Genomic DNA, 72,089 nt, shown 5'->3' with positions numbered 1-72,089 from the left:
GTACATTTGTGCACGCCGGGTAGCGAGCACAAATGTACCCCCCGCGTGTAAGATTTAAAATCTGGCCCAATGTTCTTATTTTCTTCTCCACAGAGGCCAAAGGATCTTGAGCAGAATTTTACTGGGTGGTTTTGCTTGAGCTCATGGTCTCTATGAGCCAAGCTGGAGTCATTTATATAACGGACAGATTATTGCATCTTTTGACTAATCACTGAAAACATTCATGTATGTAATCTGAGAAGCAAACTTAATTTAGTTTATGCTAAGGGTGTGCAGGCCAAGAAATTGTGTCATTTATAGCTTTTTTTTTTTTTTTTTTTTTACAATTTTCTTTTTTAGGTTTCAGAGTGTGTACTAAAAACATAAGGGAAAAACTCAAAATTTAAGGGTTTTTTTTTCTATGTCCATTTTGAAAAAAAATTAAATAATGATGTTGACACTGCCTATGTCATTGCAAACTAAAGCACATCCCTAGTTCGTGTAGTTCATGAGATTTTGAATTTATTAAAAACAGTCTGCAGATTATAAAGCATTACATTCTTAAAATTGATAAGCAAATATAAAAGTCATCCCAAAATAATAATGCAAGAAACACACAAAAGTTCCGCTTTAGATCCTTATCGGCCTGCAAAGATGGACAATTATATATGATAGGCTGCTGCATGACTAATTAGGCAATACTGGTTATATGCCTGCTTGAACAGGTACATTTCAATGCCTTTGTAAAGGGGGTATGGCATGCAATTGTTTGCACCTGGATCGACAAAGCATTCCGGAAAAGAAGTCCTGCCATAGAAAATTCTCCTCTTGCAGCTTCTATTGAAAGACATTTACCTATAATAAGGATTTTGGACATGTATGAGCCACTGGTAGGAGGAGGATATGAGAGGTCAGGTGGAAGACATGGGGTAGAGGGAAGCTGTTGATGGTTTATATATGGGGATTCCAGAGGAAGTAGGGCAGACTGCATGGGCCAATTAGTCTTTAACTACTGATGTTTACTATTTACAAATTCAAGGCGATAACATGTGCTTGTAATGCATCTTGTGAAAGAATAGGCCCTGACTTTCAAATTTTCCTACAGTTTAAGATACTCCAAGAGTGTGAGCATTTAAGCTTTATACTTTAAAACAATGTTCTGGCTCCATAGGTCAATTCTGACCACCCTAGTTTTAGCACCTCTCAATTTCTTAGAAGGACAAAATATGAATATTACCAGAAATATTCAAACAAAAGGAAAGATGGCTTCTAGGAAATGTGAACTGTATGTCATTGCCTATATTCCTGTAAATGAAGGAGCAGTGAACAATATCTGAAGTTTGAGCCTGACCAACACTATTCTTATGGGGGATGCCACCCCCAGATAATTCAGTTGCATTTTATTTCTACCACAGATGCTGGGTTTCAGGTGGTGAAACTTATAGAACCCTCTGGTACAGCTTGGAAGAAACCTGGATAGTCTTGTAGCAGCAGTGGCGTATGGGGCAAGAGTTCTGGCCCAATTAGTGATTTTTGTTTAGTATTTCTGGCATGTTCTTGGGGTTGGTGAAGGAATAAATCACTAACTATTCTGGCTCTAGAATGAAACTCAATATCCATTTATATTCATGAAAGTTTATTTATGGTATTTCAAACTTCCCACATATTTAAAAGTGTTTACTATACTGCTTTCCGCAAATGCATCAGTTCAGAGGTGAACCACCTATCGTCAAGCTGGCATTGCCTTGCAATAAAAAATGTAGATCAATGACTTATAGGTTGGGTACGTAGATTGTTGATGACCCTGGCTAAATATCTGAAGATAATACGAAAAGGATATTCACATGTTTTGGTAAGTTGAAACTAGCTCCATGTTACACTGTAACCCTGTAATTAAATGAACACAATTCTCATTTTAAGATAACAGTAAAATATATTTAAATTAACATTTGAAATGTAATTTCTATATTTATAAATTTCAGGGGGAAGAGGACATTACATTGTTCAAAACAAACAAAAAAAGAACAAGCATAAGCAACTCGATATAATGTGATCTAATTACAGTCTGCAATAAGGGGGCCAATCAGGATTTGTTCTATTAAGGAAATAAAGGCAATACAGCTTCCTTACTACATAGTTGCAGAACTTAGGAAAATGATATAGGAATAGGAGTCAGGAGTTCAATCATGCTCTGCTGTACATACTTATCACTTAAGAGCAGTGTTAACTGTGCAGGACTGAAAAATATATAGGAAACATTTTTATATTTTAGGAAACAAGAAATTTAATAAAAAAATTGGGCTCCTCTTGGCCTCATTAGCAAACATTGCCTACACCCCTTCTGAGTTATCTTACAGATATCAGCAAAAACTAAATTTTACTCTAAGAAATTTGCATTATAATACCTTTATAAAAGTAAAGCCTTAATAGCTAATCTCTATTGGTATCTAACACAAAGATAGCTATGAGAGTTGCAGGTTTACTTTAGCCAGCGTATCAGAGGTCTTCAAGAAAGTGGTTAAGTCCAAATTATTCTCCGATGCTACCAGTTCTTCCTTCTCACATTTCAGGCTCTTTCCCTTTAGAAAGAGGCAAATTATGCCCATAATATTGGCGAAGAGTTTGAGTAGGTACTTTGAGGACTTCAACCATCTATCTATGGAGCACTTCTTTAGCTGACAGCTTAGGCAGCCTGGGAAATTTATAAAACAAAATCTGCCATCTTTTAAGGTGTTTTCAGTATTTTCAAATTTGACCAAAAGCCAGACATTATCCTTTATTATAGATTATTGAACTGCAGCAAGTTGATCAGTCTTAACTGTTAAGTACCGACAAACACTGTTCTGCTAGTTTCTTAAAATGTTCCAGATCTAAGTTTCTGTTCAGATTTTTCCCCCCAATCACCACAGCCACTTGGACATATAACTAGTCTCCCAAGACCCTCAATAGCTTCCCAGATTCCAGCGTAAACACAAGGGGCTTTTGCAAACAAAACCCTTCAAGACTGTTCAAGGGTTCAGCCCTAGAAGAAGTAGGAAGTATCTGTTCCTGTAAAGCAATTGGTCTTTCTGTAGTACAGAAACCGCCTTCCAAATTCCTGATCCCTCCAGATAGGCCGTCATTTGTCCCGCACATGGGTGCAAAACTCTGCTCCTCATCTGCACACCCTGCCCTGAGAAAAATGCTGCTGATGTCATTGATCTGTGACAGTTCTCGCCGCATCTAGAAGACCAAGCCACCAGATCTGGAGGAGGTGCCCTCACTGCAGAGCTCAACAAGTCTAGGGTAGCTGGAGGCAACACTCCCCCCCTTCAACGATGAAGGACAAAGCCACTGCCAAAACAGACAAATGAGTCCATAGCACCTGTTTCTACTGAGGAAGATGTTGCTGCAGAGTAAGCCATAATTCTTCCCTTCCTTCTCCTAACCATTGCATGGGTAAGGAAGCAAAAACAACACTGTAGACACAATAATCAGATGATAGATACAAGGACTCAGAGTGATAGATGCTGCCATGCTATCTTGAGATACAAGTTTTCAAGATCTGACAGAATTACCTCAAATGTGTACAGCTAATTGTAATGCTATTGAAAGGTGAACATCTGGACCGCACTAGAAAGTCAGTATTCTCTGGCATGGACACAGATTGCCATCTTCCTCTCAGGGATGGGCTATGTACTAATTAAAGTAAATTTACATTTATTGGATCTCCAGTGTATGGAGATTTATTTCTTGATATTCATTGTGGATATCCCAAAAAATACCTTGACAGGCTGTGAGGTTACCAGGTTAGTGAAGCCCTGACCTAAGCTGCCAATCACTGTTAAATAGGATTGCCATTTTAATCACATGGACACTTGTCCCCAAACACCCAGTGCCATCCACCTTGGCACTGGGTGTTTGGGGACATGGGCACTAGAAACACAGATCACTCCTCTGCAGACACTAGAGGTGTAAACAATTATGCATAGTCTGTGGAAGAGAAATATCCCCTGAGCCAGCCTGAATATTTTTATGCTGCAAACCAATTATCTCCAGGTATATAACCATTTACCTGATGCAGGAATTTTTCCAAACTGGTCCCACTGTCACTCCCAGATGACTCCTGATACTTCACAGCTTTAACAAAAACATATTTGAATTCTGTCCTTTAAAAATTATTTTTCTCTAATACTGGAAACTATGTCAAGTGATCATACTTTATAGTAACTAATCAAAACATCTGAAATGAATGTTTAAATGTTTTATTCAATTTTTAGAGAAGAAACCATAAATATTACAACATAAACCAGTAACAAAGATAAAACCAGTTTCTTAGATGCAGATATTTACTTCAATGTATCGTAATACCCCTCCCCTGCCATATCTCCCAGTTCGCAAGTCTAATTATCAATAACCCATATACATCTAGATTAACTATATTCAAAAATCATTCAAAATTGGCTGCGTTTATTATGTGGTAGCTTGGAGATATAAGGATGCCATATGTCCAATATCATCATCTTCTTCTAGTTTTCATAGCTTTACACGACATCTGTTCCATGAATAAAGGATTGTGTATTTGAGTCGTCCAGAAGGTAACTGATAGAACTGGTTGACACCAGAAATGTAGAATTGTGAGTCTCGCCAATAATAAAACCTTCCGTAACCAGGATCTCTGAGATGAAGTACAATATCTTGCAGAGCGTATATCTCCAAACAGTGCCAACAGCTCATCACAAACCAAAATCTGCCACACATCTCCCATATAATCATACAAGCCGTTAAGCCCGTTAAAACGGGCTACATCCCTCTGTCTCTCACCTCCCCCTCATTCTCTCTCCCCTCACTCTTCATCACCCCCTACCTCCCTCCCTCTCACCCACTCCTCCCCTCCTCTCACTCACTCCCTCCCCCCTCTCTCCCTCCCTCTCTCCCTCCCCCTCAGTCCCACTCCCTCCCCTCCCCTCAGTCCCACTCCCTCCCTCTCCCCTCCTCCCCCTCCTCCCTCTCAGTCCATCCCTCCCTCCTCTCACTCAGTCCACTCCCCCCTCCCTCTCACTCAGTCCCACTCCCTCCCTCTCACTCAGTCCCACTCCCTCCTCTCCTCCCCTCTCACTCAGTCCCTCCCTCTGTCAGTCCCTCCCTCTCTCTCTCCTCCCTCGCTGCCGCCGCCGCCACTGCCACCCGCCGCCGCCACCCGACGCCGCTGCTGCCACCGACGCCGCCATTTTTTTTCGGCTCAGACCAACGTGCTCGCCCGCACATGCACGGTAGAGCTGGTCTCTACTGCGCATTTGCGGCACGTCGGTCATCCTTCGTTTATTAGGTAGGATATTTGCCTCCAAAAAACTTGTATTTGAGGTCATGCCCAGAAAGAATGCCCGGTAGTACCAACAGTGCTAGACAAGTCTGACGTTGTGAATCAAATGCTCTATTTAAAACATACAGGGGCAGATTTTAGAAGCCCTACATGCGTAAATCCAGCTGGATTTGCGCGCCGAGCCTATTTTGCATAGGCCCAGCGACACGCAAAGCCCCAGGATGCGTGTATGTCCTGGGGCTTGAAAAAAAGGGGTGGGGTGTGGGCATGGCCAGAGGTCTCTGTAGGGCCTCTAGGCCGGGGGATCCGGCAGGCACAACTTGCATAACAAAGGTATGGGGGGGGGGTTAGGTAGGGCTGGGGGCAGAGGGAACAGGGAAAGCCATCGGGGCCCGGCGCGCGCAAGGTGCACAAGTGTGCACCCCTTGCGCGCACCAACCCCAGATTTTATAGCATGCGTGCGGCTGCGCACGCATGTTATAAAATCGGGCGTAGATTTGTGCATGCCGGGTTGCGCACGTAGGTACTAAAATCTGGCCCACAGAGTTTCCCTTAACGATACATTGCTTGTCAACTTTTGTATACCCAAAAAGCATGCTATAAAATGTTTTCATTGATAGTGATATACAAGTCCTCTGCCCATCTATTCCTTAAATTCATGAAATCCCATCCATCCTCAGCACAAAGTAGTGTTTGGTAAAGTGAAGATAATTTAGATCTCCCATGGTCCTCAATCTCAAACCATTCTTGTAAGCGTGACTAATTCCCTTTAGCCAGCTCTAAATGAGGTATAGATCCCATGTAGTGATGGGACTGGAGAAATGTAAAGCAATCATTCTCCAGTAACTCAAGAGTCCCACAGATCTGCAAATTTGAGGGGCTCCCCGATCATTTACCATTTGTTCTATAACTATAAACCATTTATTTTTCCATCTGGTAAAAGCCGCTCTCTGTATGCCTGGTAAAAAGTTCCCATTGCCCTCTAGAAGCAAAAAGGGAGAGTATGAACTACTGAGCTGTAATTTATGAGTAAGCCTGAACTGAATTACAATGTATTTTTATACATATATTCTGATTTATATTTATTTATTTTATTTATTTAACAGTTTTTTATACCGACCTTCATAGTAAATTACCATATCAGATCGGTTTACAATTTAACAAAGGGAAAAAACTAGAGTAACAAATTCACGTAAACGAAAGATAACAATAAGTAGGAATAAGTCAAAGTTACAATCAACAGGGGGAGAGAACTTGGAAGCTTGCAACAAGCTGGAAAGAAGATAGGCCGGTAAAAGAAATTTTACCATAGAGTGTACAAGTTAAAAACTTAAGGACGGTGCTTTAACCTGAATGTCTCCGAGTCCATTTATTTTTTCTTTGAGAAACGGAGTGCCAGACCGGGTAGGAATGAAGGGAAGGCTTGTTGAAAGAGCCAGGTTTTAAGTCTTTTTCTGAAAGTTAAAAGGCATGGCTCCAGTCTGAGGTTTGATGGGATACTATTCCAGATCGATGGGCCTGCTATCGAAAAGGCTCTGTCTTTGGTCGTAGCGAGGCGTGTGGCTTTAGTGGGGGGAACATTAAGAGTGCCTTTGTAAATGTCTCTAGTTGGTCTGATAGAGGAGTAGAGTTTGAAAGGTATTTCCAGGTCAAGTTGAAGTTGATAATGGATGGTTTTATGGATTAAGGTGATTGATTTGTATAGAATTCTGTAATTTACTAGTAACCAGTAATATATAAAGCAATATTTTGCAAAGTCCAAAAGAATTAACCAGTTTTGTATTAACAAAAGGCTGTACCAAACAAAGCCATAACTAGGCATTATAGCAAACATTTGTGCTTCCATCCCCAACCTGATCCTTTGCCTCCTTCTCCCTCTATCACCTTCCCATGTGTGGATGGTAGGAGAGCTACACTCTTTCTAGTTATTCATCTGCTGCCTGCACACACTTGCTTTTAAACCATATTTCTATCTCCTGGGCAGCTGCTCACTCATTCACCTCTAGTTACGGTCCAGCAAAGAAATAAATAAGGACATACCAATGTTTAGAAAGTTTTAGTGGATATTTAACCTAAATTCAAAAGTTGCTTAGTGTAAAAGTGACTAAATTTTGAACTAATAAGCAGCTTAAACTATAGTATAGTCCTGAACTATATTTATTAGGAATGTGCCCAGCCAAAATTTACAGATTGGTTCATTATATTCAATTTTGATCCCTCTTATTGTGCAATTTTGTTTTGGGATTTTTTTCTTTATTCATTTATAATTGTTTCAGAAAATAGTGCATGCAATTTTCCAAAATGAACATAGATGAAAATTCTAGCATTTGTTTTATTATATATTTGGAATCTTGAATCTTCTATACCGGCTCTCTTGCATCTAAATTGAGGAATTCTCTGTTTTTTGGGGGTTCTCATGTTAATTGGCAAAAGACCGAAATTATGCCTTTAAATCTTTTAGGTGTCCAGGTAGATCTTGCAACATATCACTTCAAAAATGTGAGTGGAAGCCTTAAATATTTGGGTATCCACTTTTTCACTCTCTCTCAAATGATAAGTCATTGTGAAAGCTCCCTCATTCAAATGTTTCAGAATTCTTTCCTTAAATGGTCGCCACTCTCTCCTTTCATGGGGTTGTCTAGATACCATTAAAATGGTGATTGCCCCACAGATTAACTACTCCTTTTCCAAGGTCTCAGTTTTCTTTTCCCGCTTTTATAAAAACTTGGATCAGATGCTATCCAAATTTTTGTGGAATCATAACCAAAAATTGTGCACTCTAAACGTAAAGTTCAGAGAGAAATGGGTGGAGTTAATTTCCCTGATCTTTATAGCTATCACCAGGCCTATATACTCCAGCAGGGATTTCATTGGATATATGTTTTGGATATCTCTAATATTCCAGACTGGTTGGGGATTGAGAAACATGCAGCATCGTTTTTTCATAGAAACATAGAAATGACAGCAGAAGACCAAACGGCCCATCCAGTCTGCCCAGCAAGCTACGCACTTTATCCTTTTTTTTCCTTTATCTCACTCCCACCTGTTACTATTGGCTTCCAGTACCCTCCATCCCTAATTCCCCTCCACCCCACCACCAATGTAGAGGAGCAGCGCTGGATCTGCATCCAAGTGAACATCCAGCTCAATTAGGGGTAGCAACCGCTGCAACAAGCAGGCCACACCCCTGCCCCATACTCTTACCCACCCCTGTTTTTTTTTTGGAGATGGCAGCCCTCCATCCTTCCGCTCCGTGAAGGTGGAACACCAACCACTGGTATCCCACTCCGTGATTTTACCTGGTACGGCTTTATCTCATTTGCTTATAGTGTTCCCAATAATTTACTCAACATAGAGCTTACCCTGAATTTGACAATGCACTCATCTTTTCTTCTAAATGGAAGTTTTCACTTTCTTCTCTAGGTACCATCTTTTTGTTAAAATTCATAATAGAAGTATAAACTGGACTATATGGCAGAATTATGGAAAACAGTTTTGTGGCAACTGATAATGCACAAATGCTCCCTTTTACCTCTTTAGCCTATTAGGATTACATGCATTGCAATATTTTCAATGGCTACAATTGCATTAATACATTAACTCTGGATCTGCAGGCTTAAATCTCAGACTGCCTTCCCAAATTAATATACTTATTTAGAGATCTGGGCTTCCAAGGCCCTCTCACTTATTTATTTATTTAAATACTTTTCTATACCGAAGATCATGTACAAGTACATATCGGTTCGGTTTACAGTGAACCAACATTTGGAAATTACATCAAACAATATGAACTTAATTTAACAAAAGATTATTTGTATAAAGCGATTAAGCAAATCAAATTTCCTGCAGTGGCAGGAAGATATGGCTCTCTGATTTGTAATCTGATGAGGAGGTTAACTGGTTTCACTTAAGGAATTCTACCATACACATTTCCAATCTTTCTTTCCGCTCCATCCAAAAAAACTGTTGGATTTTCTACTCACCATCGCTATTAAAATGATTCTCTCTAATTGGAAGAACAGCGATTTCCTGAATGAACATTTTTGGTGGAATTCAGTATGCATGTACTATAAATAGAAGGCTGATGCCATCAAGTTCAATAGACTGGCTAAATAGCTAGAGAACTGGGGACCTTTACACCAATATTTTATGACAGCTCCCACCCTACCATCTGTTTAATCCTTTTGGTCTTCTGTTATGTTAAAGTGCCTCTATTGATTTTGTAACTAAACCTTACATTTATATTGCCTCTTAGATTGTTGTATTTTTTGTTTTATATATTTGGCTTATTTCTCCCTTCCTTTTCATATAATCTTTCAATAAAAAAACATTTGAACTAAAGATTTGGGGGGTTTGAGGCCATTATCTATTTGCTTCAGATTAAACAAAAAAAAACCCCCAAAAAAATGGCCTGATTTGGAAAACATTTGTTTAAAATGAATTCACATCCCTAGTATTTGTTAGCAAAGCAGACAAGGCATAAATCGGTTTTAAACATTTTTTTATGGCTTTTAAATGAACCTCAATACACTTGAACCCTCTGTAGAAATACACATTAACTGTTCTGCCAAGTCAAAAACTGATCAAAACAGGCAGTACATTGTACCTCTCTCAACTCTAGAATCTGACAAGGAATCAAACTCAAATATAAGAAATACTAATTCCTTTATGAATAGAGCTTCTGATTTTAGGTTTAATTGATAAACCCCAATAAAGCATTCCAAACGCAAAAAATAAAAGTGTTTATTAGATAAATATAGGAAAAAACACCACTTCCTCTAGAATTTGTTCATCTCATCTTTGCCTACACAGGATCTTCCGCTTTGTTTTTGAGCCTTTTCCATGCTAATGACTCCTCTATCTGCATACATTTATTGGATTCAACTGGAAAAAAAGGTACTACTTGCATCGCAGACAGAGCAATTTTTGGTACCCCCAAATAACTCCTAATTAGCTGGAAAGTAAACATCTATATTTACAAATTTATGAACAGCTAAAATCAGAAGCCCTATGTATGAATCCACAAGTGCAGATTCCACACCTTGCACAGAAATCAATGTCATGTAATATGTTCTGGGAAAAAAAATATCAATTAAAAAAAGGTATAAGATCAGCTTTGTTATTCCAAGCAAATGCAGTATAAGTTAAAATAATAAAGACAAAAAAGCATTAGAAAGAAGCCTATACCGCAGGGAATGTTCCTGGTGCATCCTGTGCTTTCACAAACACACCTCATAGGCCTTCATGCATGAGAAATAATCTTCTGGTATGATACAATCAGGCTTCCCACCAGGGGTACAAAATGCTCATGTTACACCTGAAATGTTAATTTACCTAATGCTTTTTGCAAGGCAGTATTTTCATTGAACAGTGCTAACTGCAGATTCTATGTTAACTATAAAGCCCTCTGAAACTAATATTGTTGGCTGGATGAGTATCATTTTGTCCTCCCTGAAGTATTTCCAGTCATCGCGAGTCCTTACTTGACCTTCAACAGCTAAATCATCCTTTATAGCTTAATTCATGGCCTAAGTAATTACAGACTAAGTTGCTTCCTGCAGTTCCCTAAATCCATAGGAACAAATACATTAGGAGGAGATTCAGAAATAACATCACACCCTACTGGCTCAGATTCATCCATCTTGGCTATGACATCACTAGCCTCAGGCATTGGTGACTTTTAAACCAGGACTGCTCCAAGAATTGCAGGATATTGCAAATAGTACCTTACAGAAATTAAAATAGAGGTGTGATTCTTAACTGACACAGTGCACATTACAAATTAACATATATACTCTAGAATGTAGACTATGTTTTTCATGTACTCTTTTGAATTAAAATATTTAGCCCCATTTGGAACCACAGCAGTGACTTCAATCTCAATCTGGACCCAGGAGAAGTTAAGAGGAAAAGCATCTTCAACAGGGTTGGGGGAGAGGAGAAACTTGAAGGGCAGGAGGAGAGTGAGAGCTGGGGGAAGTGAACTAAAAATATTGAGAAAGAGAGACCGACCTCAGTGAAATTCGGCGGTGGTGGGGGGGGGGGGAAGGAGAGCAAGGGTATACACATGCAATCAGGAATCAGAAGTAAATGGTGTGTGCATATTATTCTCTGGTGAATAAATCATGGAGAAATTTTAGAATCTTCCATAATAATGGAGATCCTTAACTGGACAGTCACAGAATGATAAAGCAGAGTTGCTTACCTGCAACAGGTGTTCAGAAAACAGCAGGTATCAGTCCTCACACATGAGCAATATCATCCAATGGTGTCCAGCCTGGAAAATTTATGTTAATGTTTCTCACTGACTGTGCCTCACTGAGCATGCCCACGTATTCCATTATGCCACATGTCCACACTTGAGTCCTTCAGTCTTGCATTTTAAGAAGAAAAATACAGAAAACTTCATAGGAAGGTGGACAGATTTCATGAAGATTAGCATCCTGCTGTCCTCTGAGAACACCAAGGACAAACAGAACGGCAGTCCTCACACCTGGGGAATCCCTAATTGCAAGTTGCTCCTAATGAATAAAGGGGGCACAACATTTGTGTTTGGCAACAAGCCTTTTCCCCCCCTCCAATATATACTTAACCTATGAGGACAGACTACTAAAAGCAACCGGGCCCTAGCAGGGAAAGTTATTGGATTCTACAACCCAAACAAATTCTGTAAAACAGACTGGCCAAATTTACTGTTGCATCGGTCATTCCTGTCCAAACAGTAGTGAGGTGAATGTGTGGAGAGAACTCCATGTCATAGCCTGAATATCCCTCCAAGGGGACTGATTGAGGGTGAGCCACCGATACTACATTTGCTCAGAGTGATCCTGAACATGGCCCACCAGATTTGAGCCGACCTGGGCATAGCAGAAAATGCAAGCTGCTAGCCCAGAGGTTCCCAATCCTATCTTGGAGGATCCTCCATCCAGTCAGGTTTTTAGGATATCCATAATTAATATGATGGAGATAAAATTTGCATGCTATGGAGACAGTGCATGCACATTTATCTTAGCATCTCTTTGTGGATATTCTGAAAACCTGATGGTTAGGGGGTCCTCCAGGACAGGTTAAGGGATCACTGTGCTAGCCAATTAAATAAAGTCTGTTTGGCAATAGTTATCCCCAGTTTGCTATCGTCAAAAGAAACAAAAAGCTGGGTGGACTTTCTATGGGCTTCAATCCACTCTAAAGCTAAGGCTCTCTTACAAGATGAACAACTACTGCATGGTTTGGACTGTAAGACATGAGGCCTAGGCAAGAATGTTGGAAGGATTTAACTGGTTAAGATAGAAGTCAGACACCTCCTTTCACAAGAACTTTGGATGGGTGAGCAAGACCACCTATCATAAAAAAAACTTGGTATAAGGTGGACAAACCTCAAACGGGGGTCTTGAGCCCCGCTGGCGGGACTGGAATAGGAGAACCGTCTCCGCCTGGGGATATATCATTGACCCTTCATTCTGTGCCGGTCTCACCGGAGTCGGGGAAGGTGAGTTCCCTTGTTCCACTGCCCCGTCGAAACATCCACCCGGCAGAGACAGAGCTGCGACGTCATCCGCAGGCGACTCTGCCTGCATGGCGGGGCTTGGAGAGGTAGCCCCTCGGCTGTTCTCGCGGCTCTGGTGGGGTCAATGATATATCCTCGGGATCACTGGTGCAGGTAAATAAGTATATTTCCATTCAATGGTAAATAACTGTTTTATTATTGAAAAGGTTCCAATATCCTTACTGTGGCAACTCCATACAAAGTAACAGTCAAGAGTTACAGGTCCCCCGACACGGTCCCGTGTTTCGCGGTGGCTGCATCGGGAGGGACCGGATGACATTCAAAATCTTATAAACAATCATCAGGAGCGCTCCTGATGATTGTTTATAAGATTTTGAGTGTCATCCGGTCCCTCCCGATGCAGCCACCGCGAAACACGGGACCGTGTCGGGGACCTGTAACTCTTGACTGTTACTTTGTATGGAGTTGCCACAGTAAGGATATTGGAACCTTTTCAATAATAAAACAGTTATTTACCATTGAATGGAAATATACTTATTTACCTGCACCAGTGATCCCGAGTACTTGCTTATGTGCAAGGTTTGCTTCTGCTTATGATTGGATAGTCAATGATATATCCCCAGGCGGAGACGGTTCTCCTATTCCAGTCCCGCCAGCGGGGCTCAAGACCCCCGTTTGAGGTAAGGGCGTTGCATATTTTAAAATGACACGCTGTCTGGTTGGAAGTGAGGGTTCGGGTGGATATACCCTCACTTTACCCTTCCTCTTATGAGGCATTACTGAAGAAAAGAAGTAATAAATTTGCAGAAAACGGAAATTTTCGGGAGCGTCTGAGTTTGCGACCGCACAAGGAGCCATCTTGGATCTCTCTCTGAAGAAACAGTCTTTTCTTCTCTGTGTGAAAAATAGTCATATAAAATGGCAGCCAAAAACATTACATGGCCACAAAACTCCATTTTGTCTCGCTCTTCAGGACTATACTTTGGTTCAGTCTGTGTGTGCAGTGACAGGCTTCAAAGCTCATGCTGCACATCCTGTTTTAGGGTCACTGGCATCTACCTTACAGGTAGTTAAACCCTAGTAACTCCAATATCCAGATTGTCAAGTGCATAGATTCTACTGCTCCTGCCTCAGAAGTACTCTTGACCAGTACTTCAATCTCTTATTTTCGCCAGCACAGACTATTGTAATGCCTTACTACTAGGCCTACCCAACACTACAGTAAGACCTCTGCAGATTTTACAAAATGCTGCAGCGAGAATTCTCACTGGAAAAAACAAAAGAGATCATATAACAGGTGCACTCGCCACACTACATTGGCTTCCCATTGAACAAAGAATATAGTTCAAAGCGATGTGCTTAATACACAAAACTTATCCACGACAAAAAAGCAGAATGGCTTAACACAGCACTTAGAGTACATGTCCCACACAGAAATTTAAGGTCAGCAAACAGAGCGCTCCTTCCCATTCCTTCTGTGAAAACCGCAAGACTTACCTAATTGAGGGAGCGAGCACTGTCTCTAGCCGGTCCCATATTATGGAACTCCATGCCCCTTGACCTAAGACTCCAGAGCAATCAAACTTTTCAAAACAGCTCAAAACCTGGTTTTCATACAAGCCTTCAAAAAAGAAAATTGATGCAGGCATTTAAGCAAAGATATGCGGCATAAAGCACTGAATGCCTAATTTAACGCTCCTTACTGAAGTAGCTCAACCTTTTTAACTGTAGGCAACCCTCTGGACACATTACTATGAAACACTCAATCACCCAAAATTAACGCCTTTTTTTGTTACCGAATACTAATGGCACAACCTATGTAATGTATGACCCATACTTATTAATATAGGTGCCCTATTGTAAACCGTTATGATGGTGAATAATTTAATGACTGATATAAAAACTCTTAAATAAATAAATATACTTTCACCCCAGCTTGCATAAGTGTACTGCTACCATGGCAAAGCATTTTGTAAACACTAGGCCAAATGGCAGCATAAAATACTGCAGGCAATGGTCTCCCACTATGAATCTCATATTTCCTGTGACAAGGAAATAATTCTATGTGGGTGTAAGCATCATTTAGATTGAGAATGCATAGTCAGACGCCTTTTTGTAGAAAATGCCCAGGGAAACCATCTTGAACTTTTTCTCTCTTGATAAACTTGGTCAAGGCCCTTAGGCCTAGGATGGAACAAAATTCCTTTTTCTTCAGAATCAAGAAGTAATTGGATTAGAATCCTCACCCTCTTTCCCTTGGTGGAATGGGCTTGACCACAGTGGCTTGTAGGAGAGGAGAGCAGCTCCTTTTTGTAGCAGTTTGTTATGAGGTGAGTGACCCCCGAAATAGAGTCTGGTGGTTGATTTGGGGGGGGGGGAAGATACCCAAATAGATTTAATTTGTACCTTCTTCAGACACTACGTGGGACCCACACATCTGAAGTTACTCTGGGCCACCAGTTTACAAAAAAAATTGCTACCTGCCTGTGATGGGAAGATCCCCCGGCATAGGTACTGGTACGCTGGCTATGCTCTCCATGATCCAGTCAAAACCTTGTTCCAGGTGTTGACTGGGTTGCTGTTGCCATGGATGGGCATGTGGGGGTATGTTGATACTGAGGGGCCAGAGAATTACTCCTCCTTGGTCAGAAAACGGGCTGTCTGCCATCCAGCTCAGTTATTTGAGCACGGCACAGTGTTCACGGGTCCGTGAGAATCTACTTTCTTCACACACTGAAGAAATTCTCTCCTGTACACAACACAGTCAAGTCCTGGACTTCTGGTCAGAGATCAGAGGCCCGCAGCCAGGCGAGTCTGTGGGTGCCAATCGCCATAGCAAAGACTCTCATAGTGCTCTCTTGAAAATATTGAAGTCAAGTAGACTATGTTTTCTACATTCCAGGCCCCTGTGAAGGGCATCTTGCTGATTTTGAGGAAGCTGCTCAGCCACCCCTTGAATCTGATTCAGCACGCCCATGAAAAGCTGGTAGGAAGCTATATGGGCACTGAGCATAGCTCACTAGAATACCTCTTCCCAAGGAGTGACCAAAGTCCTGGTTTCCTTCCCCAGGGGTACTGAGGAATGAGTCCTAGATATCTTGGCTTTCTTGAAAGTAGATCTGACCATCACCACAGACTGGTTCAGCAGCTGTCTCTTGTCAAATCTGGGAGCCTTCTGGATGAGAAACTGCACCTGCCTTCTTGCTGACAGGATTCATGGGGGGAGAGAGGGTGTTCTCTTACATAATCTGTAGCTCTTGAAGGATTATGTGGACTGCGTTGACTTCCTGGGAGATGGAGGAGGCTCCATGAACTGAAGGATGTCCAGTACTTTGTTTCTGATCTTATCAGTCTGTAAATACAATGGACTCTGCCATTCTCCTGAGAAACCTGTGAAGGGACTTCCTTCTCTCTGGAGGAGTGGGAGGGAGGGTTGGAGGGGACTCCTGGTCACTTCTTCAAAGGAATCACCTAATTCATAGCCATATCCACATTAGTATTCAGAATCTGATTTCTCCTGATCTAATGGAGGTGAGGGCTCCTGAGATGACCAATGCTCATGGAAGGTGCTCTTGAGTTTTTTAGCCTGGATCCCATGGAGTCTCATTGACACACAGAAGCTTCCTCCCCTAAGAAGCCAGAAATCAACAGGGAAGTGGGCATAGACCCTGATCCCCCTTTGGGAATCGGCACTGGTCCTGGCACCAGCACTGATGCCTTACTGCCATGCAGCTGAAGGGAATTAAGCAGCAGCTGGAAGATGACATAAGGGCAGTCATCAGTGCTCTCGATGCCATGCACCAAGGATCTATAGTGTCTTCTCCAAGGCCTCATCAGCCAATGCCAGCACCAACTGGGAGGTAAGAGGGGTAGCAACATCCTCCTTGGAACTGAGAGGAGTATCTGTGATTAACACCAAGATTGCTGGAGGCTGTCAAAAGTCTTGATGACTGGAAGGATGAGATCTCTTCACTACAGGAGGGTTCTTGGCAGGTGCCAGACTGTTCTTGCTCCCAGCATCGGTGAGACTGATGCAGATCTGTCTTCAGCTTCCCTTGATGCCCGGTCTCACAACTCCTCGCTGGTGTCAAAAAGGCAGAACCCTGTGCCTTCAAGTGGGAAGAACTGGACAATGGCCTGTCTCAGGGTTCTCAAATCTCCACTGGTACTGAGCAATCTGACAGTCCCTCCAATGCAAATGACACTACTCCCCGACGTAGCTCCTAGGATCCTCAATGTCGATGTTTCTAATGCCAATGGATCAATCTTCTGGTGCCCAAAATGTTTTTCCGGCAGTTCCAAATAGGAGCAGCAGCCCTTCTGGGTTATAGTCGCATATTTGCAAAACCCATGGACATCATGTGATGCCCTCAGGCACAGAATATATCTATCGTGGCGATCCATGATATACATAGTTCTGTTGCACTGGGGGCACCTCTGGAACCTGGTAGACATGTTCAACTGAAAAAGAACTAAAGCAAACGATGCCGTCGCCCGCCCCCCCCCCCCACCAGGAACCAATGGCAGAACCGAGACGAGAACAAAACTTTTAGAACACAAAAAAAGCTTACGTAGGGAGCTATTGGGTAAGATAATCAAGAGGCCCCCCCCTTCAGCAAATGTTCCTGCTTCTGGAAAAAAATTCCTGAAGGCCTGGAAGCAGGAGAAGGGAGACAAAAAACTGTCTTGAGGGCTCCACAGAAAAAGAAAGAAAGATTGAAGGTCTCCTGTATGAACACATGGCATAATGGCATGCGCGGGCATACTCTATGACGCACGAAGTTCTAGAAATTTTGACATGTTTTCCAGACCAAGCTCCATTGGAAGATGTCACTCATGTATCAGGACTGTCATCCTGCTTTTCCTCACAGAAAAATATTAGATTTCTACCTACAGTCCATACAAATTACTTCTCAGTCTTTTTGGCTAAGACCTAAATGTAAGATCCGAGGTGTGAACTGAGCAGAGGCCTTCTTGGCCTTTTGGCAGAGACAGAAGTTGTCTGTGAGGAATGGAGGAGATAATGCCCTGGCATGCGACACCAGTAAGGAAAAAAAACTGTTTGGACCTTCACCAAATCAGGAAGATTAAGCCTCCTGCAGTTAAAAAGTACAGACAACAATTTAAGAAAACAGTAGATATTTTATTTTTTAAATTTTTAATACAGTGCATTCACATTTTCACCCAAACAAAATTGTATGTGTTATACTATAAAACAGATTTTAAAAATAGTCTCAAAAGTCTATGATAATTTTAAGACTTACTGGCTAACCAAGTTCCCATTTTTGTATATTGAATTTTAAATTTTTCTGCACAATAGAATAAAATTGGAGTAAGCAGTGCTGTAATCTGCTGGCCCTTGCTCATTGACATTTTTGTGCCCCTTAGTAATCTTGTGCACAGGTTACTAAGGAGGAGGTGGGTAAATCAGGTTGGGTTTGGAATGGAGACTCCACCTCGAACAGTCATCTGTCATCAGGGCCAGACGTGTATCTGCAGTAAGGATGTGCTAGCGTCCTGGTTCGGGGACCCCGAAACCAGAATGAATTTTTCCCAAAATTTTAGGAAAAAATTCTGTTTCGGGTTAGTGCGCTCTAACGGGACTTAGTGAGCGCTAACGTTACAAAGGCCCGAACCACGGGAAATACGATATTTCCTGTAGTGGGCCAAAAATTAAGGTTCAGGCTTTACACATCCCTAGTCTGCAGTCACATGGCAGAGCAGGATAAATGTTACTGGCCTATATTTAGAAATCAGGATTCAACATTCCTTGCCTGGCAGTACACAACAGCCTCCGAGTACAGATTACACAATACTAGTAAAAGCAACTGAACATTATGAGGGGACTGTCACTTATGTTGCTTGTACAAATGTTCGACTGTCTTTGTCCCTATTCCTATTTCATAACAAAATATCTTGTATAAATCACATATGTCCTTACTGCTTCTAGAATGTGGTGCTAGTCCACTGCAGAAAGGGTAGAACACTGCTTTCAGAAAAACACTGAAGACAGGTTCACATTAACCCCGTACCCCTCAACAGCTTGTACTTATTTGAAATAAGCAACAAATTAAAAAAAAAAAAAAAAAGAGCCAGAACTCAAAAAGCTGTTCCAGAGAAGGATTTTCTTTGTAATGCAGCTTGGCAACCTAACTTAGGTCAAACCCCTTGTACAGAAGTTTAACAGAGGGAAAAATAAAATGTTCTTCACCATGCTAAACGCATTTGTCATTCTGGGTGCATAGACTCCAAAGTAATTTACGCTTTGGAGCCAAAAATTGCAATTGAATAAATTACCAAAGCAGCTAAAAATAGTTTCTGATGTATGATTCTTCATTGTTTGCTCCTATCCCATCTACTTTTAGTGATGGTCACTCCATCCAATAACATACCATATTACCTTCGCCCTGGCTAACATCCACCTTTCTCCTTTCCCTAAACTTCCCATGCCCATATTCTGATGCTTGTCTTCTCCGCCTCCCCCCCCCCCCAACTCTGTACTCTGATGCCCACAGTTCATCATACCCAAACCTACATTCTTTCATGCCATCACACCTACCCCACCCCAAGCCGTGCTCCAGCACCATCTTTCCCCCTAACAGTGCTACATACTTCAGGGCCCCAAGCTTCTTGCATTATCCCATGTCCACACTCCCTGCCCCTACCTTTTCCTTTGTGTATGCTTTCTGCATTCAGCTCTCATAGCCATAGGACCTGGGCCATGCTTTTGGATTTAGTTCTACCACAGTTATAACCGAAAGGACAAATTTTGCAAAAGTAGTAACTTTTTGTAATACATACACATTTTTTAACACACAACTGTCTGCTGCTCATGGTCTTCATCCAATAGTTTAATATCTGTGAAAGGTTTTGCTATATGGAACAGTTCTTTAAATGTACTATTGAATAACTGTCTCATTCCCTGGAGGGCGAGATGCTGCATTTCACAGTTATCCTGTTGAGTAACACTTTCTATAAATAAACTTTTGTCTGCCAATACCATACAGGAGATGAACATTGCACAGTGCTCATTGCAAGTAATAAGACGATTAATATACTATGTTTATTTATTTATTTTTTTTAAATCCATCTAATTTTATATACCTTTAAAAATATATTTTATACACTCTACATTTATATAAAATGCCTACATTAGCAATGCATTATCGATAAGGAGACTTGGTGCATTTAAGCTTTAACATCTTTAGGTTTTCAGTCTTGTTAATCTATGTTGACACCCTCAAACTGTCTGTCTGCCTTGCTCTCTGAAAAAAAGTAAAGAAATTAAAGAAAAATTATGGTAGAGAATATCCACAAAATTATAAAAATAGAAGGGTGTGTGACCCGTTCTTCATAAAACAAAAAAAACTTTTTTAAATCACTTCTCCAAAAGAAGTTCAGCCTGAACAGCCAAAATGGTGCACAAATCTCTTCCAGTGTGTAATGCAAGTATCAAATTAGATGGTGATCTTAAAAAAAAAAAGGGGGGGGGAGAGAAGATTCCTTAATTGAACAGATAGGCTTCTATGCACAGGAGGCAAGATTGGTCATTCCCAACAAACAATTCGAACAGCCATTCATTGCAGAACACACACATACAAAACCTCTCCCACTGATTCACAAGCAATCACCAGACAAGTCCATTGAAGGCAAAAATCTAACAGCTGGTCAGAAAAAAAGAGGTTTTTGGCAGTCTTTCAAGAATGTGCTTAAAACTGTGGCTCAAGTTTTTTTTTAACTGAATGCTTTTGAACATGCAGCTCCTTTTTTTGAATAGGGTGGCAAAAGGGTCGAACAAAAGATTTTTGGAGTCCAGGATCAGTATTACCCATTATCACAATGCTCACTGTAACTAACCACCTAAATAAGCCTGCGATTATGGAGGGTCCCGCTTCAGAACTTCCATGGTGAAAAATTTGCAGTCACATTAATTACTAGCAAGCTTCATTCTAGAAGTTTTCATACAACAGTTTGTTAAATCTTACAAAACTATTCTGAGTTGACAATACACTATTAGTTTTGAGGGGGAAATGAATATTGCACTTGCACTGGATGGTGTCAAACTGTAGAGCATTACTGTGCTGTGGAGATGGCCCACATGACAAACTTTGCCCTTGTTCCTCAGTCTCAGTCCTGGAAAGCTCTTAGCTTCTGCTTAGCCAACTATATCTTATCTCTTTGTAGACACTTGCACGGAAGAAAGGATATATGCTACCAAAATGCCTAACCTTATAAAACAAATGAAGAGCATCTGCTTTAGAAGCTTTAAAAAAATAAGCTTGACTCTTCTATTAATAACCTATTCAGAACTGTAGTGGTTAATTTTTAAATATGGTTTGACCCTTGAACTACAAAGCTTAATTTCTAAGAATTACAACTTGAAAGTAAAGGAATCCATATCGTTTTAAGGGGCAGGTAGATAAACTGAGGAACTGTAGAAAACTATTGCTTGGTCATGAATGAAGTTGTCCCATTTGCCCTATGCCAATCACAAAATCCTACCTGCATGCAAGATTTTATTTAGGGCAGCAGATGAAAGATGACAGCAATCCTAATTGCATATCACCTTACATGTATATATATTTTTAATTATTAACCTTTTATTCATGTACATAGAGTCAGCAGCAACATATTGCATTTGTCAAAAACAGTAAAGGTCTTAGTTGAGTATCTAGTGCAGCCAGTTTTGGGCAAGAGTTCCAATATAGAGAATGGCAGACTTTACTTTTACTTCCTTACCATGTATCCTATATAGGTTTCCTGAAGTCTACACTTCTGCCATGTAAATAAATTCAGTTCACACGGAAGACTTTCCTAATTCAACTCTAACTGCTGTGGATATTTTACTGCCTCTCAACACAATGGTACCTCAAATCAAGGTGAAAGGCTGACGTTGTATTGATATCAATTTAATAGGTTGCCTTCAGTGTAATTTCTTCAACCATTAGAGTCCCAATACTTTTTTGAAAGCAATTATAAAGATTTATGCTATTAGAAATCTCAGCTAAAGATTTTGCTTTAAAAAAAAAAAAGTGCATTCAGAACAGAAGTTAATCTTTTGACTTAATTATTTCTAATTGAGTACAGCTGATGTTGCCCTCTTGGGGTGTTGTCCGAATCATTGTCTGGCATTTCATCTTCGGAAAAGCTGATGTGTAAGCAAGTTTCATTGGCCACAGATGAAAATGGAAGCGTATTGTCACTGGCAGATTCTGTTTGCTCTAAGCCTTTAACTGGGCTTTCACTGTTACCAAAACTAGATCCAGAAGAGAACGGCCCTTGCAAATTATCATAGCTGCCAGTCATGGAATAAAAAATTCCTTTCAATTCAGAAATATCATTGCTGAATGACAAACGAGCTGGTGGTTTGACAGGGGAGATGTCTGTATTTTCAAGACTAGAGACCTGGGATATTTCTGTTGCTGATCCCCTAGTTTTGGATTCAAACTCTGAGGCAGAAAGTGAGCAGGAAGTAATGTTAGTAAAGCTGGTAAGGTGGAGGTTTGAAAGGGTAGTGATACTTCCATTCTTCATTGACCTCGATTCTTCCTCCTGTTCTGAAGAGATCTTGGGTGGTCTTTTTCTGAAGATTGGTGGAGGAGGGTTTAGTTTCGGGATAGCTTGCTGCAATCTTGGAAACAAAATTAAAAATATTAAAGCAAGAACACGGCAATCTAGCTTTACCCTAACAGCTTTCACAAGATAACATGGAGACAGAAGCTTATCTTCAAATGCACAATCTAAGAACCTTTTTAGTGTATTTATTTGTTACATCATTGAGGAACAGTTATCCAACCATTGGGCACTTCAAATAATCTTCAGACAACAGCAAAAACCAAATGGGAAGTCATGCTATGCAGAATATGAACATGGTGTCGGCAGAGGGGATGTAAGATTTATGCACATTGTCTTCCGTGCTGTGTTCCATATATTTAATTGTGTTATACTGAAGGAGTGTTAGAGGCACCAAGTACTATAGATATTCTTCCGGTAGCCAAGAGTCTAAGCTGGTCATCTTGCTGCTCTAGTCCCTGTTGACCTGAGAAATAGTTCTTCACACAATTTCCTCAACTCAGCCCCCATGTATAAGTAAGGCTACAGAACCACAGGATGAAAAGGTTTATGAGGGAATATGTCACTGCAAAATTGAGTTGCGGTAATGGTTTGATGCCTGTAGGTTCTGTCACCAATAAAGGAAGGAAAGAAAGATGCCAGCCTCCATAAGTGCAATGCAAAAACTGTTTGATGAAGTTTATAACACGTCCATGATAAAGTTTTTGCAGAATGTTTTCCATTTAAATGTATTTAAAAAATGACCATGTCTTTTCCAAAATGCATAATATAAGTGCTCTTTTTGTTCTCCAACTGTTATATAAACTGTGTGCTAACTCATATACATTGTTTTACAATTGAAAGGATACTCATTCTCCATGAATTAGCTAACCATTGATGGATTGGGTACACTATAGGATTTTAAGAGAATCCTGAAGGTAACAAGTCTGAAATTGTGTGTTCTACTTGATTACTAAGTACATCAAACTTTAGAAAACCTCTTGAAATAATTATCTAATCTGCCAATTGCTAGCTCAAGTTAGTTCTTCTAGTGAAGGTTTGTAAAGATATTCTTTTACTCTATCAAGGTTTGATTTGTTTGCTAGGGAACCAAGAGCTTGATCCTTAGTACATGTTGCTTCCATATTTGATTTTGTCACACAGATTAGTCATCTCTGTTCTTGACAGCATTATAAACACAATTGTGAAAATGCATTATGCTACAAAACCTTCCTTGTAAAAAAGAATTTAACTCAACTAGTCTGCATTCTGTAGTTAGGCTATCGAACTAGTGGTGATGAGACTTACTATCAGAATGGCCATTCTACATACTTGTGATATCACATTATTCTCAAAATCCCTGGTTTCACATGCACTACTACAATAATGTTCCATGGTCAACCATAACACAGCCAAGAATTTTACTAGGTTTTTTTTTTAAACAAATTGCCTTTACTAATTCACTTGACCTTGAGGCACCTTCACCTCAGACTGCAAGGAGAGGCTCATTTTCCATTTCAAGTAAAATAATCATAGCTACAAATGCTTCTTTACAAGTGTTATAGTTTAGTACAGTAATGTTCTCTCTGGAAAGCAGCTCTCTCTTCTAAAGTAGAGAGAATGAAGTCTTTCTGGCCACATAAGACAACACCAAACATATTGAAATTAAAACTGCCTATCCAGATTTAGATACCTGTAATTCTAGTATGGTTTGGAACAACTGTCTTAATTCTTATTTGTCATATCAAATTCCTTTTGCTACTTGCTGCTCTTCCCATTTTTACAGGGATCTTTCTTGTTCACTATGATTAATGTTATAATGTCCTATGCAGATACATGTTTGACAGCATAAAACAGCTGGTTGAGTTAATATATAAATGGAGCCCATACAGTTTTTAGGGTTTGTACAACTTCATACCAACTTACTGGGGCCACAGTCAAAGTAGAACAGTGATGGGATATAGCTGTTGAGAACCCACAGCAATGAACTGTTTATTTTTATCATTTTATATCTATAAACAAGCAAGAGATTTGACCAGGTACCTACCTTTCATCTTCTATTCGGATACTCAAATCATCCAACTTCACTCTGTCTGTTCCATTATTTGAAATGTTTTTGGCAACATCAGAACCCTCCACCTTCCTGATGAGCCCACTGGGTTCATCTGAGACCAGCTGGAGATCTTTGCTCTTCTCTATGTTGGTGCAGCCATGGCCTTTGTCCATATTAATGAGAATTGGATAGGAATCAGCAGCAGTGACCCCACACAGTAAGCCAGTATCAGAGTTGGCTAGGACGCTGGATGGCGTGGAGGTGGCAGGAAGGTTTATTTCCAGGCTGTATAGGTTCTTCAGGTTAAGTGACAGAGACTGAGCAATTGTCAAATTTTGTGAAAACTTCTTTTCAGCTAGAAAGCCAGAAGGAGAATTCAACTTAAGACAAATATTTTAAAAAATGTAGTAAAAATAATGTATTAAAACTTGTCATTTGCTCACATTTCATTTATTGCTTACATATTTATTATTATTTTTTATTTAAAAGTTTTTATATACCGTCATTAAGTTATTTACCATCATAACTGTTTACAATAGGGCACATGTCAAAGAAAATATAAATCATAAATTACATAAAGTGCCATTATTATTCGGTAACAAAAATTATGAATAATATGGTTTATGATGAGGAATTTACATTGTATGTTTATTGCAATTCAACCTGTTGGTTTGACTTATAAGAGGGGGAAACTAATTTCCAGTAGTATCTGGAAACTGTGCGCTAGGTGCTCTGTCCGCTTCCTTATTTGAACCATGAAACCAGGTTCAAAATCCTGCTCAATGAGCAGCACATTTAAAAATACAATCCTATAATCTGCATATATTTCATTTTATTCCAGCTAGAACCACGGTGCTCATATTTGTAAACCTGCAAAATACCTGGCCACAAGACTGAATTTTGAGCTTTGCATTGTTTAATTATTCTTCAAACAATTGATTCAATGGTACAACCACAGAGATGGGAAGTTAGAAAGCCATCGGATTTGAATTCAATCTCTGCCACACTCTCTATGACCTTGAGCATAAAATGCATGAATTACCAGGGATGAATCCACCCTAGCTTGTATCACACTATGCTGGATTCTAGCTATTCCCTATGGTAAAGGGGATTCTGTTTTCATGGCTGGACTTAGAAAAGAATCAGAATCGGCTGAAATGAGTGACTTTGGAGCATAGGAGAAATGACTACATCTGCTTTATGATGTATTGTACTTTTCATCTAGAGTGAAAGAAATGAGGCAGCGTGACAGAGCACTTTATATAGTTTAGCAGCAATGTTCACTTTACACCGGGGAAGGGGGAAGAGCAGTGGGATGTTGCATTTTCAAATTTCTGCTCCCACAGCAAAATGTGTGTGTAGAATGGCCATTCTTTTTCTCTTGCGTCTTCTGGGAGATCCGTGCTAACCAGCAGTTCTAGGTTATTCATTGTATTTAGGGAAAAAAGACATGTTTTGCTGAAACACTCAAAGTACATAATTAAGAGCACACAGCATGGCTCTTCCACATCTCATTTTAAATCTATTTTAAGCATTTGCAGTTTTTCTTTAATGACTTTACTTTGAAGTGCCGTGCATTAATTTTTATCCCTGATGTAATGAAGTGATTAACTGTAAAATGTTACAAGAATGAAGTTGTGAAGCTGCTATACACAAAATAGATAGATTAACACAACATGAATTGACAATAGGTCCATTACATTTCACAGCTGAGCTGTGTGTGTGTGGATCCTCCGTCATTTCTTGACAGTCTGAGTGAACAGCAATGTTGCTTTCAAAGCTGAACCTACCTTCTTTAAATGCCCTTTTTTCCCCCCACTTAAACATGAATGCAGACTGGAAAGTGATATTGGTTCCCCAGTTATATGTAACAGAGCAAATGGATTGGTGGGTTTTGAAATGAAAAAATTCTACACATTAAGGTAAAAAACTGATTAGTAGACAGAAAAAATTATATTAAAAAACACAGCATCCCACAGACGTTAGATGTATGGAAGACAGAACATTTTTAATCTCAATTTTGAGGGCACGTCTGATTCAGCTGGAGAGTGGTTCCTTCATAGGCAAGTTTCTTAGCATATGGATAGGTAGATCCAGAACAAGTGGGTTATGCACCTCTACCAGCAGATGGAGGCGGGGCAAAGCTGACATCACGGTATATATACCCCTGCAGTGACTTCAGCCTGCCAGTATTCTCCATCTCCAGCAGATGGTGGATGTGCATCTCCCTACTGGGGATTGCTTAAAAAAAAACCACACATTTTTTTTTCCAAAGGAGACGAGAAGGAGATTTATTCACTCCGCTCTCCTGTGATGACACCTTATGGTCCCTCCCCCAGTTGAGAGTTCCTGAGGTGATATTTTTGGATCCCACCCTCAGGTGAATGCCTTGGTCAGGTAACTGGTTTTAGCCAGCGTGGGCTTAGTTATAAAAAAAAAACAAAAACCCACAACTGAAAGGCAAGCAGATGCAGGAAGCAGAGCGCAGCAGTGAAGGTCCTTGCCCTTTCCCCCCACAGAGACAGACCTTGTACTCAGTCAGGATGGGCTGAGCTCGGGTAAAGAGTAATTTAAAAAAAAAAAAAAGAAAGAGAAGGGTTCGGTAGGTATTGCTCATATTTGGGCATCCCAGCTTGGTGTTCCCTCTGACGTGTGTCAGCACTGTTTGGAGGCTCAAGGAAATTGCCTCCATCTGATTTTTACTAAGCCCAGTTCTTTACAGCCTAATGCGGGAATAGAAAGAGCTGCCAGAGGTGTTTCCTGATTTTGGTGCTTCCCTAATTGGTTCATCAGTGGAGGGAAGGTAGTTCAGGGGGTGCAGGTCCAATGCCCCCTGGTTTTGGAATGGATCCCCTCTGCCTTTTCTTGGGTAGAACGTTTAAGGACTGCAGTCCTTTCTTCAGGCATAGTCCTTGGCCCCAGTCAATTCATAACAGGTCAGGATCGCAGGCTGTGGATTCCCACACGCCTGGTCCTGCGGGTGTCAGACTACACCTAGATCTGCTGTGGGTCTCCCTGATATGGACCCAGATGGCACAGATGAAGCCAATCTTTACTCCCTGGAGGATGGGGAAATTCCTCAAGGAATGGTGCTATATAGAACTATGTTACCTTTCTTTCCTAGAGATGAGTTACCAGCTCTGATTTCCCAGACACTGAAGATGCTGGAAGTACCAGGGGCTGAATCCATGTCTGAGCCAAAGAAAGAAGGTTGATTTCTTTGTGTAAAGCCTCTTGTTTCCCTATTATGGAGGATATTAAAGAGACTAAGACCCCTATTATATTTCCATGACTTCAGATATGTTCTACAAACAATAATATTCTCGAAAATAGATTATTGTAACTCTTTATTGCTTGGTCTACCCGCTAACACTTTGAAACCTCTACAATTATTACAAAATGCCACTGCGAGGATTCTAACCAAATCCAACAAAAGGGAACATATTACACCCATCTTAAAGAACCTTCACTGGCTCCCCATCAATCAGAGAATCTTCTATAAAACCATAACAATAATCCACAAAGTCATCAAAAACTCTTCTCCAATTGAACTCACCATCCCTTTACAACTTCACACCTCTTCCCGTCCAACGAGGCTAGCCCAGAGAGGCACGCTTAAGGCCCATCCGCTCAAAACTTCTCTTAGTAAAAGAGCTCTTTCCACCGCTGGACCTAAACTCTGGAACTCTCTCCCTCCTGACCTGAGATTGGAACAATCGACTCCCACCTTTAAAAAGAGACTCAAGACTTGGTTTTTTAATCAAGCATTCTCCTAATCCCAATAACTATTCTGATCTTTTCAATATTCGACCTCAGGCCCGACTCATTCAATTCCGAACATATATTCTCCTAAATTATTTTGTTATTTAAATTGTACTCTCCTTGCTCCGTTGAAGTTATTTATTGTTCTCATTAAGTTATTTTATTTATTTTTCCAAGTTAAATCTTCCCTGTTCTCTGTAAGACATTATTCTACATTCTGTCAATTTATTGTTACAATGTAAACCGAATTGATTAGTAACTTTGTTGCTAGAACTTCGGTATATAAAACTGTTAAATAAATAAATAAAAATATTCAAGAATTGATTGATCTTGAATGGGGCACTCTGGAAGCTAGCTTTAAAGCGAGACAAGCCTTGGAAGGGCTGAACCCCTTGGATCCAGCTGCAAGAGAACAATTGTGCTTTCCAAAGGTGGATGCGCTTGTGTGCTGTTACCAAGTGGACGACTATCCCCATAGAAGGGGGAGCGATCTTGAAGGATGCACAGGATAGGAGAATTGAGGCTATCCTGAAGCAGGCTTTTAATGCAATAGCAATGAATTTGCATATAGCTTCTTGTTGTTCCTTGGTTGTTCGCTCTTATTTAATTCTCTCTCAGGTGGTCAACGAATCTAGTGTCAATTTTAGAGCAGTGGTGCGATTTGGTCTGCACTTTGGTCAGAAGGATGGGCTTTGGTAATAGTGGCCAGGCATCAGCTATGGTTGAGAAATTGGTCGGCAGATACAACCTCGAAATCTAATCTTAAGAAGTTGTCCTTTAAAGGCTCGCTCTTGTTTGGGAGCGAGCTGCAGAAAATGGGCAATAAGTGGGGCGAGTCCCAGGCTCCTCTATTACCAGAGGATAAGAAACAGGCACCAAGCTCCTCCAGCATGAGAGGTTGTACTAGGGGGTTCAGATGTTTCAATCCTACAGAGGAGCAGCTTTTTAGATGGCTCAACCTTTGGGTAGGTCTCAGTCCTTTCGTCCAGGGCAGCCCAGATGGGGTACAGGCTCTGGTAGTGGATAATACTTTAAAATTGTCGGCTCAGTGTGCTGCAGCAGTCAAAAAAGCAAACAGAATGTTAGGAATTATTAGGAAGGGAATGGTTAATAAAACGGAAAATGTCATAATGCCTCTATCGCTCCATGGTGAGACCGCACCTGGAATACTGTGTACAATTCTGGTTGCCGCATCTCAAAAAAGTTATAGTTGCGATGGAGAAAGTACAGAAAAGGGTGATCAAAATGATGAAGGGGATGGAACAGCTCCTCAATAAGGACAGGCTAAAGTGATTAGGGCTGTTCATCTTGGAGAAGATATGGCTGAGGGGGGATATGATAGAGGTCTTTAAAATCATGAGAGGTCTAGAATGAATATGCGAATCGGTAATTTACCTTTTTGGATAATAGAAGGACTAGGGGGCACTCCATGAAGTTAGCATGTAGCACATTTAAAACTAATCGGAGAAAGTTTTTTCACTAAACAAAATTAAGCTCTGGAATTTGTTGCTAGAGGATGTGGTTAGTGCAGTTAGTGTAGCTGGCTTTAAAAACATTTTGGATAAGTTCTCGGAAAAGTTCATTAACTGCTATTAATCAAGATGACAAAGAATAGCCACTGCTATTACTGTCATCAGTAGCATGGGATACACTTAGTGTTTGGGTACTTTGCATGTACTTATAGCCTAGATTGGCCACTGTGGAAACAGGATGCTGGGCTTGATGGACTCTCGGTCTGACCCAGTATGGCAATTTCTTATGTTCTCGGATTGATGGCGGCAACCCTATAGGTGATGCCGTAGGCGAGAGTGCATATGCGGCCTCTTCAGCCCACAATCTCAGAACTATTCTATTTGGCTCCACTTACCAATGGAGATCTGCATACACCTGCAGTAGTGGTTGCAAGCAGATCATCTAAGAAAGAGGGTTTCCCTAAGGTCACTGGACTGGCTAGTACTCATGACAGATGCGAGCCTCCAGGGTTGGGGAGCTCACTGTCAGGAACTGACAGTGCAAGGACACTGAGTACAGAAGTGTCTCTTTGGAGTCTCAAGCGGCTGGAAGCCTGTGCCGTCCGGTTGGCATGCTTGTGATTTGGCAACCGATTGCAGGGTTGAGCGGTTCGGATAATGTTGGACAATGCGACAACAGTGGCTTACATCAATTGCCAGGGAGGAACCAAGAGCCAGCAAGTGTTGCAGGAAATAGCCCTACTTATGGAATGGCTAGAAGTGCATCTTCAGGAGATTTCAGCCTCACATTTATGGGAAAAGACAATGAGCTGACTTTCTTAGTAGACAGTCTGGATCCAGGAGAAGAGAAATTGTCAAAAGAGGTGTTTCAGCTCATAGTGGATCACTGGGGCCTCCCATTTCTGGACCTGCTGGTGATCTCTTGCATTGCAAAAGTTCTTCGCTTCTTCAGTCGCAGGAGAGATCAAAAGTCATTGGACATAGATGCCCTTGTGCCTTGTGGCAATTTGTTTGATGCGTAGGGTTTCCGAACTGTAGGCCTTGCCATGAGCCCCTTCTATGGGTGACTCCGGGGGCGATACAGCTGCGTACTTGATCCTTCCTGTTTGCCAAAAGTGGTCTTAGCTTTCAGTTGAATCAGTCAACTTCCCTGTGGAAGAATAGCGCCTGCTATGGGCCTTCGGATGTCAAGAGGCATATCTTGAGTATTTGGGAGGTTTCTAAACCTCTCAGAAGATGGACCGGCGGTTTGTACTCCACATGGTGGGAGTAAACAGGGCAAGCCGGCGTCACAGGCTACAATAGCCTGCAGATTAAGGAGGTAGTCACAACTGAGTATGTGGATGCTGAGCAGCCATTGCCTAGCCAGGTTAGGGCAGCCAATTCCACTAGGGCTCAGGCTGTGTCATGGGCGGAAGTTAGACTGTCTCTTGTTGACATTTACTGAGCTGCAACGTGGTCCTCCTTACACACACCTTTTCCAGGCAATTAACTGCCTAGGTGTGCATACCTGGAGGGACACAACCTTTGCGTGTGTGGTGTTGATCGGACTGTGGACAGCCCCCTACCCTGTTTGGGATAGCTCTGCAACATCTCACTGATTCTCAGTTTACCTGTTAGTAATTTCTCCTTTCTTAGTATATACGATTTACTTCATAATATCCTTTTCTTTAATAAGCACAGTTGGAGTCCACATTCCTTGGCCCCTTGGCTGCTGGATGGTTGTGCTATTGTCTCCTATGTGGCTGCATATTCCACGGGGTTACTGGTGTTACTCCAGTCCCAGCTAGTGTTAATATACTCTTTGTCTAAAGGCTCCAGTGTTTTTCTTGTTGGCTGAGTGCTGGAATGGTTATCCATTAATAATCAATTTTGTTAGTTTGTCCACAGTGTGGCTTTTGCACAAAATACTGGTGGGCTGATGTTCATTGCAGGATATATATACACCATGATGTCAGCTTTGCTCCATCTCCATCCTGTTTGGACTACCACTACCATACCAACCTCCTTAATTTAGCAGTACATAACCTACATGTTCTGGATCCACCTGTCCTTAGAGAAAGGAAATCAGGTAAGTATTTCTCCTTTTTAGCAACCCGTGCTTTAAGTATTCATCTTCTCCAATTGTGGGGAGTCATTTACCAGTTGTTAATACCTCAATATGACAGCACTGAACATCTTTATCACAGACAAGACCATTAACTGGGGCTGTGCCCCACACACTAGATTTAGCAGACGCCTCACCTGTCTGTCGACTCTCTACCTTACTTCCAGCTCCTTTAATTGTTCACACCAGCAGGAAATGTGTTGCAGCAGGTCTCTGTTGGTGAGGAGCAGCTGGCGGACCCTTGCCTGAGCCTCGATGCGGGCAGCTGTTTCTGCAGTCAGCTGATCTTTTAGGAAGCTGCACCTGTACAGAAAACATCACACTTAAAATTCCAAAAATGCATATGAAAGGTTTCAACTTTTATGAGGTTGATGCTAGCTTTAAAGAGGCAAATGCAGCACAGATTACATAAAGGCTGTCTAATGAACACAAGTACATAGCTTTCTTCACATTCCGTCTGTGCTTTGTCATTAAATGACAGCATTGATCCTTCTCATCTTTGGAGGGCAACAGATTTTTCTTCTTCTCTTAATACTGTCTTTCTATATTTTTGTGAACATATTAGGATACTAACTACTGTAAATCTAGCTGTCCAAGCTAAATAAAAAGAAAAAAATAGGGCTCTAAACCCCAAGATGTTTCCATTTTCTGATCATCAAATTAAAGTACACTGGGATTCAGTTTCATATAAAATGCACTACATAAGATATAACTGATTATTCCCTTTCTGCTATTACCAGTAATTTTCACATGTAAGCAACTTGATAATTTTTGTGTTTGTGATAAAAACAATGGACCAAGGTACATTAGCCCTATTCGACATTCTACTGGGGGCAATTTTGAGACTTGTTTTGGACTTGCCACTCATTTTCAAAAGGAAACTCCCCATAGTTTCCCTTTGAAAATTGGGGCTGGAAAGGGGAATTTGGATAACTTTTCCCAGCTGCTTTGAAACAGGTAGAAGTATTATCTAGAGATTTCAAAATGAAAACTGCCATGTGCTTTCCCTCACCCAACCGATCTCAGTCCCTTTTTACCTGTACTGGAGGAAACTATGTTCATATAAGCTTTTGTGTAAAAAGTTTTGAAAATTATTCTCCCCATACATACTCTGAATATTGCTATTGGATGACACCTGACATATAGGGGGAAAAAACCCATTGTTCTGTATTTTGTTTTCTTTTCAGGTTCCTTGCCCTATATACATCACCATGGGTTAATTGCCTATTTTTCATAATACTCTAACATGACTGCTGTGATATAACAGCTGCAAAAACATAAGAGCTAACATCAGGCATGGAAATGGTTTTTATGGGAGAGTTAGTGTGTATAGCAGTGAATGATGAGACTTAACTGGCATCTCAGAGACATGGTGGAAAGAGGATAACCAATGGGACAGTGCTATACCAGGGTACAAATTATATCGCAGTGACAGAGGAACATCTTAGTGACAGAGTGGTGCTTTATGTCCGGGATGGCATAGAGTCCAACATGATAAAGATCCTGCAAGAGACTAAATGCATAATTTAATCTTTATGGGTAGAAATCCCTTGTGTGTTGGGGAAGAATATAGTGATAGGAGTATACAACCATCCACCTGGCCAAAATGATGAGACAGACAGTGAAATGTTAAGAGAAATTAGGGAAGTTAACCAAATTGGTAGTGCAGTAATAATGGGAGATTTCAATTGTTCCAATATTGACTGGGTAAGTGAAACATCAGGACATGCTAGAGAGAAAGTTCCTGGATGGAATAAATGACAAATTTATGGAGCACTTTGTTCAGGAACAGACAAGAGAGGCAACAATTTTAGATTTAATTATAAGTGAAGCACAGGATTTGGTGAGAAAATTAATGGTGGTGGGGCTGCTTGGCAACAGTGATCATAATACGACCAAATCTGAATTAATGACTAGAATGGAGACAATAAGGAAACCCAAAGCTCTAGCACCAAACTTTCAAAGGGAAACAGATAAAATGAGAAAAATAGCTTAAAAAACACAACCTGAAATGTGCATACATATATTAAGAGAGGGTAACAGGTGTGGTTGGTTATTGTTAAAAAAATCTCAAAGAAGTGCAGTCCAGATGTATTCTATGCATTAAGACAGCTGGAAGGAAGGTCAAATGATTGCCAGCATAACTAAAATGTGAGGTGAAAGAGGCTATTTTAGCCAAAAGATCTTCATTCAAAAATTAGAAGAAGGATCCATGAGAAGAAAATAGGATAAAGCATAAGTGTTGGCAAGTTTAATGTAAGATGTTGATAAGACAGGCTAAGATAGAATTTGAAAAGAAGTTGGCCATAGAGGCAAAAACTCAAAAACTTTTAAAAATATATCTGAAGCAGAAAGCCTGTGAGGGAGTATGTTGAATCATTAAATGATCGAGAAGTGGGGGGGGTGGGGGGGGGGTCACGTGATGCATTGTAAGGGAAGTCGTGATTTCCCTTCGCATCGCTGGCCCTCCCTAATCCAGCTGCATCCACAGCGCAAATCGCAGCATTTTGTCTGGGAACTCTCAAGGGGGACTAGTTCTAGTGAAGCTGCACCTCACAGTAAGCTCATGGTATCCCGCTTGACTAAAAAGAAAATAAGGAAGGAATGGCCGCGGAGCCCCTGAAGTGGCATCCAACATGGCAACGGACCGTCCGGCACTACAGACTTAACGGCGGCGATCGCGGAAATTAAAGCGGCGATCTCTGAATTGTTGGGCCCCGAATTAAATAAAGTAATCTCGGCGAAACTTACCGAGCTCAACGAGGGCCGTTGCAGGCTTTGAGACCCGATTCTTGGATCTTGAACAGCGCGTGTCCGATTTACAAGATGGCTGCCAGGTCTCCCAGGACGATATCACAGCGATCAAAGCTACATTAGAGAAACACACGGAGCATTTAGAGGACCTTGAAAATAGATTGCGGAGGTCTAACCTCCGATTTTTGGGGCTCCTGGAGACTCTGGCTGAATAGGACCTGCTGTCCTTTTTAGAAGGTTGGTTGCAGCAGGAACTGGGTATCTCACGTGTGCATGGTCCCCTTCATATCGAGCGGGCACACCATCTTGGCCCAAAGCGTGACAGACTGCTGGCCACGAGTTGTCATTGCGAAAATATTCAATTTCACTCACAAAAGTGAGATATTGCAAGCAACTCGAGCTTGGCAGCCTTACAATAATGAAAATAAAAAAAATTTTAGTCTTCCAGGACTTTTCCGTGAACCTGGCAGCCAAACGGCGCATCATGGCTCCGTTCTGTAATAAGCTAATTGAGTCAGGGCTTCGCGCCTCTCTGGTCTATCCTGCACGGATCCGGGTTACTACACAGGGCGGAGGCAGTTAAGAACTTTATGCGCACCTTGTCTCCTCCTGCATCGCGGAGTCCCCAGGCTGTGAGCGACGACCCGGCCTAATGGAGTCGGCGGGCTGGGTAACTGGATGCTGCCTGGCTTCACACTGTTTCAGCAAAGGGGAAGCAAATTGGCTTTGCGCTGTTTTTTACGTCTCAGTTACAGCCTAGACAGCGGGGAGAGCCCTAATGAAGCAGCCTAATGTTATAGCCAGAGCAGAGGAGATGTGTTCCCTGGTGCTCAGCCTGTTAAAGGTTTTGCTCAACTGTTGTGGCCTTCTATTATGCCTTTTGAAAAGTTCCTATTACTTATCTTTCATACTTACTGTGTTTACTGTTCATTTGACTTTTTATTGATAACTTCTTATTGTGGATGGGGCTGGGAAGGGGGGGAGCGCATCTGTGTGCGGTTTGTGACCCTTATGTGGTTAATTGAGAGAGTGGGATGGGGGTTTTTACAGGTGTTTTGGCTTCATTCCATGCTGTGTGGGCAGTCAGAGGTTTGGTTCAACACCTGTGTTACACTTTCACATGGGAGCCTCTGCTGGGAGGGCTCCCATGTGAAAGTGTAACACAGCGAAATACATTTGCTGGGTAAGCTACACCCTGGTAGAATAACTTGCTTCTAGTATCGGTACTAGAGTCTTATCCTGGAATGTTTGCGGAATAAATTCCCCCATTAAGAGATCCAAAATTCTCAGTCACCTAAAAAAGAAACAAGTTGATATCGCTCTTCTACAAGAGACCCATCTAACGGACAGTGAGCACATGAAACTATGTAGGGGCTGGGTAGGAGATGTATATTATGCCTCAGGTTCATCGAAAGCCACCGGGGTGGCGATCTTATTTAATAAACAGTTGCCCTTTCAGGTCCTAAAGGAGGTTAAAGATCCTCAAGGGTGCTTTCTCCTTTTAGTTACTCAGATATATAATCGCCAAATGGTGTTCTATAACATGTATGCTCCTAATACTTATACTCCCCACTTTCTTCCGTGACCTTCACTGTCTGCTACTTCCCTATCTCGATGACTTAATTATCCTGGGGGGTGATTTCAATGCCATCAGGGACCTGGAATTGGAGAAATCTAAAGCCATCTCTAGAGATGTTGGGGCCAGTAGGGGACTGCAGCAGCTAGAGTGCTCCTTATATTTGGTAGATGCCTGGAGTGCGCTCCATTCTACTGAGCGGGATTTCATGCATCTATCTCGAGCACACGACACGTCTAGACTACCTGTTTCTGAGTGCCCATCAGTTTGCGCAACTTGGTGATGCCTGCATAGGGGAGGTACTTTTATCAGATCAAGCTCCCATATGGCTGGATTTGCAGCTTTCCTCCAGTCCAGACATTAAACGCTTATGGAGATACCCCTACGTTTTGGCGGATGATCCCCAGTTCCAGACTTACTTACGCTCCCCAATGGAAAAATTATGCAAGCCTTAATGAGGAGCATGTGAACAATCCAGTACTTTTTTGGTACATGGCAAAGGTGGTATTATGAGGTGATATAATTTCCTACGTGGTGCACAGACGCAAAACCTTAGATAAGCGACTTCTTGCCTTAAGCAGTCAACTGAAGGAAGCTAGGGGCTGGCTGGCCCGTACAAATCTTCCCGCAGACAGAGACATTTACAGAACACTACAAGGAGCTGCTTAACTCCCTGCTTCACCAGAGGGCTAAAAAGAGTCTTCTTTATTACCAGTTTCACCTGCAATTTGGTAATAAATCTGGGAAGCTCTTGAATAACCTACTTAAAACATGTCACGCCTGACATATTACAGCCATTCGGTCATCTGGGGGGGGGGGGGGGACATTATTTACAGAAGCCAAGGGGATCCTCTCTCAGTTTCGCCACTTTTTCTCAACGCTCTACACATCCGAGGGCTAGGAACAAGCGGCCTGTGATCGATTCCGTGCTAAATTTACTTTGCCTGGTCTTACTGCAACTCAGAAGGAATGGCTCAATAGGCCCCTGGGAGTCGATGAGGTGCAACTAGCTATTAAGTGGGCGAAACGATTTAAGGTCCCTGGTCCAGACGGTTACACCGCAAAGTTTTATAAATGCCTGCTTGATTTGGTGGGACCGGTGTTAACACGTGTCTTTTCAGATTTAATTGCAGTAGGAGAATGTCCCGTTCATGTTAACTTGGCCCATGTCACCCTCATTGCCAAACTGGGAAAGGAGGCCCATTCTCTGGCCTCTAATTGGCCGATTTCTCTTCTCAACGCTGATCAGAAACTTATGGCAAAGATTCTGGCGAATCGCCTGGCAGAGGTGATCCCTTCCTTGATTGGCCGTGGTCAAGTGGGCTTTGTTCGCAAGCGATATGCACTTGCTAATATTCGGAAGCTTTTGGCAGCTATGGAAATGAGTCAGCAAATGGATTGGCCATGCCTTTTGATCAGCTTTGATGCGGAGAAAGCATTTGACAGGGTAGAGTGGCGCTATCTATTCCATATGTTGCGGGTGATGGGATTCGAAGGTATGTTTTATGATGCAATCCTACTTTTGTTTAGAGACCCTACTGCGTAATCATAGCCAATAGGTCACAGTCTGAGGTGGTTCCAATCTCCCGTGGTACACGGCAGGGGTGCCTGCTATCACCTGTTTCTCTTGCAGCTAGAACCACTCCTTTTATCTATTTTACATACCCCTGCAGTAAGAGGTATCCGGTTGCAATCAAAAGTGTTTAAATATGCGGCTTTCGCCGATATGGTATTTCTGGCGGAACCACACCACTTGCTTCCACCCCTCATGCAATTGCTCTGGAGTTTGTCCAGTTTGCGGGCTTATGACTTAATTTTGCCAAATCGGAAGCCCTAGCCTTTCCAGACACTCTTGGAGAGCGTTGGCCCGGAACCTTCCTGTTGCAGTGGGCAGAAGGCTCCTTTCAATATCTTGGGATTATTATTCCAAATTCACCCAGTCATCTGTATAATCTAAGTGTTCAGTAGAAAAAAAACTTTGCACCTGGAGGGGATTGCCTCTTTCCCTGGGAGGCAGGGTCAATTTATTTAAGATGCTGTTACTGCCTAAATGGCTATATTTACTTCAAAATTTGCCACTCTCTCTCCGCCGTATAGACTTAACATTGGCTAAGGAACTACGTTGTTTCTTTTGGAGAGGCGGAAAACCCAGAATTTCACTGGCGGGGCTTCGAGAATGGCAGGGGGAGGGCAGATGGGGTGTCCTGGATTTAAGACTGTACAATTTGGCTGGGAACCTTCGCATACTTAGGGATTGGATAGTGGGACAGTCTAATTATGTACACATCTCTGTGGAGCAGGCCCTAGTAGCCCCTCTGGCATTAACGTATATTATGCAAGCTCCCTCCACTGCTCTCCCATCGTTTTTAATTCAGTCTCCCTCGATAAGACCCTTCGCCTTGCTTGGTGGGCTGTGACCAAATTACTGCAGATACCCAAGAAAGAGATCTAGGTGTCATAGTGGATAACACATTGAAATCGTCGGTTCAGTGTGCTGCGGCAGTCAAAAAAGCAAACAGAATGTTGGGAATTATTAGAAAGGGAATGGTGAATAAAACGGAAAATGTCATAATGCCTCTGTATCGCTCCATGGTGAGACCGCACCTTGAATACTGTGTACAATTCTGGTTGCCGCATCTCAAAAAAGATATAATTGCGATGGAGAAGGTACAGAGAAGGGCTACCAAAATGATAAGGGGAATGGAACTGCTCCCCCTATGAGGAAAGACTAAAGGGGTTAGGACTTTTCAGCTTGGAGAAGAGACGACTGAGGGGGGATATGATAGAGGTGTTTAAAATCACGAGAGGTCTAGAACGGGTAGATGTGAATCTGTTATTTACTCTTTCGGATAGTAGAAAGACTAGGGGGGCACTCCATGAAGTTAGCATGGGGCACATTTAAAACTAATCGGAGAAAGTTCTTTCACTCAACGCACAATTAAACTCTGGAATTTGTTGCCAGAGGATGTGGTTAGTGCAGTTAGTATAGCTGTTTAAAAAAGGATTGGATAAGTTCTTGGAGGAGAAGTCCATTACCTGCTATTAAGTTCACTTAGAGAATAGCCACTGCCATTAGCAATGGTAACATGGAATAGACTTAGTTTTTGGGTACTTGCCAGGTTCTTGTGGCCTGGATTGGCCACTGTTGGAAGCAGGATGCTGGGCTTGATGGACCTTTGGTCTGACCCAGTATGGCATTTTCTTATGTTCTTACCTCGACTGTGCACCTACTTGTTGCCCATTCAGGGGAATGGAGACTTCAGTCCCGGTTCCCAAACGGCTGGCTTTCGCCAGTGGAGGACCACAGGCATTACACAACTGGGCCACCTACTCAATGGAGAGGGGCAACACCTACCTTTTTCAGAGTTGCGAGCACTGTATCTGTTGGGATCAGGCCAGATATTCTGTTATCTGCAGATCCAGCACTATCATCCAGTCCTTACCCTTTGACTCATGATCCCCCAGGGTTTTTCATTCCTTGGACAACATATTTCTGTTCAAGAAACAGTCTCCTTCTTTGTCCTACTACTATAAAAAGCTTAAAGGCCTTACCGGGAAAGAGCCATATGCCATTTTGGTGAACCGGTGGAATGGGGATGGGGTGTTTGTACTTACTGTACCTGTTCTTCAGGCATGCTTTGGGCAAGTGTCCCAACTCATGGTTAATATGTACTATCGTGAAATGCAATTCAAATTTTTAAGGCGGGCTTATGTGTCTGCATATATTGCATGTCGCTCTGGAATTTCCACATCTTCCCTCTGTGGTAAGTGTCACCAGGTTATTGGTACCTTGCCTCACTCTTTTTGGTCGTGCCCCCCCATACGAAGATTTTGGGGTCATATTGCCAACAATCTCATGGTGTTATTGGGGATTTCTCTCCCCATAACCCATTTGCTTTTTCTTTTTGGTTCTTGTCCCTGCCTACCGGTGAGGAGGGGCCCTCGCCTATTTATCTTGAAAGCATGCTTAGTGGGAAAGAAAGTGATTTTGCTGCATTGGTGGACTTCCGAATGCCCTTTTTGGACCTGGCATAATCACCTTCATCATATGATGCGAATGGATGATTTGAGTTCGCGTGCATAACCTCAGCTACGCAGGAAGTTCCTGATTTGGGATCTGCACCGTTCGAGAAGTTTAATCCTTAATGACTGAGTTGTTATTTGTTGACTTAATCTTGCCTTCTACGCAGGGGAGATCTTGGAGCCTGATTGCACAGCATGGTTTTCTCGATGTCACAGATTGGAGTGGGGGGGGGGGGGGGGAGATGTTGGGTGGGTTTTACAGAGGCCTTGACAATGTTTGTGGTCTTTGTCCAGAGAGAGTTAAGTACTCCAGCTCTCCTGGACCATTATTATTACATGTATTATGCCCTAAAACTTAATAAAAATAGTTTAAAAATAAATGATTGAGGAATTAAAGAGGCACTTAGGGAAGATAAGGCCATCGCAGAAGACTAAAATTCTTTGCTTCGAGTGTTTACTGAATAGGATGATGGGGGTGATACCTGTTCCAAAGACGGATTTCAAGGGGAACAATTCAGATAAACTGAACCAACTCACAGTGAACATGGAACATGCGGTAGGCCAGACTGAAACTGAAAAGTAGTAAGTCACCTGGACCGGATGGTATACACCCCAAGGATCTGAAAGACCTAAAAAATGAAATTTCAGACCTATTTCAATTCCAGTGGTCATCTTAAAACAAAGTTTCCATGCGATAACCTTTAAGTAACCATTATGGAAATCAAAGAGATTACCCCCCATCATCACGACAGACAGACTGAAATTTAAAAACCTTCATTGGAAGCCATCCTCAAGATGCCTCACTCCAATTCCTTTAGTAACAAACTCGCTATTACTAGGTATGTCAATGTCTTTCTTACTTAATGCGCAATCTCTGGCAAAAAAATGCCTGTCTTCACTGATCTTGTATTGGTTAATAAACCTGATTTCTGCGGAGTGACTGAGACCTGGTTCAAAAAAAATCAGATACTATCACCATAAATAAATTACCAAAAAGCATTTATGACATTTATTCCATCCCTAGAATTAAAAAAGAGGTGGCAGTTTACTACTTATGATTAAGAAAATCTTTAAACTAACCTTACTGTTACTACACCACCAAATTTTTAAATTGGGTTATTGAAATCAAAGCATTTGCAAATCTGTTTATTTTTATGCCCCACCCGGATTGATAGAGCATAATCCCTCCCCACTAATTGAATTCCTTGTTGATAATATAGAAATCGATCTCCCCACTATGAAACTTGGCAATTTCAACTTACATGTAGATACTGTATCCTTATCTTCTAGCTGTGAATCTTTATCTGCCATGACAGCCATAGGTTTTCAAATCATGAATCAGCCAACACAAAGCAGGCCATACTCTGGACCTCTTATTCATTAACTCTCAAATGCAATATATAGATCCACGTAGAAGTTTGCCTATCCCATGGTCTGACATTGCCTTATTTCAGCTCATCTTACTATTCATAATTTGAAACAGAACCCACCAACCCAAAAAAACATGTATCGAATATAGAAAAACTTGCAGCCAAGACGATCTAAGAACGCCTAGCAGAAGCTCTCAAAAAATTAGATCTTACTGATATTGATAACGCTGTTAACTCCTGGATGACAATCACCAATGACATAGCCAATGCTTGTTGCCCTTTAATTAAAAAAAAAAGAAAGATCCCCTTGGTATACCTCAGACCGCTAATTAATGAAATGTTCCCTCAGAAATCTTGAAAAAAAAAAAAAAGGCACAAAAATCCCACAACGTCTTCACTAAGCAACTATAGAATATTGCTTCATAAATACAGAATAAACATCAATAAAACCAAACGAGATTACTACTCAAAAAAAATTAATGACTTCCAATTCAATCCTAGAGTTTTTTCTTATGTCTCTGATTTAATTAATCCATCACCTAACTTAGATCCTTCTCATAATGCAGATACTCAGTGCAATGAGCTTGCAAATTTTATTTTTATTTATTTATTTATTTAGAGACAAATCCCTTAACTTGATAAATAACATTCCTACAGGTAACACTAAAAATAACTTTGCTAACAAACATAGGAACTGTTAAGCACCCCATCCGTGCCTGGCCCTGCTCACCTCCATGGCTTCACAGCAGGTCCCGGGTCAGCCTCCCTAGCGGCAGGTGCAAATGCTTCCAGGCCTCTGTCTCCCGCGGCGGTGGTCGCCAGGCCTTCCACCGCGCACCAGGCCTCACGCCGGAGCTCAGCGTCCTCGGCTGTGTTGGCCACAGCCCTATGCGCGCAGACCGCCCGGCCTCTTTTAGGGCCATAGGCGGGTCCTAGCTCCGCTGCACGCCCTAATTGATTCCCCGATATAAGGAAGTCCCTGTTTGTACTTCCTTGCCTTGACAATCGGGTTGGCATTTGTGCTAGATTATCACTGTGTTTGAATCTTGCTCCAGTCTGTTCCAGTTCTGTTCCTGCTTCCTAGTTCTCCAGTGTCCTCCTGTGTCTCCCCAGGTAGTACCTCCGGACTGTCTCACTGGTACTGACCTCGGCTTGTTCCTTGACCTGCCTGCCTGACTCCAGTCTGTTCCTCGACCTGCCTGCCTGCTGCCTGCCTTCTGACCTCGGCCTGCCTGTGACCTTGTCTGACCTCCGGAACCTGACCTCTGCTTTGCTGACTACTTCTCAGACTGATCCCTGGACTCTGACCTTTACCCGGCCTGACCCATTCTCTAGATTCTGGCTCTGTTCCTAGCCTTGTCATCACCTATGCTGTTCTGGTCCTCCTCGTTCCATCTGAACTCGAGTCTTGAACCTGACTGCGCTCCCCTTCTGCCTGTGGGCACGCCGGACTTCCATCCTTCCAGGAGACCCTGTGAGGCCCACCTAAGTCCAAGCGGCCCAGGTCCCTATGGGCTCCTCCCTGGGGGACCTTGTGCTTCCAGTGGTGAAGCTCATCCTAGCCTCTGTCTCCTCCAGTGCTCCACCCCCTGGGGGCAGTTACTTCCTGGTCCCTACCAGGGAGCTGTTCTCCACTGCTCCAGGTCAAGGGTCCACCCCCGAGAGCAACAGGAACAACTTGGTCCAGCTTCAATAACACTTCATCCACCCAAGTAGAAAACTTCATAAAAAAAATGAATCCAGCTGTCCACCCCGCAGATGCAATACCCAAACTTCTAAAGTTAGTCCCTAACATTATCTCCAAACCATTAGCTGACAAACTCTCTCTCAACCAAGGCATTCTCCCTGATAAAATAAAATGTGCAATTATCAAACCAATAAAAAAGAAATCTAATTCATCCTCGGCAGATTTATCTAACTTTAGACCCATATCCAGCTTACCACTTATTTATTTTATTTATTTATTCGTTTTTATATACTGAGGTTTAGCTAGATGCCTTCACTCTGGTTTACATTTGCAACAACAAATTACATGTGTCGAAACCATTGGAAAACATAACGTTAACTGTCTGAATCAGGAATTACATAAAACGAGATAACATGTAACACCGTATGGGGGAGATAACTGTGGGGGTAACATAGTAAGGGGATGTAGCGAGTTATGAATAGATATAATAGTAACATATACTAATACCTAGATCTAACATTATACCGAGATGACTGGTACTTCCACAAATTTGGGGGTGATTAACAGAAAAGGACAAAAGTGGATGCGAGCGAGACATTATTCGCATTGGGTATGTCTATGTGGTTTAAATAACTGTGATTGTATGGTTTAAAGAAGAGTATGTATGTTTTAAATATCCATTCGGGTATGCTGTGCTGATTAGGTCGGGGGGATTAACTGATCCAGTCTTTGAAGGCCTGTCTGAATAGCCAGGTCTTGAGTTCTTTTTGAAAGTTTTAGTGTTATTTTGTAATCTTAGGTGATCCGGTAGTGAGTTCCAGAGGTGTGATCCTGCGATTGAGATGGCTCTGTTTCTTACAGTAGTATGTTTTTATCCAAGATCATCAAAAAAGTAGTCAACCAACAACTTTCAGAACATCTTGAGATCCATAATATCCTCTACCCTTCCCAATTCAGTTTCCGAAATTTCCCTCATGGACACGGTCCTAAGAGGCCTAGATAACGGACAATCATATCTTCTTATAACGTTAGACATTTCTGCAGCCTTCGATATGGTTAACCACAAGATTTTATTGGATAGATTAAAGGAAATAGGTTTAATAGGCACCACCTATCAATGGTTTGAATCATTTTTAAACAGGTCATACAGAGTTAAAATAAATACCCATGAGTCAGAACAAATAAATATTATTCATGGTGTTCTGCAGGGATCCTCTGTCATCAACTCTTTTTAACCTATATATGCTTCCTTTTTGCAAGTTTTTAGCAGGCCTTGGACTAACCCACTTTATTTATGCCGACGACATGCAGATCCAAATTCCAATTACCGACTCCCTCGAATCCGCATTGAAACTCTGGGAAGTCTATCTTTCCACCATCAAACAACTGCTAGCCCAAATGAGCTTATCTTTAAATCCAGCAAAAACAGAGTTTCTTATACTCTGTCCTAAAGTAAATAACCCAAATATTACACATAACGACACCAGCAAACAAATACTCTATTGCTCATGAAATCAAAGACCTGGGTGTTACACTTGACAGCGAATTAAACTGCAAAAATTGGATAAATAATCTTATTAAAGACAGGTATTTTAAGTTACATGTTTTAAAAAAATTAAAACCACTTCTGCACAACCATGATTTTAGAACAGTTCTGCAAGCACTCCTTTTTTTAAAGACAGACTATTGCAATGCTTTACTCTTAGGCCTTCCTGCTTCCACCATCAGACCCCTTCAACTCCTGCAAAACTCGGCTGCTAGAATCCTAACAAATACCAAATGATCAGAACACATAACCCCAATTTTAAAGGACTTACACTGGCTCCCAATCATATACCGCTCTCAGTTTAAAACACTATACAACGATAAGATGGAATGGCACACTGTAGCACTTCATTTTCACACTCCACAGAGAACCACAAGATCTGCAAGCAATGGGACTCTACCTATACCCTCTCCTAAATCAGCATACCTAAACACCATGAGACAAAGAGCCATATCAATTGCAGGTCCACAGTTGGGGAATTCACTCCCTCAAGGGCTTAGAATAGAACCAAACACCAGAACATTCAAAAAGGGTATTAAAACCTGGCTCTTTCAACAAACCTTCACCGAACAGTCATTATGCCCATAATTCTTCTATCCATTTTAGAAAACTTAAGAATTTTAGATAGTTTTACTTATTTTATAATATTGAATTGTATTTTAATGTATGTTGAATTTGTCATTGTATTTAATGTTTATTGTGCTTAGTTTTACTGAACTATATCTTATTTTATTGAAAACAGATTTGATATATACTTTGAACATCTGTATATAAAAACAAATAAAATAAATAATTCATAACCTCATTAAAATCATCCATTGTACCTGAAGATTGGAAGGGGGGGGTGTCAATGTAACCCCAATATTTAAAGAGGGCTCCAGGGGTGATCCAGGAAACTATAGACTGATGAGCCTGACTTCAGTGCCAGGAAAAATTGTGGAAACTGTTAAAGAATAAAATCACAGAACATTTAGACAAACTGTTTAATGAGACACAGTCAGCATGGATTTACCCAAGAGAAGTCTTGCCTCACAAATATCCTAGATTTTTAAAAGGTGTGAAAAACATGTGGATATAGGTGAACCAGTAGATCTGGTGTATTTGGGTTTTCAGAAGGCATTTGACAAAGGTCCACATGAGAAGCTTTTAAGAAAACTAAAAAGTCATGTGATAGGAGGCGATGTCCTTTTGTTGATTGCAAACTGGTTAAAATACAGGAAACAGTAGGATTAAATGGTATGTTTTCACAGTGGAAAAAGGTAAACAGTGGAGTGGTTTGGGTTTTTTTTTTTTGGACCAGTGCTTTTTAATATATTTATAAATGATCTGGAAAGCGGTATGACAAGTGAGGATCAAATTTGCAAATGACACAAAATTATGCAGTGTAGTTAAATCTCAAGCGGACTGTGATAAATTGCAGAACCTCGATGTGGACAAGTGCAAGATGATACATATAGGGAAAAATAACTTTCTGTAGTTACACAATGTTAGGTTCTATCTTAGGGGTTACTACCCAGGAAAGAGATCTAGGTTTCATTGAAATCTTCGGTTCAGTGTGCTGTGGCAGTTAAAAAAGCAAACAAGGTTAGGATTTATTAGGAAGGGAATGGCAAATAAAAGGTTGTCATAATGCCTCTGTATTGCTCAAGGTGAGACAGTACCTTGAATAATAGGTGCAATTCTGGTTGCCACATCTCAAAAAAAGATATAGTTGCACAGGAGAAAGTGCAGAGAAGGGTGACCAAAAGGATAAGGGGCATGGAACAGCTCCTCTATGAGGAAAGGCTCAAGTAGTTAGGGCGTTCAGTTTGGAGAAGAGAAGACTGAGGGGGGATATGATAAAGGTCTACAAAATCATGAAAGGACTTGAACAAGTTAACGTATATTGGTTATTTACTCTCTCAGATAATAGAAGGGCCAGGGGGCACTCCATGAAGTTAGCAAGTAGCTCATTTAAAACAAATCAAAGAAAATTATTTTTCACTCAGCATATAGGTAAGCTCTGGAATATGGCAATTAGTGTAACTAGGTTTAAAAAAGGTTTAGTTAAGTTCCTAGAGGAAAAAATCCATAAACTGCTATCAATCAATAAGGAACAGTAGCTTGAGATCTAATGGTTGGGTACTTGCCAGGTACTTGCGACTAATTGGCCACCACTGGAAACAGGATGCTGAGCTTGATGGACCCTTGGTCTAACCCCATATGGCATATCTTATGTTATAGAATTCAAAAAAGAGCTACTGTTTTTCCATTCAATATACTCAATAAACAAACAAAAGGAAAAACCAAGTACAATTTTTATGTGCTACCACCACAAAATAAAATTTTTTGAAGAAATTTTTTGAAATAAATTGACCGTATCGACAAGCCTGGCGACGCACACCCTTAATTGTTAAAAGGGAGCCGTCCGGACTTATTTACGGTCAAAATTGATGTTTATCACATTTCTCATTGAATATATTTCTCACTGAGTTCTTATATTTTGTGTTCAATTTTATTCAATTTTTATATTTTTGCATTTTTTAGGGCATTTTGTTTTAAATATTCCAATGGACAAGAAGAGTAGGCTTGACACCCGGCCGATGTTTCGCTTCTGCTTCTTCAGGAGCGTTTACACAATTAAAGTATCTCCCGCCAATTTTTTTTTAAAGGACTCTGCTTCTTCGGGAGCATTACAAATACAATTCTTGTCCGCCAACATGTTTTTAAAAGCGGTCTCTTCTCATAGTTAATTGCCCAGTATCCTTCATCCTGGACGCTCCTCGTCTAGACTCACTTCCAGACCTGCTTCCGTTGGGATATTTAAAACAAAATGCCCTAAAAAATGCAAACATAAAAATTAAACACAAAAACTCAGTGAGAAATATATTCAATGAGAAATGTGATAAACATCAATTTTGACCGTAAATAAGTCCGGACGGCTCCCTTTTAACAATTAAGGGTGTGCGTCGCCAGGCTTGTCGATACGGTCAATTTATTTCAAAAAATTTCTTCAAAACATTTTGTATTATTTTGTGGTGGTAGCACATATCTTATGTTATACCATCTTGGAAGCTCAAACCAGATGCAGTCCATACATTAGAAAAGGTGGAAGGAAGGCTAAACAATTAAGCATGTATAAAGGTGAGGTGAAAGAGGCTATAATCATCTTTCAAGCAATAGAAAAGGGATCCAAATAAAGAAAACAGTACAGCATAAGTACTGGCAAGTTAGATGCAAAACACCGATAAGGAAAGCAAAGAGATAATTTGAAAAGAAGCTTGTTGTGGAAACAAAAAAACTAAAAAATGTGTTCAGGTACAAAGTAAAAAGCATGTGAATGAGTCAGTTGGACCATTAGATGATCAAGGGGTACAAGGCCAGTGCAAGGGTATTAGGCACTCTAGGCAAACTTTCACTCTTGCTCCCCTCCCCCCACCCGCCTTGACCCAGACCTTGACCTCCTCCCCCTCCTAATAATAGTAAAACCAATATTTTGAAAAAGAATATTTCAAAAGAGCTGACAAACAGAATAACTTTCAGTAATTAAAATCATTTAAAAAAATGTTCCAAACACCAAAAAAATATTGCAAAATAGCAGAGAGAAATCCGCCAGCTCTCCATACCTGAAAACTTTGATTAACCTGATGGAGGGGGGGGGGGGGGGGAGGGGGGAGGGGCTTTGTTGCACACAAACTTTTACCCTCTTTCTCTCACATACACATTCTCTCCACTAACATATACTCTGATCATAAAGAGGTAAAAGGGGTACTTAGGTATTACAAAGCCACAGCAGATACTCTAAAAGAATTATTTGAGGATAATGTAAGATATCCATGCCAGATATGATATTTAAAGGTGATGATTCAGAAGAACAGAAACAAATCTCAGTGTATCTAGAAGTTATAATATAGGGCAAATTTACAAACTAAAGCGTAACAAATCACCTGGACCAGATGATATACAACTCAGAGTGCTGAAAGAACACATAAAATTGTGGGTCTGCTGTTAGTAATTTGTAAACTATCATTAAAATTGTCTATGATGCCTGAAGACTGAAGGATTGCAAACATAACACCAATTTTTCAAAAACGGATCAAGGGGTGATCCAGGAAACTACAGACCAGCGAGTCAGATGTCTGTGCCAGGCAAAACAATGGATACTATATTAAGAACAATATTGCTGAACATTTAGATAGGCATAGTTTGATGGGACAAAGCCAACATGGATTTAGCCAAAGGAAGTCTTGCCTCACACCAATCTGTTACATTTTTTTTTGAGGGTGTAAATAAACATATGGATAAAGATGAGCCAGTTGATCTAGTGTACCTGGATTTCCAGAAAGTATTGAACAAAGACCCTCATGAGAGACTTCTAAGAAAATTAAATGGTCATGGGATTGCAAACTGCTTAAAAGATAGACAAAGAGAATAGGGCTAAATAGTACATTTTCCCAGTGGCGGAAATAGAACAACGGAGTGCCCCAGACATCTGTTATGGGACCACTGCTTTCATAAATGACCTGGAAATGGGAATGAGTGAGGAGATCACATTTGCTGATGACACAAAATTATTCAAAGTTGTTAAATTACAAGAGGATTGTGAGAAATTGCAAGAGGACCTTGCAAAACTGGGAGTTTGGGCATGCAAATTGCAAATAAAATTTAATGTGGACAAATGAAAGTGATGCGCTTACGGAAGAGTAACTCAAATTATAACTACACAATGCTATGTTGCACATTAGGAGTCTTCACCACTCAAGAAAAAGATCTAGGTGTCAGTTAATACTTTAAAATCTTCTACTCAGTGTGCGTAGCAGCAAAGAAAGCCAATAAAATGCTAGGAATTAGGAAAGAAATGGAGAATAAAAGAACAATGCCTCTGTATTGCTCCATGGTGCAATCTCATCTTGAGTGTTGTTGCAATTTTGATCACATCATCTCAAGAAATATAGCAGATTAGAAAAGATTGAGAAGGGCAACCAAATGATAAAGGGGATGGAATGATTCCTCTATGAGGAAATGCTAAAGAGACTCTTCATTTTAGAGAAGAGACAGCTGAGGAAGATATAATAGAAGTCTATAAAATAATGAGTGGAGTGGAACATAAACGTTAATCTGTTTACTCTTTAAAAGAGTATAAAGATCAGGGGGGACACAATGAAGTTAGGTGATACACTTAAAACTTATAAGAGAAAATATTGTTTTACTCAATGCATAATTAAGCTTTGGAATTCATTGCCAGAGGATGTGGTGAAAGCTGTTAGTGTAGCTATGTTTAAAAAAAGATTTGGACAAGCTCCTGGAGGAAAAGTCCATAAACCATTATTAAGGTGGAGTTGGAGAAATCCATTTCTTATCCCTGGGATAATCCATATGAAATATATTTACCCCTTGGGCTCCTGACAGATACTTGTGACCTTGGTTTGGTCACCATCGGAAACTGGGCTTGATGGACCTTTGGTCTGACCCAGTATGGCAAATGTTATGTACTAAGTAAGTGCTAAAGAATATCATGTTGAAATGTTAAACTTGAGTCATGGCAATGTATTGTGTTTTGCTGGAACTATTGAAAAACTGGGATAAACAGTATTCAATAACTAATAGCAAACACCTCCAGGAAACAGCATCACACAAGTCCCAAAATGTTATGGCTGTAAAGGAAAAGGTCTTGAGAATACGAGATGCATTGTTTAAAAGATTACTGCAAGGATGATGACTCTGCCCCAGGACCTCCATAAACAAGATGTTACATGGCGATGTCTCCTTTATCATACAAAGCTGCCCTGTCCCGCAGTGTAAGTACCCCCATGATGTTACCCCCATCCCCACTATTTCTTGCACTCTTTTCTATATCAGTAAATGCCACAGTGTGATCTGGAGCAGGGGTTCTCAAACAAGCCCTTGGGATTCACCAAGTCAAGTTGGGTTTTCAGGATATTTATAATGAGTATGCATGAGATAGATCTGCAAGCACTGTTTCCATAGCATGCAAATCTCTCATATGCATATTCATTGTGGATATCCTGAAAACTCAAGTGGTTGAGTGTCTCTTGAGAACTGGGTTGAGAACCACTGGTCTGGAGCAATGCAGGGATGTTGGAACTAACTGGTGATACACTGTTCACCCCACTGAACAAACAGGACTGAATATTTTAGTTAAGTCACACAGGTATTTTGGATTCAACCATAGCAGTAGGAATGAAATAGATTTGAATCAGGAATGCTTTGGGCTTCAAGCACCATCTAGTGGCTCAATAGTCCTTACTACAGCCTAAACAGTAGAAGACCTTTTGGTTTTAAATGCTGAAAAACCTGGTATTCAGCAGATTTCCATTGCGGTGGGAAAGATTCCTTTACAGAAGAGAATTTTGTTGTATGGTCAAACAAAAATAAACAAACAGGGACTCTAAGCATGGGTGTTCTGCCTCCAGGAATCATAGTGAAACAGTCCATAGTTACAGCATGGCACGCCATTTAACTGCAAAGATGTTCTGCAAACATGATGCACATTTTACAAGCTTTACTCATAGCTAAGCAAAACACCAACAGATCAGCACAAGCTTATGCTGATGGCATTCCAACATGTTTTAACCATCCGGTTACTGTCAGGTGATAAAATTAGTAAGAACGCAAGAATTGCCATGCAAGGTGAGACCAGGGTCCATCAAGCCCAACATCCTCTCAGACAGTGGCTAATCCAGGTCGCAAGTATCTGGCAGATCCAATAAAGTAGATCCAATGCCTGTTACTCACTCCCAGGGATAGCAATAGCTTTCTTTAGTCTACCTGGCTAATGTGTTATGGACTTTTCCTCCAGGAACTTGTCCAAACCTCTTAAATCCCGCTATGCTAGTCACATTGATCATGTCCTATGGCAACAGATTTCACAGCTTGATAGCATGTTGAGTGAAAAAGTACTTTCTATAATCTGTTGGTTGTTAGTTTCATGGAGTGTCACCTTGTTTAATTATTTGAAAGAAGATAGATAGACAGACAAAGGAAAAAGCACAGAACTGCTTCTACGGACAAGTCCATAAGCAAAGCATGTCAAGCAACACTATAAATTTTCAAGAAAGCTCATCACCTAGTAAAAAAAAAAATTATATATATATAAAAAACATGGTAGCATAGTAATGATGGCAGAAAAGGACCAAAAGGTCCATCAAGTCTGTCCAGCAAGCTTAATGTAGTAACTACTGTTCTGTGCTGGTTACTCTCTTATTTTACTTACGGATAGTAACTCTCTCTGTGCAGTTATCCCCAAACCTTATGCTATCTATAAAAATTTCAGCTAGTAGCATTTTTTACTAGGTGATGAGCTTTCTTGAAAATGTAGACGTAGTGTTGTGCTTGGCATGCTTTGCTTATGGACTTGGCCGTAGAAGCAGTCCTGTGCTTTTTCCTTTGTCTGTGTATCAGTACCCCAGACCATAGAAGTCAGGGCCCTCTTTGGTTATTGTCCAAATTCAAATACCCTTTAACGTTAGCAGCTGCCACACACTCTTACGCCCGTCGTACTGTCAGACATAGCAGATCCGTTCTATAATATATTCTTTTCTTTAACCTATGAGCTATTGATCACGCTGAGACTGTTTCTGGGTAAAAATGGCCGCAGCTTTATTTTAAACATAACATGTTAACTTTTCTGGCTACCCGAGCCGGGGGCTTTTTGTTCCGCTGCCCGCCACCTGTTCCTAGCAAGGCAGCCCATCTCTGTAGGCCCCCCGCCATGTTCCCAGCAAGGGGGCCGTCGCCTTTTACGCCTCCTGGCGCCATCGGCTACCATACTGTTGTGCGATGACACCAGCACCTCTTGTAATTCTGCCCAACCGGCCCGGGTACCGGCCACAAACACGGGGTAGGGAGACCCTTGCCCCGTGTCCCCCATTCAATAAAGCTGTGGCCCTTTTGACCTGAGTTGCGCCTCAATGACATCCTGTAGCGTGGTATTGAAGATGTCATATCCTATATCGGATAGATGTATCATCTGGGCGGAACAGCCCTGGGGACATATCGTCTGCCCATTGGTGCCTTATCTGGTGTCCCCCAATTATCTGTACCCATGAACCAATCTGTCTGTTCACTTTTTTTCTCCCCCGGCCCCATAATTTTGACTCACTCCATTTTGGTCTGGGAATGATATCAGACCAACATATGACCACGCCTGAGTATAACTGCAAAATCTCGGTTATGTCACATTTTGCCATACGAATCAGAGTCTTACATGTCACCGATCTCAGATCATTGCCTCCCAAATGCGTTATAATAACATCTGGTGGTGCCCTCTCTTTCTTTAGTTGACGTATCATGGGTAGGAGCTGATCCCAGTGCATGCCTGGTTTTCCCATCCACTCGATACTCCAGCCTTTTGGCGCCAAACCCAAGTGGGGTCCGTAAGGCCGGTCACGAGCTCTCTTAGCTGCCCATCGGACGTACGAATGTCCGATAATCCATGCGATATTCTGTTGCTTCGTCCCATCTGTGAATGACAATTAAGCATGCTGTTATTCAAGCGGTTAAGAATGTTTGTTTGCCGAGTAGGCCTTGTCCAGCCGGACGTACGAGTTACAGACGCTGGATTTCCAGCGCCCAATTTGCTTGATAGCCTCGTATTGTAAGCCGGCTTGCGCCGCGCTTGTTGCTGCACCAATCCTGAAGGAATGTGATGTGAACTTTTTTGGGTCCAGCTTCATTTTTGTGATTGATGCTTTTAAAATTGCAGTGAATTGGAATCTTGTAAGAGGTGAGGCGTCCGCATGAATCAATAGGTGCTCTCCTCCAGTGGGGCGCACTGCCATATACTGCCTCATGTTGTCGATTGGGCATGTGTCACAGGCGGGCACTTTTGAGAGAGATAGCGTGGTGCCTCGTCCTTCCTGGTCGGTCTTTGACTTGGGTATGGTAATAGTTATTTTCTTTGGGGTCCATACCACATTCTTCGCTAGTAACCCAGTCCGTCCTTTATCCCCTCTGTTCTCTGCCACCAGTTCGCTGACACGGAATGCACCGAAGAATGCCAGGGAAAATGCCAGTCGAAAAAGTAGGGATTCGAAACGAGATGAGCAGATGGAAGATAACTGTGTCCACAGCGCGCTGAGCAAATCGTGTGTGATGGGATGTCTGCAATCTTTGGCATGACCCGCTTGCCTCGCCCATCCCGACATTACTTTCTTGATAAGGAAGGACTTGGAGGGGTCGCCCCAGCCCCTGGCTTTTGTAAAGAATGCAAAGCCAGCCATATGTTTGACGACGGTGTTTCGCGTGATGCCGTCTTCTTTTGCGGACATAATGAATTTTACCATCAGGTCTTCACTTATGGGGCCCGATTGCCAACCGTTCTTCCTTAGGAATTTGGCGACGGAGTCGTATCCTCGGCAGTAGGAATTCCAGGTGGAAGGGGCCAGGGATCTGCGTATTAGATCTTGTGTGTTAGTCGACCAATGTTCCATAACCGCGCAGGCATTTCTGTTCCCACTTCTTCTGCCGCCGGTACCTGCTTGCGAAAAAGAGCCCATTTAGCCCGGGAAAGGGAATCCGCTGCGCCGTTATATATTCCTGGCACATGTCTCGCGCGCAGCGTGATGTTAGCCTGCAATGCTTCTAAGACGATTTCCCTGAGTAGCGTGACCACCAAGGGACACTTAGCCGTTTGCGCGTTCAGTACCTGCACCACTGCCTGATTATCGCACCGAAAAACTATGTACTTATTACGTAGCTTTTCGCGCCAAAGGACCAGCGTTACCCATATGGGAAATAGTTCAAGGAATGTGATGTTCCTTGTAACACCCCTAGTTGTCCAATCATCTGGCCACTTCTCTGCGCACCAGGAATTTTGACAGATAGCGCCAAAACCCCACGCTCCTGATGCATCGGTGTGAATATTTAGATCTACGTTGGACAGTGGCGCTCCTTGTAGTACCGATATTCCATTATACTTTGTGAGGAATGAGTTCCATATGGCAAAATCGTCTCGGATGGGCTTAGATAAGCGCAGGAAGTGGTGGGGTCGTTGTATTCCCACGGTTGCTGCTGCCAGTCGCCTCATGAATGCCCGTCCCATGGGGATGACTCTGCAGGCAAAGTTTAGAGAACCCAGGATAGATTGCGCTACCCGTAGAGTAATCTTCTTTGATGTGGCCACTTGCTGGATGATAGATCTTAGCTTACTGACTTTCTCGTCCGGGAGTCTGACTATCATTTGATTGGAATCGATTTCAATCCCGAGGAAGGAAATAATGGTAGCAGGGCCTTCCGTTTTACTGTGCGCTAGGGGGATCCCAAATTCAGCGGTAATTTTTTGAAATTCTATGAGGTGTTCTGAGCAGGAGTCGGAATCTCTTGGCCCGACGAAAAGGAAATCGTCGAGGTAATGGATTATATTGCGGGAAGCTGTGCGTTGTTCTGTTACCCAGTGTAAGAAAGAGCTGAATAGCTCGAAGTAGGCACAGGAGACGGAGCAACCCATGGGCATGCATTTATCGAAGAAATACTGATTATTGAATTTGAAGCCCAATACGGGAAAGCTTTCCGGGTGCACTGGGAGTAATCTGAATGCAGATTCGATGTCTGCTTTAGCCATCAGGGCTCCACGGCCGCAAGTTTGAACCAGCGCCACCGCCGAATCGAAGGACGCATATTGTACTGTGCACTCTTCTTGCGGTATGTGATCGTTGACCGACTGACCTGGGGGGTATGATAGATTTTGAATAAGGCGATACTTTCCTTTTTCTTTTTTTGGGATGACCGCCAGAGGTGAACAGATCATGTGTGGAAAGGGTGGATCTTGGAATGGACCGGCGATTCTTCCGTGTCTGATTTCAGAATTCAATTTGTCTTGGACAATATCCTTGTGCTGTGATGCCGAGCGCGCATTGCTCGTGTTGATCTCCGCTATATTTCCTTGGAAGGGTATGGGGAAACCTTGAAGAAAACCCATGGCCAGTTTATGTGCTTTTTGCTGATTGGGGTATATATTAAGCCATGGTTGCATGGCTTCCAATCTTACTGGGGAATTAGCCTTTTCAAATGGAGGCGTTTTGGATGACTTTTGGCTTACTCCCTGCAGCCTGTTTTTTAGGACATCTTGATAATGGGTGTGGGAGCGCGCAGTCCGTGCAAAGATGCTTATATTTGCAGTCGGGAAAGGAACAGCCTGTCTTGTTAAACCTCCAGCATGTGCTGTCCTGGGACCGCGGTTGCTTTGTCATGAATCGGGGAGGAGGGGATGTCCTCCTAGTAAATCGTGACCTGCTTGATAGGTCGGAGGGTTTTCGCGTCATCTGGTTGATCCATAGGCTCACGTCTTGTGTACCCCAGGTCATGAAACGGTTCTCTTCCATCTTGTCTCGGAATTGCTCGTCATAATTGAGCCAAGCCCAATTCTCGTGCTGCTGGTATGCCTTCAAGATGGTGACTGCGTAACTTAGCATTGGACCGTATTGCGTGGGGTCATGGTGGCCTAACACGCTCGTCATGTACATGAACGCCATGGCCCAGTTGACAATGGTTTTTGGTATTTTTGGTTCCTTGCTCAATGTTGTTGAAGCGGCCCTGTGTTTTTTCCGCTCTTCCGGTTTTCATCGACCGTGAAGAATCGAGAAGATATCTATATATTTGCGTTTTCTGATTTTTTTTCTTAATTTTTTTGGCACTCCCTCCCACAACTCGGACAGAGTGGTGAGGGCTGGCGGGCCCCTGGTCTCCTGCCGGTCGCTGTCTGTGGATGAGTCAGAGGATGAGGTAGAGGAATCGCTTTCTAGAGCTATCAGTAGATCTGCGCCTGTGCTTCGGCCTGCGTTTTGACCTTTTTTGTGACGTATCAGTCACTGCCTCTGGGAGTTTTATGTTAACAACAGACTCACCGATCTCTTGTTCTCGTCTGCCGTGGCCTCTCTCGACCCGTGCACTGGTAGACGGTGTGTCGTCGTCGGCACGATTGTCTGTAGTTACTGTGGTCCCGTCGTGTCTTGGTATTTCGTCACCAGCCGCGGGCGTGATGTCTGTGGTGTTAATAAAAGGCTGCTCCACCCCGGGTTCGGCCGAACCGGTATTTCCATTATTATCGTTTGCAGGTCTCGTCTGTCTAGACGGTTCTCTTCCTTGATCGCTGTCATATCTCGGATGCGGTCGCCAACACCACCACGGCGGCTGGTCGTAATAACTTCGGTTCATTCCTCGATGTTGCCCCCTTTCGAAATTCCAATGGGGTTGATTGTTTCGTGTGTCGCCCTCCCAGGGAGGCCTTGAATACCAACAATTGTCTTCTTCCTGGTATCCTGTTGATCCGAAGCCAGGAATCTGCTGTTCCCATCTGGTCTGGAATCCTTGGGGAGGGCCTCTGGGCTGTAAGCCTTGCGGTGGGTAGTACTCCTGGTGCGGCAGACTGTCGCCCCCGCTTCTGACTGGTACTGGTATCCTTGCATCTGGGGTAATCTGCGGGGCTGAGGTATGCGCTACTGGCTCTTCTGCGGGGACGCCGACGGTCACATCGGGCACCGCATCGGGCGTTGGCGCAGTGGGTGTTGCCGGGCCGGTATCGGACTTTCGATTCTTCCCTCTGATCGTCCGACTTCTTCCTCTATTTTTTTGAGGACTCATTTTTCTTCGCGGGGATGGTGTTGCCCTGCTTGGTGTTTTTCTTTCTCTTTTCTAATCCCTTTCTGCCGGATCTGCGAGTCTCCATGTTGCACTGTCGTGTAAGGTAACCTGCTAGCGATGGAGATGTAAAGAAAAATCAGGGTGAACACTTATTTATGCGTTATTTATGACAATTATCCCTGAACCGGAATGGCAGGTCCCGGAAGGAAATGGAGGGAAAGGAAAGTGAGAGGAAAATATTTGTTAACTGATGATGAATAATAGCAAACTGTTTATTAGCGAACTGTAAGTAGCAAAGTGAAATATATGGCAGCATGGTCCAGTTCTCGCTGCGTCCCTTGCTAATAAGGTTACTTTAAAATTCATAGTTTAATTATTATTGATAAGTATATATATAATATATTTCCCCCTTTTTTTTTTTTTTTTATTGTGAGTGCCTGCCCTGTGTTCTACTTGCTCATCATTAATCTTGATACCTGCATTGTGGCCGCCCCAAGGTGCGGCTACAGCCCACCCCCACGCTTTCCCTCGGTTCTTGCCTGGTGGTGGGGGGGGGTTTTGAATATTTCGAAAATCCCGTAGTAAATAAGGTCTTCATTTATTTGTTTTCAACGCTCGCCAGCATGAGGACTGCGCCAGTAGGTAAAATTCCCGCAAATATATATATACATTTTTTTTTTTTTTTTTTTAGGGGGGGTACGTGGTGGGAAGCATCACCTGCCTCTCCACGGGAGCAAGCAGGACCGCTGCTAGGGCAAAGACAACACATCTCCAGCAGCGAAACCATCACCATAAACCCAGGGCACCGCTCGTGTCTGACCATTTGAATGGGAACAGGGCTACGAACGCCCGCGCACATGGGACGACCTAACCGGCAGACCCGCGTAGCTCCGGCCCGCGATCACATAGTAAACGCTGTGGGGAGGGGGGGGGGGGACCCCGCACCTCCGTCCTCGGCCCTCTGAATCTCTGCTAGGCACAGTGACCCGCACCAGATCGCACGTGTGTAAACCCTAACCCAGATCGCACGTGTGTAAACCCTAACCCAGGACCTCCTGGCACCCAGCCCATGCGCTCCCTGCCTGAGCTATATCGCTCTGTCTACCAACTGCCTTAGCCAAATCGCTCTCTCATTCTGGGCGGCGCACGCGGCAAACGCTCCCCCAGGCCCGGAGCGGCAATGGGGGGGGGAGGGGGGGGGCGCGCACGAGGCTAAAGATCCCCTTAGTCCGCCGCTGCAAACAATCCCCCTAACCTTGTCTGACCACGCAAGCGTTCTTAAACCCCATCGGGTGGTCCCGTTCTACGAGCTCACGAGGAGGCACGGGACTCGAACTCCATTCCCAAAGCTAGCCCAGAAAAATGGGCCTCCTCGAACTATGGAGCACAATCGGGCACGGGAGAGGGGCCCGAGCGGGGGGGAACCCCGCCGTGGGCGGGGGTAACCGCTCCTCGCCAGGCAAAACACGTCAAGCCAAAGCAGCACCACCTCGGCTTAGTCAACAAACTGCCCTTTGTATTTATTTATTTATTATTATTATTTTTTGATTACAAACCTGTTCTCAGGGCCCGTCCAAACGAGAGAGGGACTCCAGAACTGCCGCCGCTCTCCTCGCCCGCGCCTGCACTCTCTTTCACGAGCTCTTGCTCGCTCGTGTGTCTTCAGGCAAAAGGGGTTGCCTGCTGTGCATTCGGCCCCTTTAAAGGGGGATGGCATGTCATCGGGCGGCGCCGCCGGCGTCCCCGATGACGTCAGGACCCCGCTCTCCGGGCGGGGCTGTACTCTTGCCCTTCATCTGGAGCCCCCCGTCTGGTAAAAAGGAGGCGCCTGGGTGAGTGATGCCTGTGGAAAGGGGGGGGTTGTGGTCGGCCGTCGCCGGGCTCCCTCCTTCCCTCAACCCCTGCGTCCTCCTCCCGCTCAGCTTTTTGGGCTCGCTGCCGTTAAAGGTGGGCTCCGTTGACTGTGCTGAGGGCCCACCCATTTCCCCCTGCTATTGAAGTAGGGAGCAATGTTTCAGGTCCATTTAAAGCATCAAGGTTAATTGGTTAAGGGTAGTACTCTCCATGCTTTTTGCTAAGGGTAGTAACTGCTGCACCAGTAAGTTACCCCCCCTGTACGCTATTCTTCATATAACTCAGCATTGTATATCTGTAGTTGGGATTATTTTTCCTTATGTGCATCATTTTGCATTTTTCCACATTAAATTTCATTTATCATTCAGTTGCCAGTCTCCTAGTCTCACAAGGTCTTTTGGCAGTTCCTTGCAATCCGTTGCTGTTTAACAACTCTGAATAATTTTGTATCATCTGAAAAATTTATCACCTCACTTTTTGTTCCCTTTTCCAGATCATTTGTGAATATATGTTAAACAGCACAGGTCCCAGTACCAATCCCTGTGGTACTCCACTAAAGACCTTTCTCCATTTGGAAAATTGACCATTTAGTCCTAATATCTGTTTCTGGCCTTTTATCAGTTATGAATCCACAATAGCAACCTTGTACCCCATGACTTTGTAATTTCCTGAGGAATCTCCCATGAGAGACTTTGTCAAATGCCTTCTGAAAATCCTAACATCAACTGGCTCACATTTATTGACATGTATATTTAAATCTTCAAAAAATTCTAAAAGATTGGTAAGACAAGACTTCCCCCTGCTAAATCCATGCTGGCTCTTCTCCATTAAGCCACATCTATATATATGGCCAGAGATTTTAAGAATGGTTTCTATCATTTTGCCCATCACAGACATCAGGCTTGCTGGTCTATAGTTTCCCAGATCAAACCTAGAGCCCTTCTTAAAAATCAGTGTCATATTGGCCACCTTCCAGTCTTCAGGTTACAGATTACTAGTAAGAGGTTAGTGATTTCAATTTTTAGTTCTTTGAGTGGATGCCTTCTAGTCTCAATGTTACTCTTTAGTTCGTTAATCTGATCTTTTACATCCTCTGTCACAGATATTTGCTTTAGCTGCTCAGAATTTCCACCATTAAGGAATATTTCAGGTGCAGCTATATATCCGATATCACAGAAAAGGGAAACCGTATGAGTTACTCAGTTTGCCCAACCATATGCTTATAATTACTAGTTTGTCTTTAATATTTTTGTTTTTAATTTTATTTTTATTTTATAAATAATTTGTAATGGACCACATCAGCAAGCCAGACAGTGTATCCCTTATGGAAAATGAGATCGCTCGGTCTAATCAATCATTTGCAGTGCATTACTGTGAAAAAATATTTTCAGAATTGGAAGTGATATCGTATCCCGATCTCAAAATGGACAGCAAAGATATCGCAACAAACAGTTCAAGACACATGTTTAGCGGGCTCAGCCACAGCCTAAATTTCGCTGTTATGCTTCGTGAGGAGCCTATTTTATAAATCTTCCGATATGTCAAAGAATCATTCAACATCTGTATAATCCAATATAAAGTTGAACCTTATATAAGAGAAAATAAAAAATTAGAAACTTAATTGTAATACTTAGCTTTCTTGGTGGCCAAGAGTTCCAAATCCTTACTTGGGACCAATGTGTCTCCCGCTTGTTTTTCAAAACAGAACAGAGTCCAGTACATGGATTCACTTATCCACTTATCTCCTCTGAATAAGTTCCATTTACCACATTTACTATCTGTCAAGCAGCCAGTTTGTAATCAATTCTACCATCTTGGAGGACCTCACTCAGACTTCTCATTTGATTCATGAGCCTTCTATGTGATTTAGGGAATGGCCTCTGCTATTACTGGCATCAGTAGCACGGATCTTAGTGTTTGGGTACTTGCCAGGTTCTTGTGGCCTGGTTCGGCCTCTGTTGGAAAGAGGATGCTGGGCTTGATGGACCCTTGGTCTGACCCAGCATTGCTGAAATCCAGATAAGTTACATTAAGTGCTCTTCCTTGATCCAATTCTCTAGCTGCCCAATCAAAAAAGTGAATCTGATTCATTTGACATGACCTTCCTCTGGTAAAACCATGCTGCCTTGGATCCCGCAACCTATTAGATTGTAGATGGTTCATTATCCTTTTCTTTAGTAGCATTTTCATTAATTTTCCCACCACCGAAGTAAGGTTTACCAGTCTGTAGTTTCCAGCCTCCTTCTCTGCTCTCACTTTTGTGAAGCGGGACCACCACAGATCTCCTCCAATCTTGCAGCACCATTCCCATTTCTATGGATTTATTGAAGAAGTCTTTCAAAGGCTCTGCTAGAACCTCTGAGCTCCTTTAGTATTCTGGGATGTATCTCAGGCTCAATGACCTTGTCCATTTTCAGTTTTAGTTCCACCCAAACACTCTTCTGTAAATGGGGTTGTATCTACTCCATTCCTATTTGTACTCTTGTCCACCACCAACTGTCTTCCTCCTCCAAGGATTTCTTGGTGAACACTGAACTGATGTATTTGTTTAATATTTCTGCTTTTTCTTCATCTTTCTCCACACAATGACCCTTGTCTATCACTCTTACAATACCGCCTCTGGTATTCCTCTTCTCTCTACTATATCTGAAATTGTTACCTCTTTGGCAATCCTTTCTTCCACTCGAGCTTTCACCATCCTGATTTCTTTCCATATCTCTTTCAACTTTAGCAGATATTATCCCCTATATTACTTTTTGAATTCCTTTATACTTTTTGAATGCTGATTTTTGCCTTTATTTTTCAGCCACTTCTTTGGAGAACCATATTGGGTTTTTTTCTTCATACCTTTATTCACTTTTCTACTTCATCCAGTCTTCTAGTTCCTCCTTGAAGAACTTCCCGATTTAACAAAGTTTGTGTTTTTGAAATCTTGGACTTTGATCTGTCCTGGCTGCTATATCAAACCATACCATCTGATGATCACTGGTGCTCAGGTGGGCACCTACTCAGACATTAGAGATACTATCTCCATTTGTGAGCACCATACCCAGTACCGCTTCCCCCCTTCTGGGTTCTGTCACCATTTGTCGAAGCAGAACACTTTGAAGAGTATCCACAAGCTCTCTTTACTTATAGATTCTGCAGCATGGATATTCTAATCCTCATCCGGTAGATTAAAATCTCCAAGCAATACTTCACCCTTCCTTCCCATTTTTTTGTATGTCATCAGCTAGATTTCTGTCCATTTCTTCTATCTGATTCAGAGGCCTGTAGACCACACTAGTGTAAATGGAAATGCCAACATCTTTTTCCAAGCAGCCTACAGCATTTTCCTCCTTTCGTTACACCCCTGCATTTCAGTTACCAGGATATTGTTTTTGACAAAGAGCTACTCCTTCCCCTTTTCTATATCCTTCCTGAACAGATTATAGCCTGGGAAGGCAGTGTCCCATTAATGAGGCTCACTGAACCCACATTTCTGTGACAGCGACAATATTCAAATCTGCCTCTATCATTAGGGCCTGGCAAATCTGGAACTTTGTTGCTCAGATTATGAACATTTGTGCACATAGCTTTCCAGCGATTCTCCCTCAGCTTGCTGCTCTTCCTGGTTACTGTTTCTTCCTTTCTGCTTAAGAGTGGACTAATTTCTCTTTTCCCCACCCACTTCCTTTGTGTGTTAGATTATTGGGGGCAACATTCCCATTTCATCGACTTTCTTCTGCCACTCCTATCCTCTAGATTAAATGCCTGATGACATATGTTCTGAGTTTCTTAGGATCTTTTTCCTTGCCACAGAGATGTAGGCCATCTTTACTATATAGCCTTCTTATTCCATACTAAGCCCCAGCCCCCAATATATCTAATTCTTCTTTACACCAGGTTTTGAGCCATACATTAAAGTTGGCTATGTGGTTGAGTATTCCTCTTCCTTTTCTGCAAATATGTAATACTTTTGAAAAAAAGCAATTGTTTGTTATGTACCCAAGCTGCTTAGTCTAGAAATCTCTGTACTGGTTGGATGCTGTTTCTGGTGATGTTGCTGGTCCCCACATGGATACCATCATTAATTTTAAAGTCCTTGCTTTCTTCTTTAATGGAATTTACAATTTGATTTGCATTTTTGCCAGCAGAAAATCCTGGCAAGCATTTAACTATTGTTTTTCCCCCAAAACGAATCCCCAAGCTGGTGCTTCTAATGATAGTTTCCTAGCAGAAGGAGCTTTTTGTTATGCTGTTTGGTAGTATTTTGAGTTTTATGTGGGACACTGCTTACATTGCCTATCAGTTGAAGGGGCTTCTTGTTACATCTGAAAGTATTTAAGGGGTTTCTAGATATAATGGGTGTCTTTCTTTTAGATGCCACTTCAGTTTCATTTCTAGAACATACCCATACAAAACACCTTTTCTGCATTGAAAAGTGGGAATCATTTGAAAGAGTGGTGTGTCTGTCACTGGACTTACCCTTCCAGAGCCCACTGTAATCCATTCATTCCTGAGATTCTGAATCTTCTGTGGGAGTGAAGGCTGATATTTGGACTGCAGCACATTTGGGGAGAGTGGGTGCCTCTGGTCCATTGGTCTAATCCTCCCAGAGCCCACTATAATCCATTTATTTTTGGGTTTCTGATCTTTGTGGGAGCCGGGGCAGATTGCAGCATTATTGGGGAGGTTTTTTCAATCCTAAACAATTTCTAACGAGTTAGCATTTTTTTTTTATTGCAGACTGCTGAAGACAAATAGGATAAGAATTTAGCTTTCAGATACTATGCCTTAGAATTGTTGCACTGAATACAAGTCATATTAATGTGTTTATGATTATTAATGTATTATTGTGATTAAACCTAAAAATTGCTGCATTAGTTTTTAAATGACATGTACCAATATTTAACTTGGAAGCACATTTAAAGGGAAAAAAAAACCTCTAGGTTTGATGAAAGGGACCCAAAAACTCCCTAGATTAAAATTCCTTTATAATCTCTTAAAAACCTATAACTAAACCAAGTTAAATTTAGAAAAAATATAGATTCCAGCAAAATTAAAACATTAAACACAAGTCAGTGAAGATTAATAGGAAGAGACCAAAAGCCTAAATTTGCAAATATTATGACATTTAACTTTTTATATTTATAATGTTATTTGAGTTACACAATTATCTTGCATCTATGCTACCACTATGTAACTGAAGATAATTAGTTAGAAAGACTATATAAGGAAAACAGTCTTGCTTAGCAACCCAGCACGGGAACCCCCACGTACCAGGTCGTGCATTCCACTGAGGACTAGATCTAAAGTAACTGCCCCTCATTGATTCTAGGACCAACCGCTGCACGAAGCAGTCATTTATGGAATCCAGAAAATTATTTCTCTAGCATGTTCTGATGAGACGACCCAATCAATTCTGGGGTAACTGAAATTTCCCATTATAGGGTTGCCAAATTTATTTGCTTTTTTAATTTTGCCTAGCATTTCAGTCTGTTTCTTCATTTTGGCCAGGTGGCTATACGCTTGCCCGTCACATAGAATTTCTGTCCATAAGGATTCCATACTGCATTTTGTTTCTTGCAGGATTTTTCTCATGCTTGATTCCATGCCATCTTTTATTTTTACAATTTTTGTTTTACTTCTATTTTACTCATATGTAATTGTATTATCCTGTATTTCATAATTTTAACTGTCTATTTTACCTGTTGAAATCATCTTAATGGTAGATGGTTTTAATTGTTTATATTTGTAAAGCGTTATGATTGTCAAACAGAATAGAGGTATATATATCAAATAAATGCATACAGTTATTACTAAAAGACTATGATTACAAAATCTAATAAATTCAATAATCCACTTTCATTCAATTTTTCAAATCCCAGTCACCATATATATATTTTTATTTTCACTTCTCGGACCTTCATAACATCCCGCGGATAGAGAGCACTATTACTCAATATTTTTATTGCTTCGGGGTAATCTTTAATCATTGGTCCAACAGTCTATAGTCTTTCTGAATTTTTCTCTTTCAATTTTAAGGAACCCTCCGGTATCCAGCTTGGCACTAGGGATTATTTTCTAACTCCTTTATTGCTCTCCTGTAAGAAAAATATTCATTTCAAACACCATGCATTTCTGGAACAGCATACCTTCACTTTATATTAGACGCTTACCCTCACGCGACCATCTCATTACTATTACACGGCCCAGGGATCAACCTCCTCAGATCACCTTCTTTATTGGCATTTTATATGCATACTTGCGTTTTAACAGGTAATTGGCCAAGCCAAAGCCCTCCCAGTCATCTCTGATCATAGCATTGATTACACTCATTTACATGAAAAGAGCCCAAGCTTGTGATTTAGCACATTCAGAGAAACAGATTGCAGCTGAAAAATCCAACGTTGTTCATGTTGTCGCAACTGCTTGACAGGATTCCCTCCTTGCTAATGCGATGGTATAAGTTCCAAAACGGTCCATTCTATGTCTTCAAAACGATGGTGAAATTCATTAAAATGGGCAACTAACGGAGCCCAATCGTATGTGAAGGATAGTTCCAGCATGCTACAATTTCTTGACACGTTAGTTGTACCTACAGATAGCCTATTAGTGACGTTGGACATTGAATCATTGTATATTGTGATACCTCAAGATCAACGGTTTCTGTGATTGTTAATGTTTTGGAAGCTTGTCCTCCTCCACAACGGATACCTTCCCAGTATGTGGTTGAGCTATTACAAATGGCTTTAAGTAGAAATTATTTTGTGTTTGAGGAAAAACTTTTCCTTCAGAGTCGCGGCACAGCAATAGGTGCTGCGATGGCCCCTGATGTAGCAAACATTTTTGTGACGGCATTTGAGTCAACCCATATTCAAAATTGTAAATGGAACCAGTACATAATGTGCTAGAAAAGGTATATCAATGACATCTTTATAGTATGGAATGGCCCCAAATCAGCATTGGTGGAACTTCATTCTTGGCTCAATTCATTAGATACATGCCTGAAATTTACATTTAATTTTCATAGCCAACAAATAGCATATTTAGACATTTTGATTACCAAACAAGGTACCAGATTAAACACTAGTGTATATTGCAAGAAAAATGAAAAATCTTGTACGTTATGATAGTTTTCACCTGGTTAATTTTAAGAAGAACTTGCCTGTAGGTCAGTTCCTATGGCTGTAACGTTTATGTACGGAACAAGCAGATTTTAAGATCCAGGCTAAGCAGATGGCTAAGCGGTTTTTGCAAAGGGGGTACCCTGTGTCATGTGTAAAGGCAGCATATCGTCATGCACTTTATGCTAACAGGGCTTTGGGCTTGGCCAATTACCTGTTAAGATGCAAGCATGCATATAAAATGCCAATATAGAAGGTGATCTGGGGAGGCTGATTCCCTGGGCCGTGTAATAGTAATGAGATGGTTGCTAAGGGTAAGCGTCTAATATATAAAGTGAAGGTATGCTGTTCCAGAAATGCATGGTGTTGATATGAATACTTTTCTTCCAGGAGAGCAATAAAGGAGTTAGAAAATAATCCCTAGTGCCAAGCTGGATACCGTAGGGTTCCTTAAAATTGAAAAAATGATGAAAAATTCAGAAAGACCTATGGATTGTTGGACCGATGATTAAAGATGACCCCAAAGTGGTAAAATATTGAGTAATAGTGCTCTCTATCCATAGGGTGTTATGAAGGTCCGAGAAGTGAAAATAAAAATATACATATGGTAACTTAGATTTGAAAAATTGAATGAAAGTGGATTATTGAATTTATTAGATTTTGTAATCAACATCTTTTAGTAATAATGTTTTGATTTGTTGATCAAGGGAGGATTATTTTTTTTATAATATTGGTGTTTACATACATACAGTGCCATCTCTCTATCAATTTGATCTGCCCCATCACATCAATAAATTTTATACCCTGGTATCACAGTATCCCATTGGTTATCCTCCTTCCACCATGTTTCTAAAATGCCTACAAGGTCTATATACTCGCATGATGCCATACATAACTCACTAATCTTACTGTTCAGACTTCCAACATTTGCATACAGACATTTTAAAGTTTTTTTTTTTTATTTGTACATTCCTTTCTTTTTGTATTCACAAACTGCTTATTAGCAAATGATACAAGCAGTTTAAAATCATTCATATCTGGGTGCTCATTGTTTATGTCCAGAGCTACTTCTGCAAAGACCACCTCTCAACAGGGATATTCTAACTTCCCTACTTTGCAATTATCTTTGGAAAATACATCCCTCTGAACCATATGCTTCTGAGCGACTACCTGCTTCCTCCATGGTCTAATTTAAAAGCTGCTCTCTTGTTTAAATATTTGAGCCAGCAGCCTGTTTCCACTCTGATTAAGATGGAGCCCATCCCACTGGAATTAGCTCTCTCTTCCCAGAATGTTCCCCAGTTCCTAACAAATCTAAAACCCTTTCCTTGCACCATTTCACAACAGACTCTGGAGCTTAGCCTGCTTCTGCAGTCCTACACGTAGAACGAGGAGCATATCTCAGAATGTACCCTGGAGGTTCCAGATTTCAGTTTCTTACCTAACAGCCTAAATATAGCCTTCAGAATCTCCCTCCTGAACCTTCCTATGTCACAAATACTCACAAGTACCATGACAGTCAGCAACTCCCCCAGCGCATTCTAAAAATCTTATCTAGGTGGCGCATGAGGTCCTCTACTGTCACACCTGCCAGGCAGTTACCATGCAATCCTCATGTCCACCAGCCACCCAGCTATCTACATTCCTAATGATTGAATCAACCCACTGTAATGGCCATCCTAACCCTTCCCTCCTGGGCATACAGTGCTTTAGGTACATCTTCAGTGTGAGAGAATAAAGCATGACTAGTAGGGTAGGCTCTAGCTACAAGATCACTTCCTGCTACACTAAGGTTAGGTCACCTGGGAGAAGAACATTTCTCCTCCAAAGCAGCACAAAGGCTACTTGACTGGAGTAGGGACCACTCTCCTATATCCCTGAAGATTTCCTTTACATACCTATCCATCCGCCTCAGCTCCTCCTGGTCTGCTATTGACCTCCAGGGTTTGGACTCATTCTTTGAGGGCCAGGAGCTTGCTACACTGGGTGCATACAAGCCATTCTCACCAACAAATAGATAATCATATACTGAAGCAAAAGACTGGATTCCCCTAACTCGATGCTGAAATTCTGTCTGCATCTTAATTTTATTGAGTTGCTAAAGTTTTAAAAAGCTGATTAAGGAATAGGAAATGTCTTACAATTTATGGATTTTTAAATTATTTGGGGTTTTTTAAACCAAGGTTTTGAAATTGATAGCTGACATGTTAATTTGTTAGTGACCAGCAACAACATTGACTAATTTTAATCACTAAAAATGGGGTAATTGGTATGTTTATTCTAAATTACTGACTTATTTTGAAGATTTTCTATTTGGGGCGGGAGATTGGTGGTTATCTAATAAAACAGAAGTGAGTGGGGTAGGTGGGAATAAAACTAGTGACTAGTTGCCCAGGTACCAGTACTCTTACCTTTTCAGATCACGTAAGTGACTTTTGCAAATTCACGATTCTAAAGCTTACAATACTAACTTGTACTAGCTCACAAATTTATTGCAAGTCTATTCTCCCTAAACATACAAAATTCTTATACTTGCAAATAAATACTAGCCTTAAAAACTAACACACAATATACAGAGCTAGTAACAGTTTATAACCCTTTAATAATTGTTTTTAAGCATTCTTTCCCAGAAAGACCTACTTCCCATCAGTAGATGAAGGTTCTGCAGTCAGCAATCTGTTATATACATAAGTCCATTTAATAGACTATTTAAATTTTTCAGAACTGCCTTCTGGCAATGAATAATTAAACATTGCAGATTAGTGATGTCCAAAAGCAATGTCACACCTTCCACCATCTATGACTGCATCTCCAAATGATGGACTTTGGACTTGTGTGCTGAGATGACAGTATATCATATTGATTAATAGGCTACGTTCCATGTTGGCAAGTACAAACTGGGACAAGCCAGCTTGGTGCATAACAAAATTGTAGGATCACTCCCAAATGAAAAACAGTGAGAAAGACCTAGCAGAAGAGAGAATAGGAGCTCGTGTCAACATTTAAATAAGACCCTCTAGAGTTTGTTGGGAAAGAGTGCTCACAACAGAGCTTTACCTGTGCAACAGCCACCTGTGTTTGTTGTTGCTGCTTGCAGTAACTGGTGTTGGAGCAACTGGAGGCGATGTTGAGATGCCAGTGGTGTTGACAACGCAGAGGAACAAGAGCTGCTGGGGGAAAGGAGTTGCTGGGATGCTGTTCTATACAAAGTGCCATTTTCAATATCCTTCAAGAGAAAGTAAAAAAAAGATATATATATATATATATAAACTAGATTCAGATTTTGGAAAGCCAATTATTATGAATACATCCTTACAGTTAGTGCAAACTCAGTATGCCAGTCTAATATTGTATGCAGAGAAATTTATTCTTACCCGATAGTTTTCTTTCCTTGACTCCTCTTAGACCAGTCCTTACTTATGGGATTTCTCTCCCCCTCAGCTGACAGACAAGACATACCTGGTTCTAGGCAGTTGCCAGCAGCCTTCTGCCAAAGCACTATGACTAAGTAAAAACCCCTTTAACTGAACTACCTCAATATAAAAACTGGGTCTGCAAGATCATATCCTCAGTGGGGCAAGAAATGAGATAGAAAGGAAGGACGTGCTCTAGTTGGAAGTGAAGTTTCTTACTGACCCTGTATTCCTGGGTGGGCACCAGATTGGTCTAACAGGAAGCAAAGAAAATTATCAGGTACGAAAAAATTTCCTCTTCCTTTTCTTCCTGCTAGATCAGTCCTTACTAATAGGAGTAACCTATGCTGACTCTCACTGGGGAAGGATGCAGACAGGAATTCCTACCTCGAAGGCTTCATCTGCTTTGGCTTGCATATCCAGTCTAATACCTCATAAAATAGTGTAAGGAATACCAGATGGCCGCTTTATAGATTTCCTCCAGGGAGGTCGAAGACACCTCTGCCCATGACTATCCTTGTGCCCTTAGTAGGTGCAAGTGAAAAGTGGCTGGCATTGTCTGCCAGAGAAAAAGCAAGCTGAACTTGTCTTCCTAACCCATCTAGCTATGGTAGCTTTGCAGGCTTCTTCTTCTTTCCATGGGTTGCCAAAATAACACAAACAGCTTGTCTGTTTTTCCTAAAGGCGTTTTGTCACCTTTAGATATCTCAATAGCACCACCACGCACATCCAATAGATGAAGGCTCTTATCTTTCCCACGATAAATCGCTACTACTAAATGCTGGTGTGACACCAATGATTTACATGAAGTGAGGATAGCGTATTGGGCATAAAGGTTGGCACTGTTCAGAAGGTAAGAGAATCCAGAGAGAAAAAACAAGTTAAGAGTCCCTATGTGAGAGGGCCTGCAAGTCCCACTAGAAAGCCATTTTCAAGGACAGGTCCTTTAGGATGCCTATTTTATTGGCTCAAAGGGGGGACTTCCCCAATGCACTTAAGACTAGATTAAGGACTCACTGCAGGACTACTAGTTTAAAGGGAAGCCAAATACATTTAACACTCTTTAGAAATCTAATCTTATTTGGGTGGACTACTATCTGGATGCCTTTAACTTGGCCACTATAACGATATAGCTGCAGTATATACTTTCAGGGGAATTAAGAGCCAATCCTTTGTATAGGCCACTTTGCAAAAAGTTCAATATTAGAGATGTCTGACACTCCAGGGGGAGAGTTCATGGTCATGGCAGAAACCTCCAAACACTCATCAAATTCTGATATATGTTAATGAAGTAAAATGTGACTTTAGCATGGTCGATATTACCACTGGGGAATACCTTCTCCTTTGCAGGTGTGTCCTTTCAAGGGCCACCCTGTAAGAAAGAATAGAGAGGGGTCTTTCATTGGGACTGGCCCCTGCCACAGCAGGCCATCTCCCTGGGCAAGGGCAGTGGATTTTCCTTTAGCAACCTTATTAGGTCTACATACCAAGGTCTTTTCGGCCAATCTAGGGCCACCAGAATGACCATGGAGGGATATCTTCTATCCTTTTTAACACCTTGCCTATAAGGCACCAAAGTGGGAAAACAAAGCAGACTGTTTCTCAGCCATGGACAGATAAGGATATTTAAAACCACTGCAGCCTCTTTATATGGTGGCTGAATACCACATTGGCTTTGGTGTTTGCATGAGTCGCTATTAAGTCTGTGTCCAGGTGACTCCACCAATCCACCATTTTCAAAGGCCATTGGACTCAGGTCCCATTCCCCTGGGTCTAGCCTGTTTCTGCTGAGGAAATCAGCCTGGAGATTCTCCTTCTCTTATACGTAGGATACTGAGAGAAGGAACAGATTTTCATCCACTCAATTGAACAGGTGGGCTGTTTCGTGTGCCAGTGTGGGACTGGAGTAACCCTTGCTTGTTTACATATGCCACTGCCATGGCATTATCTAACAGAACTCTGACTGCCTTTCCTTTTATCAGAGGGAGAAAACATCACAGAGCAAGTCTAATGGCCCTGGTCTCTAGCCTGCTTATTGACCAAAAATGTTTCCTCCCTTGACCAGTGCTCCTGAACTATGTGACCTTGGTAATGGGCTCCCTATCCTTCTACCATAGTAATGATCCAGCTGGGAGATTCTAGGCTTACTCCTTTCTGCAGGTTGGAGGTCTTAGCCACCAAGTCACCAATCCAGGCTTTTGGCCACAGAGGCTTCCTGGAGCCTGAGCTGATAGTCCCAAGAGGTGAGGAAATCAATACAACAGTATGGCTTGCTGTAAAGGGTGCATGTGTGCCTCTGGCTCACGAGACGCATGAGACGCAGAACTGAAGGTACTTCCATACTTTGGGTACCTATTGGGAGCAGAAAACAAACCCCTGACTGATCAGTTTGGAAACTCTTGTGGGACAGAGCAACTTCTCCCTTTGCCCATATCAAACAAGGC

General features: G+C 41.8%; 1 protein-coding gene across 1 annotated transcript; it reads right to left on the bottom strand.

Annotated features, from left to right (window-relative positions):
- Positions 1-21,358: 21,358 nt before the first annotated feature.
- LOC115097563 lies at positions 21,359-41,398 on the bottom strand. The gene is made up of 5 exons (XM_029613499.1): positions 41,350-41,398; positions 34,486-34,602; positions 31,872-31,904; positions 24,388-24,748; positions 21,359-22,419 (listed from the first exon to the last, which is right to left on the bottom strand). The coding sequence occupies exons 1-5, from the start codon at positions 41,396-41,398 to the stop codon at positions 21,852-21,854; spliced, it is 1,128 nt and encodes a 375-aa protein (XP_029469359.1). The 3' UTR covers positions 21,359-21,851.
- Between the last annotated feature and the right edge of the window lie 30,691 nt (positions 41,399-72,089).

The sequence above is a fragment of the Rhinatrema bivittatum genome, chromosome 8, assembly GCF_901001135.1.
Source record: "Rhinatrema bivittatum chromosome 8, aRhiBiv1.1, whole genome shotgun sequence".
Taxonomy (NCBI): domain Eukaryota; kingdom Metazoa; phylum Chordata; class Amphibia; order Gymnophiona; family Rhinatrematidae; genus Rhinatrema; species Rhinatrema bivittatum.
This window is presented reverse-complemented; position numbering and strand designations above follow the sequence as displayed.

What these genes read in the sequence shown, in the direction of transcription:
- LOC115097563 (XM_029613499.1), bottom strand. Translation starts at nt 41,398, where the DNA reads ATGGCAGATAAAGATTCACAGCTAGAAGATAAGGATACAGTATCTACA. An exon ending in TAAGGATACAGTATCTACAT is followed by an intron (nt 34,603 to 41,349) that starts GTAAGTTGAAAT and finishes TCTCTAATGTAG; the next exon opens with CTTTGATCGCTGTGATATCG. An exon ending in AACGGCCCTCGTTGAGCTCG is followed by an intron (nt 31,905 to 34,485) that starts GTAAGTTTCGCC and finishes GAACAATTAAAG; the next exon opens with GAGCTGGAAGTAAGGTAGAG.